Source organism: Blastomyces dermatitidis (assembly GCF_000003525.1).
Source record: "Blastomyces dermatitidis ER-3 genomic scaffold supercont1.1, whole genome shotgun sequence".
NCBI lineage: Eukaryota > Fungi > Ascomycota > Eurotiomycetes > Onygenales > Ajellomycetaceae > Blastomyces > Blastomyces dermatitidis.
Window position 1 is genome coordinate 10,189,826 of NW_025544774.1, and position 72,089 is coordinate 10,261,914.

The 72,089-nt window shown below is 31.8% G+C and overlaps 2 protein-coding genes and 1 pseudogene across 3 annotated transcripts; 1 reads left to right on the forward strand and 2 right to left on the reverse strand.

Annotated features, from left to right (window-relative positions):
- The first annotated feature begins 22,139 nt into the window (after positions 1 to 22,139).
- BDCG_16347 lies at positions 22,140 to 22,220 on the forward strand (annotated as a pseudogene). Its single transcript has one exon. The product of its transcript is annotated as a tRNA-OTHER (tRNA).
- Positions 22,221 to 42,089: 19,869 nt separating this feature from the next.
- BDCG_01371 (uncharacterized protein) lies at positions 42,090 to 42,632 on the reverse strand (the record flags this gene model as incomplete). Its single annotated transcript, XM_045416870.1, has 1 exon — positions 42,090 to 42,632. One exon carries the CDS (start codon positions 42,630 to 42,632, stop codon positions 42,090 to 42,092), a length of 543 nt encoding a protein of 180 aa, XP_045272504.1.
- A 127-nt stretch (positions 42,633 to 42,759) lies between these two features.
- Positions 42,760 to 43,611, reverse strand: BDCG_01372 (uncharacterized protein; the record flags this gene model as incomplete). Its single annotated transcript, XM_045416871.1, has 1 exon — positions 42,760 to 43,611. The coding sequence occupies one exon, from the start codon at positions 43,609 to 43,611 to the stop codon at positions 42,760 to 42,762; it is 852 nt and encodes a 283-aa protein (XP_045272505.1).
- Positions 43,612 to 72,089: the final 28,478 nt, after the last annotated feature.

A 72,089-nucleotide genomic window follows, 5' to 3' on the forward strand; every position in this document is an offset into this window, starting at 1 on the left:
CTTATCTCTTATCAATGAAGCCTTAGCATGTATCAGACAAGCTCAATAATTTATAAAGCTAGATATCATCATCATGTTTCATAAGATTCATATTACTGAAGAATATGAATGACTTATCATATTTTGAATATGTTATAATCTCTTTGAATAAGTAGTCACACTCTTTAAACTAGTCAATGCTCTTAGTATATTTCAGAAGTATATCAACTGAACACTCTGAGACTTTCTTGATGAATTTGTATCTGCTTATCTAGATGACATTCTCATCTTCACTGATGAATTCAGAAAGGAGTATCAGAAGTATGTGTGAAAAGTATTATAATAACTACAAGAAGCAGAACTATCAATTGATATTGATAAGTGTGATTTCAAAGTTAAGAGTACTAAATACTTAGATTTCATTATAGAAGCTGACAAGAAAATTCAAATGAATTCTGAGAAGATCTCGGTCATTCTTGAATGAGAAGCTTCATACACTGTGAAAGATGTATGAAGCTTTATTGAATTTACTAACTTCTATCAGTGATTTATATGAAACTTCTCAGATATTGTGAGATCACTTATAAAGCTCACTAAAAAGAACTCAGCATTTCAATGATCAGTAGACACTGAAGCTGCATTTACACAGATAGAGAAGATATTCATTAACATCTTTCTACTGATAATATTCAATTCTGATCACAAGACAGTCATTAAAGCTGATTTCTCTGACTATAACACAGAAGAAGCTATATTAAAATATGATGATGAAGATGTTCTGTAATCATACATCTTCATGTCTAAGAAACTGAGTTCTGCTGAATGCAATTACAAGATCTATGACAAGAAACTTCTCATAATTATATACTGTCTAAAAGAATGAGACTCTGAACAATGAAGTGTCTCTGAATTTGAGATAATCATAGATTATAAGATTCTTAAATACTTTACAATACTTTAAAATAACTTATAAACTCACTAAGTAACAGATATAATCTGAGTTTTTAAGTTACTTTCATTTTATAGTACACTACAGCCTTAGCAGTCAGAACTCAATGACAGATGCTCTCTTGTAATGAGAACAAGATATGTTGTCTGATATGACAGATATGTGCTGAATGAATTGAGAACATCAACTCTTGAATCTGAAGATATTAGTTAATTACAATAAGATCACTCATGACACTATACACACTTCACTGATCAGAACATTCTTCAGATCTACACTGAATAAATTGTAATATATAACAGCTCAAACTGATGCACTTCTTCAAGCACTCACTGAAGCAGTATATCACGAAGCATTCTGATTTTTCTCAGAACTATGTATAAGAACTGATATCTCAGAATGTTCAATTCATGATAATAACACTCTATAATTTTGTGAATGATGCTGAGTCTCTCACTCTCAACTCTTACACATCTGGATAATGCAAGAGATGCATGATTCATATATAACTGATCATTCAGACTCTGAACAACTGTATAGAATAATCTCATGAGAGTTTTACTGATCTGAAATATCAAACCGCATCAGATGCTTCATCTGAAACTGTAATTACTGTTCTTTCATTATCTTATGAAAGAACTGTAGAAAAGATCTACTGAAATCACTCAATATCTCTGATAGAATCTGATAAGATGTAGTGATTACCTTTACTATTAATTTATCTGAGAGTAAGAATTGTAAGAATATTCTGATTATCATTGACTGACTAAGTAATGATATAATATTAAAATCTTGTAATAAGATGAATACTGAACAAGTTACTGAAGCCTTCTTACAGAGTTTATTCTATTAAATGCATGAGTTACTGAGATCTATTTTATCAGACTAAGACTGTCAATTCATAAGCATTCTCTGAACAAGAATCTGTCAAGTTCTCAAGATTATACACTGTCTGTCAACTGTCTATCATTTCAAGATCAATAATGTATCAGAATGAATAATTCAGACTGTGAAGAATTATCTTCATAAGTTCTGTAATTACTCATAAGATGATTGATATAATCTTCTTCTACACACAGAGATCACTATTAATAATTGAGATACTGTTTCAACAGATGTACATCTGTTCTGTCTTATACACAGTTATCACATGAAAATGTTAAATCTTCTAGAGATTACACAGTTCACACTGAATCCCTGCAGTTCAATTCAGATTACTGATAATATAGTAACAAAACTCTGAGATGTCTATGACTGAGCAGAAGCCTTCATGACAAGTACTAAACAAGATTAAAAAGATTAAGTCAATATCTGACAATATTCTGCAGAGCAGTATAAGATAGAAGATCTTGTATAATTAAATCTCAAGAAAATACAGACTATATATTCATTCTGTACATTGAACTATTATCATATGAAATACACAGTGACAGAGATTTTAGATAGTTACAACTACTGTCTTGATACTTCATGAGAAATTCATGATATATTTCATATGAGCTTGCTCTGTCACACTGTCACTGATCTATTCTCTTCTCAACTGACTTCTGACTAACAATTACCAGAGATCATTGAAGAAGATAACAAACTTAAATGAGAGATTGAGAATATTCTTGATGAGAGATTCTGCAGCTGCAGCTGACAATATCTTGTAAAATGAGTCAGATATGATCACCTGTCCTGAACTCTGAGTTTCACATTATTCAAAAGAGTGATCCTTGACTGATGAGAACTGCTTCTGAAAAGAAGAGACTAATGTAGCAGCCTGCAACTGATCAATTATATAGACTAGTTTGTTACACTTCACAGATTTCAATCACTTCATTCTTAAATACATATGCTCTGATTCTCAGCCATTCTTGATCACCGATTCTCAGCTGCTATAAATATGTATAGATTCTTCTGCTCTGAAGCTTCACTGCATACATCATCACATACACATATAAATATTCACTTCAATCACTGATTCTCACACTTTCTCTTTCTTTTCCTTCTCTAACATTTTTCTCTTTGTTATATAAGACCTATATATTATACTGATCTATTCGGCGTAGGCCTCTTACACTCAGAGTACTCAGTTAATATACTTCTGAAATATACTGAGAGCATTAGTCAGTTCAAAGAGTGTGACTACTCAATTAAAAAGACTATAATGTGTTTGAAATGCTGTAAGTCATTCATCTTCTTTAATAATATGAATCTTATGAAAGGTGATAATGATATCTAGATTTGTAAATAATTGAGCTTATCTGATATGAGCTAGAATTTTATTGATAAGAGATAAAGAATAGTACTTCTTCTTAGTTAATCTGTTCAATTCTCAATAGTTCACACAGAATTGAAGTTCTTTATCTGGTTTCTTTGCAAAGAGAATAGCAGCTGCAGTGGAAGAGTTACTAATATGTATGAATTTCTTATTTAATAGATTATTGAGTGTCTTCTGAAGAAGAAGAAGTTCATCTTAAGACATATTATAAAGAGAGTCTTATGATGACTCAGAATTCTTATCATTATTCTTTTCTAACTTGATACTGTGATCAACTGCTTCATCATGAATTCACTCTATTTTATGAATAAGACCCCATCAATGGATTCATTGAAAAGCTCTCAATCATATGAGCATCTTGACCTCATCGCCGACCGCATACCCCGTGTAGTGGTGGAGTTATCTAGCCAAATGTGAACCAGACATTGTTTGAAACTCCTGTGTGAGATTATCCCCTGTTCACCCCTATCACATCACAACCCTGAGCCAAATTGCCATTGAAATTGTAAGGTGAAGAGACCTAGTCATATACATCAATCTTCTTGATTTTGAAAGATCTCTAATCTGTAATTATAAAGATATCTGAGAAGCAATCTCTGTGAAAATCCTGTTCATCTTTAATATTTCAAAACATCAATGTCAAGTCTCATCCTTGTACTACTCTTTTCAATCTGACTCATTCTCAGTAGAAAAATACAAACAGATATCTCAATAATAATATCAAGTATATAATCAATGAACATATCTGAAGTGTAATCTCTGTGAAAACTTTATCTGTCTTCAGTGTATCAAGACATCAATATCAAGTCTCACTCTTGTATCATCTCTCTCAATCTGACTTCTCTTCAGCAGAAAAATACAAAAAGATACATTAGTAACAGTATTCAATATATAATCAGTGAATAACAAGTTAACAGTATATTAATAACTATAAAATCAGTATATTTCAAGATCTGACTGAGTCTTTAATCTCTGCACAGTGAGATATATTAAATCTAGTTTTAATATCTCAATATTCAATAGATTCTGCAAGGAATTGAGAACAGCAACACTAAATTTCTATTGAATTTGAGAATTAACTCTATATTAATATAATCATTGACAAAGTCTTCTATTTTAAGATATAAGTAATGAGTTTCTCTACATCTCACTGACAATATTTATATTATTATATAGAAACAGACTTATATTCTCTATAATATTAAGACTCTGAAGAGAGAAAGTCTTGATAGAGAGTATATTATAGTGTATATCTTAGCAGTTTCTCTCTCATTTTTCTACAGTAGTTAATGTCAAAAAAAAAGATCTTAGAAATAGTTTTTTACTTCTCTTAAAAAAGTAAGGTGTTTTTCTCTGAGTTTTACACAATATTCTTATAAAGAATTAAAAACAGTGTTATTTTCTGTTATAATGTCATATTCTTTTAAGTAAGAATTACTTTTTAAGTGACTGAAGAGCTTTTATTAATGCTTAATTTTTTTTTACACTCTTTATTAACTGATTTGAGTTGTATACTTGTTGTGTGAGAAGAATTGAATAATTTAGAATAAAATTAATTTATTTTTTATCAGTTTTTCTCTCAAAAACTGTCATATTATTGTGGTTCGGAAGAACGTACGACCGCCGGATAATAACGCGGCCGCTTCCAAACTTGCTTACGAATGTAAAGGGGCCATAGCGGCCATCAATTAATTTAGTGTACAGTATATAAGATGTCAGCATATATCTGTAATTATATGCTGACTTAAGCAATCTTTGAATCACATCTGATAGCATGTCTAAAAACTAGTGAGAAGTGCAGGCTTCTTCAGAGTGTGATAATTCTGTCTACAAAGTGATTCATAGTTATCATGTCAGTGTGGTTCTAAAATGTCTCAAAAGATATTGTATGAAGAATGATGAGTGAAAGAGTATTTAATTGATGCTGTTTTACTTGTTAAGGGAAATCTTCACACTCAGGTGAATGCCATGTATGCGAACAGATGAGATGTGAGAAAAGAAAGAGAAGTGATAAATCAGATTCAAAGAAGTCTGCTCTCTACTCAAAAGAAGAATAAAAAGAGAGAGGTGATTATCACTGAAGTTGTACAATGATAACAGAAATTATATAATGATATAATGATAGACATTGTATGATCAATGAGAAATCATCTAAATAGACATCTTCTTTAGTTAATATAAACACTCTTCTCTGCTATCTGAACTGAAAGATATGCAGAAGCTCTCAGAGAGTTTACTTAAAGTGATCAGAAAAGTGACTGAAACTGTCAAACTGAAATTAAAGTTCTGTATGTGTATGAGGATTCTAAATGAAATTGAGGGCTTGTATACACAGTGACAGGCTGAGACATAAGTCAAACAATAATTACCATTTGCTGCAGATCAAGTATTCACTATGAAGAGCTTCATCAATACAATTATCATTATCAATAACAATAGAGAAAACCAGGTCTTAGACCTGCAGTGAGATATCAAATGTTTACACAGATAGATAACTATACTGAATCTGAAGATCTTATCATAATCATTCATAATCTCTTCAGAAGTATATACATTATCTGACACTGCTGTGCAGAATGAGAATCTGAGCATGAAATATAGCAAGTCAGAAGATCTGTCAGAGATATTAAGCTTTAATAGTGACTGAAAAAATGATGCTGCAATCAGCTGACTAAGTCAGATGTGATTATATTATTGAATTGAATATAAACTTACAGACAGACAGTTAATAAAATTTCAACAAGTCTTAAGATCTGCTGTGTTTCTATATAAAAAAGTGAAGTCATTATAAATAACTGATAAAAAGATGAATCTCACAGACTCAGAATAATATTCATTCTTATAAATATGAAATAAGTTTTTCAAATAAATCTTGCACAACTTTAAGAAAGTGAATATATAAGATAAGTGTTATGAATACTTCACTAAGTGTAGATAAGTAAGTAATCTTATATTATACTTCACACACTTCAGTTTACACTATCTTACATTGAATGAAGAGCTTTTAATACCTTTCTGTTTATAGATCTTCATTCATAGTCTTATATCAGAGTTAAGAGTGAAATGAAAATACTTAATCTTACAATCAGACACAGTGAGAGAAGTATATAATATCCTCATTATATAGAAATAAGTGAGTCAATTATAACAGAAAATACTGCACTCAAGTATGTCTTAGTAAAGAAAAGATAATCAGACTTCTATAATACAAGTCACACATCTGAATGTAATAAATCTAGATTTGAATACTATCACTAAAAGCACTGAATTCTCTGAAAAAGAGATTCTCTGAGTGAAAATCTTGATATTATAAATATCAAGCTTGCTTCAACTACAGATGTTAAAATCATGATACAAAGAATTACACACAGTGTGCACAGTCAAGAGAAGCAAGAGAGTTAAAAAACTAGCAGAATCAGTGAGCTCAGAGACTCTCACTGATATTCTATGAAATGTCTTCAAAGTGAAAGAGATGTCTATGTTAGATGATTCTCTGAATTCTATAAATATCAAGAGAAAGCAGGCTTCTGAATAGAGTATAGATGAGAATGATGAAGCAGATACTCATCTCAACATCTTGAGATCTGAAATGTTAATGTATAAAGAGCACTTGAATAAGAATTAAGAGATGACTGTAACAGTGTTAGCAGATACAGAAGCTTTAATGAAATATATTAATAATTATATAATCTGAAGACTAAAAGAGATTCACTGAGTGAAGAATCTCTGATGTATAAGATTTTCTGATAACTAATATTTAGTATCATCTGTAAGAGTAAGAGTTCTCTTATACTTCAGAGAATGATCTTACTATATTTGAGTATAAGAGCTACAGAATATGAAATATGATCTTATTCTCTAACTTAATTGATTTTAAAGGTTCAATTCACAGATTCAATGATGTATGTGCTATATACAGTCAATCAATAACAAGAAAATAGTTCATACAATTCTATAAACTGATATGAGAAGGACATTTCATGTGTCTGATATAAAAGAGTTAAATCTGCTTATGTATTAATAAGCAAAGAAAATGATTTATAAGATCTTATCTGAAAGTATTCTGTATGTTATACAGAATCTGAAAGTGGAGAAAACTAAGATAAAGAATATACAGAAGAATAAGTGTATGAAGAAGCTTCTAAAGAAGTATTAAAAAATCTTCTGAATAGATCTTTCACTGAAATTGCTATCAGAATGAGGATTTCTACATGAGATTAACACAGAGAATATGAAACCAGTCAATCAGAATATGTACTCTCTGTCACAAATGTATCTTGAAGAACAGAAGTATCAGATCACAGACCTTCTAGAATATAATCTCATATAATTCTCATCAAGTATGTGAGGCTTTTCAGTTCTATTTGTGAGAAAGACAGGTGAAGAGTGATGAATGTGTATTCAATTATCAAACACTTAACAAGCTTATAATTAAGAAGGAATATTCACTATTATGAATTCAACAACAGTTGAATACAGTTGAAAATGTCTGATATCTATTGAACATTAATCTTCTCTCAGAATACTGACAGATCTGTGTAGATAAACTATCAGTACTATGAACTACATTTAATATATAATAAGAGAAGTTTGAATTTCTGATAATATTATTCAGTCTGATAAATGTACCTGCTATCTTACAAATAATGATGAATATAATTCTTTATAAACAGAATCAAATCTCATATCTTATATATCTGAATAACATTCTAGTCTTCTCAAACTCATATAATGAATATCTGAAGTATCTCAATGAAGTGCTTACAACTCTGACCGAGTTTGAGCTCTATATTAAATTAACAAAGTGTGTGTTTGAAAAAGAAGAGTTAAAGTTTATAGAATATATAGTAAGTGATGACTGTATACACTTCATTCTGAAGAAATTGAATGTTATAGTGAATTAACTGCAGCTGGGAAATATATATTATATATAACAGTTGCTTAAGTTAGTCTCATATTACTGCAGATTTATCAAGAATTTTGTATGAATATTTACATCACTCTCAGATCTCTTAAGAGAAATGAATACTAATCTGTGAAAGAAGAAGTTTCAGTCAATTATCTGAAATACTGTATATAAAGAGACTTTTGTCACACTGAGAAAATATATAATAATATTCTCAGTGCTTATTCAATCAGATTATGATAAATCTTTCTACATTGAAACAGATGTATCTGAATAAGTTATTGAAGATACTCTTCTACAGATGAGTAAGAATGACAAGCTGCACTCAGTGATATATAATCATAGAAAACTATGAGATACTGAGCTTAATTACTCAGTGTATAAAAAGAAATTGCTAGTGATTAAGTATATACTGATGTTATAAGATAGATATATTAATAATGAGTATATAATAACAGTGATCACAGATCATGAAAGTCTTATCTATCTATAATTAATAATAAAACCTTTCAAACACTTAGTATGTTGAATCTCAGAGTTCTAAGTATACAATCTTAATATTAAATACTAAAAGAGGTTAAATACTGTGATGTCTGATACAATCAGTCACAGACCTGATTTCATAAGTGAGAATTCTGTGAACTAGATATAGCCGCTTCATTCCTCCCAGGATGAAACTCTCTCGCGGAGTCTTCTACCCTACCCGAATGTCTCCTCCCGTCTATACTAGCCTATGCAATCTGTAAGCGGGCAAGGAGTGTGTGCGCTACTCCCCAAGCGCACACAGCATTCATCTTTTCTTTGATGAAAGTAGTGAACGTGATTCGAGTTAATGAATAGTTGAAGCTTCACTTCACACGCGATGTTCTCGATAAGCTGGCGCTTATGCATGGCGAGTACAGGGTATGCTTCATAGTCTCGGGCGATGAAGCAAAAGCAGCAAAGTGACGGGAGAAGAGGAAGAAAAAGCGCCGAATTTGAGGGGTCGATGAGTTCATTCGTTTTGGCCGGGCATTATCCTCTCTCCTTGAGAAAGCAACTTCTGGCGGCAGGAGGATAAGAATATACATCTCTCTATTTATTATAGAAAAACCAACTTTTCCGTGCAAAATGTGTTAGAGGATAACGTTGTCATCTATAATTTATCTAGGGTGAAACTATATATAACTAGATGTCATCACTGTGTTTTATAAAATTCATATCACTGAAGAAGATGAATAACTTACAGTATTCTGAACATGTTATAATCTCTTTGAATGAATAGTTACATTCTTTGAACTGATCAATGCTCTCAGTACATTTCAGAAGTATATCAACTGAGTACTTCAGGATTTTCTTGATGAATTTGTATCTGCATATCTTGATAACATTCTCATCTTCACTGATGAGTTTAGAAAAGAATATTAAGAACACATATGAAGAGTATTATAATAATTATAAGAAGCAGAACTATTAATAAATATTGATAAGTATAACTTTAAAGTCAAGAGTATCAAATATCTAGATTTTATCATAGAAGCTGATAAGAGAATTTGAATAAATTCTGAGAAAGTCTCTATTATTCTTGAATGAAAAGCTTTATATACTGTGAAAGATATATAAAGCTTCATCAGATTTGCTAACTTCTATTAATAATTTATATAAAACTTCTCAGATATTGTGAGACTACTTACAGAACTTATTAGAAAGAACTTAGTATTTCAGTGATCAGTGAATACTGAAGTTGTATTTATATAGATAAAAAAGATATTCATCAATATCTCTCTACTAATAATATTTAACTCTGATTATAAAACAGTTATTAAAGCTGACTTCTCTGACTATGTTACAGAGAGAACTATATTATAATATAATAATAAAGATATCTTATAATTATATATCTTCATATCTAAGAAACTGAGTTCTGCTGAATACAACTATGAGATCTATAATAAGAAACTTCTTATAATTATATACTGTCTAGAAGAATGAGACTCTGAACTCTGAAGTATCTCTGAATTTGAGATAATTACAGATTATAAGAATCTTAAGTACTTTACAACTATCTATAAACTCACTGAATAATAGATATAATAATCTGAGTTTTTAAGCTGCTTTTATTTTATAATACACTACTATCTCAGCAGTCAGAACTTAATGACAGATGTTCTCTAATAATAAGAGCAAGATATACATTCTGATGTAATAGACATCTGTTAAATGAACTGAGAACATCAGCTTCTAGATCTAAAGATATTAATTAACTAAGATAAAATACCTTATAACACTATACATACTTCTTCAATTAGAACATTCTCTCTTCAAACTGATACTGATATTAATATCTTCACTTTCTCTACACTGAATAAACTGTGATATACAGTAGTCTAAACTGATGAACTTCTTCAGATTCTTATTAAAGCAGTATATCAAGAAGCATCTCAATTTCTCTCAGAACTATATATAAGAATTAATATCTCAGAATATTCAATCAATGATAATAACACTTCATAATTTCATAAATTATGCTGAGTCTCTCACTTCAAACGCTTACACACTTAAATAATGTAAGAGATGTATAATTTGTGTATAACTGATTATTCAGACTGTGAATAACTGTATAAAATAATCTTCTGAGAGTTCTACTGACCTGAGATATTAAACAGTATCAGATACTTTGTCTGAAAATATAATCACTATTCTTTCATTATCTTATGGAAGAACTGTAGAAAAGATCTATTGAAATTACTTAATATCTCTAATAGAATCTGATAAGATGTAGTAATTGACTTTACTATTAATCTATCTAAGAGTAAGAATTATAGAAACATTCTGATCATCATGAATTAATTGAGCAAAGATATAATATTGAAATGTTATAATAAGATAGATACTGAATAAGTCACTGAAGCTTTTCTACAGAGTCTATTCTATTAAATATATGAATTACTGAGATCTATAGTATTGAATTAAGACTGTTAATTTGTAATTACTCTCTGAACAAGAATCTTTCAAGTTCTCAAGATTATACACTATCTATCAACTATTTATCACTCTGAGACTGATGTAATTTATATAATTTTAATTATGAAAAAAATATAAAATATAAAAAAAAACAAAAAACAAAAAAAAAATAAAAACAAGAAAAAATCAGAATGAATAAAAAAAAAAAAAAAGAGAAAGAAAAAAAAAAAGAAAAGAAAAAGAAAAAAATAAAAAATAAAAACAAAAAAAATCAAGATCACAGAGTCACAGCATTCTTAAAATACTCACTTCTCAGAGTCTTTACAATGTTTATCATCAATCATGTATCTCTTACAGTGAGAGTAACACAGCTGTAATAAGTTACTATCTTAATATCATCTAATAAATAATCAGTATATATCTGTATAAATGTGAATATTTAGAAAACATACACTTAAAAAGTGTGGTCAGAGTGAACTCTGCTGTCACTTGAATGACATTAAGAACAGAATGCTGAAATTGATGATTTCTCTCATTGATTTCACAGATAAGACAGGTGAAGATGATCTTGAGAAATATAAGATTCTCTGACTTCTGATAAAAATGAATCTCACAGAGAGACTCTATTTTCATGATATCAGAGACTGAGTGTTATCAAAAAGTGTTACTTTCATGCAATGCATATGCACTTACTGTGATGATTCACTCTCTATACATATGACTGAGAGTTACAGCTTTCTCATATCATATAGCTCTCTCTGAGATGCTGACACTGGTTTGCAACTCATGCAGTCTCTCAGTTCAGCATGCACTGCATGTATACAGCTCTGCATGCTGAGGCTGTGTTGATCATTATGATCTGACATGATACTCACTTTTCACAGGCCATGTTTTGTTTGAGAGAGGGGAAAGAGAAGACATGACTGTGGTTTTATTAAGAGAGAATGAATAATTAGTAATATTGAATATAATTTGATTCTTCTGTATTTAAAATTTGATTAGTCTATACTCTTCAATTTGAGAATTTCTAAGAGTGTTTTAATAGTTTTCATATCAGCTTAAACTTAGTGATGAGTTGAAGAAGAAGAGAAAAGAGAGAAGAAAGAAATGAGAATAACTTATCTTTATAATATGAAAACAGAGAATTGCTGCAATTATTCTTTCTAGTAACAAAGATCTGTTTTCTGCATATATCTCTGATATAGATTATATGATAACTGTATACAAAGAATATCAACACTGCATGTATTAAATGAAGATGATATTGTTATATAACACTGTAGCTGTTTCTGTATATCTCTGAAAGCTGTTAATATTTTCTTTGTCTCTTTATATTTGATAAGTCAGTAATATATTTCAATGCACTTTCTCTTTCATCATTATCATCATCATTATTATCATTATCATCATCATTATCAATATCATTACTATTATTATCACTATTATTATCATTATCATTGTCATTATTATCATTATTATTATATTCTTTCTGATTATCTCTTCTGTCTTCACCTCTCTTCAACACTCACTGAAATCAATTATATCATTCTTCTTTAAATATTCTGCAGTTGTGTGAATCACCAAGACACATGAGCACTGTCACAGATTGAAGAGAGAGAAGAAGAAGATGTTTAAGCAAGAGAAGACAGATTATAAGATATATTATAATGCCTTGAAGAGGCTCTGTAAGAGAGTAGAATGATAACAATTTTAAGTAACACTTCTGATAGATTTAGACTGAACTAAGTATAGAAATAATACAGATGACATCACTTATAAGAGATTAAAGAAGAAGATAGTGAAGAGTCTCATGCAGTAGTGATAAGATTAGAAGAAGTTCTGAGAATGATTTGAGTTCAAGATAAAGAGAGAAAGAGAGAAGAAGAGTATTACTATAAATAAGTAACAGCAGAAGAAGATTGAGAGAGTATTAAAGTGAGAAATAAAGAAGTTAAAACTGATAAGTTTTTTATTTATTGAGAGATAATGATTTTTAATAATACTTCTGTTCTCTAATTGATTAGCAGAAGCTGACAGAGAAGAAGAGAATTGAGGTCTTATTCAGATCTTGAATACACTTCATAATTCAGAATATTAAGAAGACAGCCCTGCTCTCTGAGCATGTCAATCTGCTTATCACTGAGATGAAACCTGAGACAGCAGTTCAGAAAATGCAGGATTTTGAGATACAGATTGACCTGGCTGAGAGAAAGCAGTGAGAACCCTTCTCTGAGAAGATAGTGAAGAGACATTTTAAGATGATTATCATCTCAGATGAGGAGAAGGAGAAGAAGAAGAAAAATAAGAAGTGAATTATAGAGAATGATAATACTAAGAAGAATGAGAAAGAGAAGAAGTAGATTTTTTTCTTTTTATATTAATTAGTTATAAGTTTAAGTTTTTAATTATTAATAATTAAAATTGATTTTAAGTTTTCAAAAATTATTGTACAAGTTGTAATCAAGTCAGGAATGATATATATATATATATATATTTAACTATCATGATTCACAAATCACTATAATATATAAGTATCAACATTTTTTCAATATTGATATTCATAATATTAATATATTTTTAATAATATCATCTGATAATATAATTTAATAACACTCTCTTTCACAATATTAATATATTTCAAGAAATATGATAGAGATTAATCAAGATTGTTTATTTACTTTTATACATTAATAATATTCAATCTGAGTTAGTACTAAAATTATAACTAAGCTAAGAAACAAGATTATTTTCTTTTATATTAATTCTTCTTACACATATCAGTGATCAGTTATTGAAAATAAATTATTATCTTTCTTAAATTATTATTATATCTTCTAAATTCACTTCTTTCACTTCTTTTACTTCTATTGAAGATTCACAAACTCTTCAAGAAATCACTGTGAATTACAAAGTCTATATTATTTACAATTCAACACAGAATGCTCTCTTTCAATTATAATGAATAATTACTTCATTCTTCATATCTGATTCCAGGTCATGAAATTTATAAAAAACTCAACACAAATACTGAGATAAACTATAAAATAATTATCAATAGATTGTATTGCAGATTACTGAAGAGCTATCTCTCTGCTACAATTACTGTAACTTCATTCAGAAACATTTATCATGAACTGATTATAACTCTGAAGAAATTTCTCAACATCTGAAGTCATCAGAATGCAGATAATAAAAGAAAAATAATCAGAAAATTACTACTGAGCTGATAAGTTACTCTATCAGATAATGATTTTTGATAATACTAACTTTCTAATTTGAAGAAAATCATGTGAAAATGACTATGTATCAGTACTCTGATTTCATAACTCTCATCTAATAACTTCTATGAATAATTACTTTATATATATATATCTCTGAATCTTTCTCTTCAATTAATTGAAAATCCTGAATTCTGAACACTTCTTTAAATACTTAATTCAAATCTTCATATTTCATATTGATTCTGTCTTCAGTTCAATGTTGAGATACACTACAAAGTTTATATACAATATCTAGAATCAGAGTTAAAGAATCATTGAAGAGTGTCTCTCACAGTGAATGCATGAACTAGTATAAACAATCTTACATTTATGAAAGTTACATGTTATTACATTGATGAGAACTGAACTTATTAAGAGACATTAATTGAATTTGAATCATTGATCAGTAGTCATACTGAGAATTATATGACAGAAATATTAATAACTGTGATTAAAAATGACTATTGAGATATTAGTCTCAGTCTTCTTACAATTACAACTGACAATACTGTGAATAACTATACTATAATGAAGAGCTTAAAGTAAAAATTGACTTTGCATTTCTAGAATAATAAATAAGGTCATATCTTCTGCATTGCTCATGTGATTTAACTTGTGATACAAACACTGAAAAAGAATCTTAATATCAAGATAAAGAATAATGAGATGACTGATTCTTGAGATGAGAATGAGATGAAAGTGATTACTCAAATAACTTTTATATTCACTTTGCAAAAGATAATGTTTTTTAATAACACTTTTTAATATTACTTTTTGATAATGCTTTTTGATAATACTACTATTAATTTTGAATAGATTGACTAATAATTTAAATATCATAGATTTAAAACATTGCTAATGTAATTTGTATCTTCTCTAAATAATAACAATGATTTTCTGATATTTAATAAATAAATAAATCAGTCACATCACTGAATATGATACAGAATGTTAGAATATAATAAAGTTCAACATATGAGATAACTATTCAGACTCTTCAATTGTATGAGACAATTGATCATTGAATGTAACACTTCAATTAAAAAAAGATTCAGATATTAAAACTTTCTAATATGAAGTGAACTCAGTTGAAATATGTGATTGATTTACTGTTTCAGTTTTATAAGATAATAAAGACAGTCTCAATCACTTATACATCAATGCTGCAGTCAGTCTGATAAGTGTATAACAGTTTACTTACTTATCTTAATATACAGTTAAATCACTTAAAAAGAAATTCAGTCTGAGATAATGCTATAGCACAGACTATTATTACTGTAAGAAATAAGCTGATATATTACTACAGCAAAACTGAACAATCTTTTACAGAGTACTATGCTATAGCAGCTCTACTAGATCTCTTTCATTGAGTTAATATCTACACTTCTCAAGATTGAACAGAGAAGAAATGAGACTTGTATATTAAATTAGTCTGAGACTACTATAATATCAACTATCAGAGATTTGAATGAGCAGAAGTTCAAGATATGAAGACAGTGAAATACAATTCTCTAGTAAGTAATAATCTTTGATAACACTTCATATTATATAGAACTATAATACTAACTTTAAAATAGAACTTATATACATTGATTACAACTGAAAATCAGGCAAAACTACATACTTATAAAACTGAATTTGATTACTATCTTCAAGATAATCTGATGAATTTACACACTAAATCAATTCTAGAGTTATGAAAAATTATTGAGAGTACATATTCAATTATTATACTGATGCTATATAATATTCTGACAATTTCATTGACAGAGATGAGAATGAAGTGAAAGTTCAACTCAAGTCAAGATATTTATTACTATCACTGAGAACAATTACAAGAAGAAATAATCAAGAAACTTATGATTATAAAACATGAAATTATCAGATAGCTTAATACCTCTGATCACAGTATATCAGATAAGTGTAGTTTTCATAAGAAAGTGAAGAATAAACTTGCACAAGAATGTATTTAGTTGTTTCATGAGTATTATTAATAATTATTATCAAATTCTGATTATATAAGTAATCACTGAATGAACTGAATGAGACTGATTTTAATCTTCAGTCTCAGTTTCATTCTGATTTTGAAAGAATGATCATCTTTCACAGTTTATTCTGAGAAATTACTCTCATTTCACTGTTCTTGAATTAAATCTGATCATTTTTCACATCATTTCTCTCAGAAATGATTCATTTTCAGATTTCTTTGAGGCTTGGTTCTGATGGGACTCACGCCAAGAAATGTATGAGATCAGATCAAATGAAACCAAATGTGAAATTCATGATCTCAGCGGCCAATCTACTCTTGACTGATATAAACTATACACAATCTCACTTCTGAAAAGAGAGGATTAATATGACAGGCTACATCTGATCAATTATATAGACTATTTTATTACATGGTATAGATTTCTGTTAAAAGCTCTGATTCTAAGTTGCTAATTCTTAGCTGAAAAACTCATGAAATTTCTATTCTTCTGCTCTGAAGCTTTATTATATATATGTATAAATATTCACTCTGATCACTGATTCTCACAATTTCTCTTTTTTTCTTCTCTAATGTTTTTCACTTTTATATTATAAGATCTATTTATATTATACTGATCTATTCAGTGTAGACCACTTACATCTGATTATAAATAATGTCTCTTTTCATCACTCTGAGTATATTGAGTAAATGTGTACCTTATTATTATTATTCTTCAATTATAGATGTATGCAGTCAGAGACTATGATATCTACCTGAGAACTTTTAGTTCTCAGGGTTTTTCCTATATCTATAAAGTTAACTATTATACATTCGCCAATTTCAGATATGCACAATCAGAAAATTTCAGCTCAGAATATAAAAGCTGTTTATAAATTGCAGTATTTTAACATCTTCTGATACTTTGAAATCATTTGACAATATCATGACAAAAGAAAAGAGAACACAGTCTTAAAGATAGACATATTAAATAGATAGATAGATGTAAGAGGCCTACACTGAATAGATTGGTATAATATTTATAGATCTTATATAACAAAGTGAAAAACATTACAGAAAAAAGAAAGAGAAAGTGTGAAAATCAGCAATCAGAGTGAATATTTATATGCATATACAGTTAGACTGACTGTGTGACTGTGTCTGAGACCAGGACCAGAGTTTTTGATAGTCTCATTACTAATGCAACCGATTCCATTACACAGTTTTAACATTAGATAGTAGTCTTATACTATCTCAGTGAGACTTACTGTCTACTCTTATTACATTTTTCAAATAAGATCATGATTTTCACTTCTTAATTTAAATTATTTTTATTGCTTTAAATGACTTTAAATCTTATTTAAGTGTTATCAAAAAGCATTTCTTTTTAAAAAATTAACAATAGTCTAAAAAAAACCTTAAAATGTCTAAAAATAGTAACTTTATGCCAAGAATGAGACTAAATGAGACTAAAGGAGACTACTTTCTCATTTTTTTCAAGTCATGATTTCATTTTAAGATCTCATATATAGTCACTTTGCATGTTTTTTTAATGACTAGTCTCAACGGGATTCATGCTAAGAAATGTATGAGACCAGATCAAATGAAATCAAATGTGAAATTCATGATCTCAGCGGTCAGTCTATACACAGTGATGTATGTGGTGAAACTTCAGAGCAGAAGAATAGAGGTTCTTATACACAGTGAAGCTTCAAGGTGGAAGAATAGAAATTCTGCAGGTTGTCAGCTGAGAATTGATGACTGAGAATTGAAGTGATAGAAATCTGTGAAGTATAATAGAATAGTCTATATAATTGATCAGGCGCAGCCGGCCACATTAGCTTCTCTCTCTTCGTTGATGATATGTAGCTCTCATCAGTCAAGAACTGTGATCTTGAATAATACAGAACTCAGAGTTCAGGTCAGATGATCATAGCTGACTCATTTTATAAGATATTATCAGCTACAGCTGTGAAATGTCTTATCAAGAATAACTTTAATCTTCTATTCAAGTTTGTTATCTTCTTCTATGATTTCTGACAGCTGTCAGTCAGAAGACAGTTGAGAAGAGAATGAATTGATAATAGTATAGTGAAGCAGGCTTGTATAAAAGATATTATAAATCTCTGATGATATATTAAGATAATAGTTATAGCTGTCTAGAACTTCTATCACTTTATACTTTATATAATGATAATTCAGTGTGTGACATGAGTATGTGATCTATATATTCTTAAGATTCAATCATATCAGATCTTTTATCTTATATTGCTTAGTAAGATCTTGATGAATATTGATGCAATTTTCTTGATTCTGTTTAAGGCTTATTATGAAGACTTCTACTTAATCACAGATATTTTGAAGTTTTATTACTATATTATCAGTGATCTGAATTGAACTGTGAGAGTTTAATGTGAAATGTGTGATCTCTAGAAGATTCAGTACTTTTATATAATATTCATATATAAGAAAGAACAGTGTAAGAGGCCTACGCCAATTAGATCAGTATAATATTGATAGGTCTTATATAACAAAGATAAAAACACTAGAGAAGGAAGAAAGAGAAAGTGCGAGAATCAGCAATTGAGATGAATATTTATACACATATGTGGTGGTGTACGCGGTGGAGCTTCGGGGCGGAAGAATATATGCGCGTTCATAGCAGCTGAGGATCAGTGATTGAGAATGGCTGAGAATCATAGTGGTGATTGAGAATGGCCGAGGATCAGAGCATACATAGAATCTGTGGAGTGTAATGGAATAGTCTATATGATTGATCAGGGTGGCGGCTGAGAATCGGCGATCAAGAATGGCCGAGGATCAGAGCATACGTGAAATCTGTGGAGTGTAACAGAATAGTCTATATGATTGATCGGGCGCAGCCCGCCACATTAGCCCCCCCTTTCCAGAAGCAGTTCCCATCGGTAAAGGGCCGCTGTTTCGGATAACACGGAACTCAGAGTCTAGGTCGGTTGAGAAGGGAACGGATCAGTGGCGGCGCGGTGGTAGTTGTGGCAGATCTCCTATCTTATATTGTTCAGCGGGGTCTCGGTGGGGAGTATTTGATAAGGAAATACACTGGAGGTTATGATGTCTTACAACTGGAGATTTTATCATTGCATAGTGACTTCTCTTCAAATTGTTGTCATTCAATCTCTTCAAGCTTCTGTTTGTGAATTTGAACAGAAGCTAATCTTTTCCCTGTTTCATCAGAGCATTCTCATAGTTATTTTCTGCATCTTTCTTCACTGCTATGTGATTGGCATAGACAGACACTGATTCATTCTTTAATCTTTCTCTCAAGTGTGGAGGCACATAGATTGATCAACAGTTGAAAGCAATGTGTCTCAATCAGTTACAATTAATGCATACTTCATATTGACATTGATCAGCAACTTCTTCAGAAGTGATCTCTGAGACTCAGAAGCCTGTTTGAATAGTGAAAACTCTTGCTTATATATAGATATTCAAATCTATTCAGTTCATAGCATCTGCATCATGATTGTTCTTCAGTGTAAGTGTATGAATAACTGAGTTATTTATCAGTACTGATGTATAAGTCACTGAAATGTAATGTCTTCTGCCACTGTTCTGCATATTCTTGAGCTTGATAAGACAGTTATTCATTGTTCAGAGCTGTGTGCAGAAGCCTTTATAAGTCTGGTCTTCATCTACACTTATAAGAGTCTGTAAGAGTTTAAAAGTTAATGTCTTCTTAAGCATGCTAATCTTCATTTAATTCTTCTAAGATTAATCACCTGCTTCTAGAATCTTAGTGTTGAAGTCAGAAATGAATGTTGTAAGAGAAGTATTTCTCTGTTAAGCACTCTGTAATCAATCTAATACTTTCTATTACATGGCAGTGTCTTAGAACAGAATATCAAGATATCTTATAATATTGTCAGATGTTCACAACACTGATTCATATGCTTTCATTTATGAATGAAACTTCTGTTTCACACAATTCTTCAATCTTCTATTGATATATTAACCTTGATTAGTTAATGAACTGATGAAATCTTCATCTATACTCAGTTTTGTAAGCATTTTCATTCTTCATGATGAGTAGAGAGTGAGATCAGAAGCATTAAAATATGTGAGAGTATCTAAGCATTCTTTCAGCACTTTTGTATTTGATTCTGTAGATGTTGAAATTGCATGAGTTCCTTGTAATAATTGTTGAATCTCTTCATATTGGCATTGTTGAGTCGCGTGCATGTCTGCTATCTGTTGTTGTTGTAGTTTCAACATTGCTCGGAGCCACTGTGGCACTGCGTCTATGCTCATGTTCGGGGGTTCTCTCATATTGTCGTTAGACATGGTTATATCAATCGTCGGATGTATGATATATCTGAAGAAGTGTAATCATATTCTTATACATCTGAGTGTCAGAACTCTCGGGTCTTTCACTGACATTCTCTTTGTAAGATCTTACTCTCTTCATAAGATCTTGTTGCAGGGCCAGGGCGACTGACGAGCAAGCTTCTATCTGAGAACTCAGTGTCTGCTTAACTGTGTGTTCTCTTTCTTACGCGTCGTTACGCATTCAGATATCTCTCAATGAATAATTGTTTCCTAATGAGGAGACAATGTGTGGATAATTGTTTTCTAATAAGGAGACAATGAGCATTTTTATAGTGTAAGAGGCCTACACTGATTAGATCAGTATAATATTGATAGGTCTTATATAACAAAGATAAAAACACTAGAGAAGGAAGAAAGAGAAAGTGCAAGAATCAGTGATTGAGATGAATATTTATACACATATGTGGTGGTGTACGCGGTGGAGCTTTGGGGCGGAAGAATATATGCGCGTTCATAGCAGCCAAGGATTGATGATTGAGAATGGCCGAGAATTGTAGTGGTGATTGAGAATGGCTGAGGATCAGAGCATACATAGAATCTGTGAAGTGTAATGAAATAGTCTATATGATTGATCGGAGTGGCGGCTGAGAATCGGTGATCAAGAATGGCCGAGAATCAGAGCATACGTGGAATCTGTGAAGTGTAACGGAATAGTCTATATGATTGATCGGGCGCAGCCCGCCACAAACAGACTTATATCTGTTGAAACAGTATCTCAGTCATTGATAGTAACTTCAGTGTTTAAAAGAAGATTATATCAATCATCTTATAAGTAATTACAGAACTTATAAAGATAATTCTTTACAGTCTGAATTATCTATTCTGATATATTATTGATCTCAGAGTGATAGACAGTTAACAAATAGTATATAATCTTAAGAACTTAACAGATTCTTGTTTAAACAGTGCTCATGAATTGACAGCTCTGATCTGATACTATAGATCTTGATAATTTATATATCTGATAGAACAGACTTCTTAGAAAAGCTTCAGTAACTTATTCAGTATTCATCTTATTACAAGATTTTAATAATATATTCTTACTTAATTAATTCATGATAATCAGAATGTTTCTATAATTCTTACTCTTAGAGAGATTAATAATAAAGTTAATTATCACATCTCATCAGATGCTGTTAGAAATATTAAGTGATTTCAGCAGATCTTTTCTACAGTTCTTTTATAAGATGATAGAGAATTAATGATTACAGTTTTAAATGAGACATCTGATACTATTTAATATGTCAGATTAGTAGAACTCTTAAGAGACTATTTAATACAGTTATTCATAATCTGAATAATCAGTTATATGAGAGTCATGCATCTCTTATATTATTCAGATGTGTAAGAGTTCAGAGAGAGAGACTCAGTGTTATTTATAAAATTATAGAGTGTTATTATTATTGATTGAATATTCTGAGATATCAGTTCTTATATATAGTTCTGAGAGAAATCAGAGTGCTTCTTATTATACTGTTTTAATAAGTATTTAAAGAAGTTCATTAGCCAGCGTGGCTCAGTTGGTAAGACTGGTAACCAAGGCCGCACACATTAGAAGTGTGTGGGTTTGAATCCCACTGCTGGCATCTGCCACTTCTTACCCATGAAAGCCCTCATGTAATAGGGGCTGAGCCTAATTAGTAAGGCTTGGTGCAGGGTAGAACTCTCTACTGCAAGCCAAGCCACTAGTTAAGCAAGATCCTGCAAACACTCACCAGGGCTGGCATGAGATGTTAATATCTCACTATTCTACTGTACACCTGTCAAGGTTCTAACAATATAGAGCCAAGTCTAATGTAGTGATTATACACTACTTAAGCAAGTCTCTAACTAGAACTGTCATTGAAGCCTAGCTCTCTCTCAAATACAGAGAATGATTTTGAAAATCACTTAACTAGCAGATCTAGACATGTATCTAGACTCTAAACAGAGCACTCTGATAGACTCAAGTCTGCAAGCTCACTGTCAAGTCCTAATACTGACAGAGAGGACTGCAGTCATCAAGTCTATGATTAGTCTCTAACATGAGGTGAGGTCATGACAACTGATTGATAGGTCTATGAGCATCTAATGAGGCCGAGATCAGCAACTGAAAGCTTGATGTGTACATCATCAAGTGAGCAGTGGCAGCCACTAACTAACACCCCTGGAAATTAGTGGCTGGCCCGAGAGGACGGACGCGGTGGTCGGTTAATTATAGAGGGTTAAATGTAATTAGCTTAAGGTGCATCCTGCGGGTGACTAGTGCCCGTAGGCAGAGAGACTACTGAATAGTATAATCAGACTATCAAATACTGAGAGAGGTCTATTCTTTCAGACTATGAGACAGTTATACATAGCCTGTATTACCTCAGTAGCTGATTATGAAGTTCAAGTTTGATGAAATAATCAAGGAAACTTCACTGAACTCTTTCAAAGTCTATAAAACAGAGCTTTGAGAAGAATTCTGAGAGCATTCAAGTTATCTTCTATTAAAGCAATGAAAATTGAAGCTTCAATTTCATCTTCTACTATTCAATTTGAAAAGGCCTGTATAAACTATGCTCTGAGAGTCATAAAGATGAGCTTAAATCATATAATCAGAGAAAGAGTCTCTTCTTCATTTTCATCAGTTAACTCAGAAAATGAACTGAATTGAAATAGATTTCTTGATTGAAATGAGAATAGTACTTTAAAGAAAATACTCTCTCAACTGTATAGACTATGTTCACTTATTAAGAATTAATTTTCTTCATTAAATGTTAAGAAAATTGATTATGAGAAGATATCTCTCTGAAGAGAAAAGCTGAAATCTCTCATAGACTTACAAATAAGTGAACTATCTAAAGAGAGAGAATATGAACAGTATTTGAAGAAGATCTCTATAATTAATATAAAAGACTCTATTCTGATCTACTCAGATGACTTAAAAAATGAGAATTTGAATAGATTAGATGCAGGCATTGCTTATACTGAAGATAATATTAATTTTATCTCAGATTTCTGAAATTTAGACTGTGAATCTGAAGTCTTTGATGCTGAACTATTTGCAATAGTAAAAGCTTTCAAACTCATTGAAATAAAATCTCATAAAAGAGGAAATGATTTGCAAGAGATATGAATATTCTCTGATAGTCAAGCTACTTTAAAAAGACTTAGAAATAGTCAGATTTATAATAGTCAAATGAATCTTGAACTGATCTTAAACTCTGTTTTGAAAATTCAAAAGAGAAGAATATTAAAACTGATAATTCATCTGCATTGAGTTCCTGCTCATATGAATATTCATGATAATGAATTGACTGATTCAGCTGTAAAAAAGAGTTCAGAATTAAGCAGATCTATTCAAAAAACAGTGTTCTGATCTTTCATAAAGAGAAAGATAAAAGAATCTTGTTTAAACAAGTGAAATGAAAGCTGGCAGAAACAAAAGAAGAGTATACATTATTCAAGATTTGAGATAAAATCAAAGTGAAAATCTTGTTTAATTAAATGTAAAAAGAAAATATTCTCATCTATAATTCTGTGATTCAAAGATTGCTTAAGCCAGCGTACAATTACAGGCGTACGCCGGCTTCTTATATTGTAATCTTGTACACTAAATTAATTAGCGTACGCTATGGCCCCTTTGCACTCATACACATATGCTAGTAGTTTGGAAGTGGTCATGTTATTATCTGATGATTGTACATTCTTCTGAATCACATCCTTCCTTACCAGATTCAGTCACACTCATGTGACCATGTCATACACTCTAGCTTCATGCAGATTAGCTCATCACTAGTATCTCACAATTGTGTGACCTATCTCTAATTCAGCTAGCATTCTGCATACACTCTCACAAAGAAACTTTCACTATATTACATCACTTATTCACTAACTTTTCTCATTCTTCAATCATCTTCTTCATCATCATCATTATTGAACATCACTATCTCATTCAAGATTTCTACTTCTTCTTCTGTTCAACTCTTTTCATCTGTTTATCTATCACATTATATGCATTTCTGACAATGATCTCTCATTCTCACAACAAGTATCATCATAGTGCTCATACCAGGCAGTTTGTTAGCAGTAAGTATAATGTGTTGTGAAACATGATCAGGACTTGTTTATCTTCTAATGATCACCAGAATGATGTATTACTATGAATGATGACACATCTTCTCATATGTTCTTGACTGTTTCTCTTCTCAGCAGGTTTCTGATTGTGTTTTCTGACATGATTTTGCATGAATGCAGATGCTGATATGTTTGTTTTTATTCATGTAGAATTATCATGTGTTGACAGATCTGCATCTGCTGATGATAGTGAATTCAATGTTGAATCATTGATTGAGAACTTGAAGAATATGATAATGAAGAAATTGTCTGTGTTATATGTGACCGGGTCTCCTGCATTCTTCTCTCCTCTCTCTGTTTCTTCCTCTGCTGCTCCCCCTCAATCTTCTACATCTGCCCCTGTGTCTGGTTCTCCCGCTCCCGCTACCTCTGTTCCCATGACTCTCACTCCTGCCACTTCTGGTTTTACTGTCTCTGCTTTTGTTACCAGCTCTCTCTGATTTAAGAAGATATTGTGTAGACTTAATAAATCATGTCTCTCAGTGTGTACACTCTCACTCTTCTTATCAACTCTCAGAATGATTTATTATATGAAGACTGTGTACAACACAACTATCTGAAGCTCAGTCACAGATATCAATTATTATATTCATTTTAAATATTCATGATGAGATAATTATTTATTCATATCAGAGAATCACTCTTCTCTTTAACAGTGTTGAGATTGTAAGTCTTTTTCTTTTCATCTTTTCAATCTGACACTGATTTTTCTGTTCTTAGAGGAAATTGTTATGAGTTTTACTGTGCACAAAGTCATGATATTCACAGATATCAAGAAGCTTTTTATAACTGTAAAGTTCAACATTGCAGAGACATTCACTCTGATAAATTTCTTCAGAATGATAGATTCATATCAGTCTATTCTCTAACATCTGTCATCTGACTTCATGATGCAGACAAAAGATATCTGTGTTTTCAGAAACAGAAATGTGAATATTGTACTCTTTTATATTCACAGATATGAGGCTTGTACACCTTGTCTGAGATGTTGTCATGAGAATGAGCTGTTCACACACTGCATTCTGCATTCTGTATTTCTCTGTGTCTCTCTCTCTCTTTCTGAGAAGTCTTGTGTATGTTGTAATTGCATGTACAACTCTAAGATCAGTGAGTGTTCATTCAGTAACTATTCTCATCTCTGATTTTATAATTTTTATACATTAATAATGGTTCTTAGTTGCTTCAGTGTCAGAGATCATTCTCATTAAAGATGATAACATTACTGAGACTATCTTCTTTCACTCTTAAGCTTCTTCTATTGCTTTCTCTCCCTCCTCTGCAGAGAAGATTATGTGCACACTGAGTTATAAGCATTTGACTCTGAGTGACTTCTGCTGTTATTCATTCAGTTCTGCATCTTCTTCTTCTTCTGTTTCTTCTGTCTTCACTCTCTCTGTCTCAGCTTCTGATCCTGTGAGTCCTGCACTCTTCTTCAATTTCTCTATGCATACACATGTGCATTTCTATATTAGCATTTCAGTCAATATTGCAATAAATGATATTAATGTCATACACAGAGCAGTAGAGGAATCAGAGGCATGCACAGTGTTATTATAAGAGCAGCTTACAACTCTCAAATTCCTTGTAAACCTTGAGTTTTGAGATTTTCTTTATTTTTGATGTTTTTCAGGTGATGTGATGTTGAAAATAGATTAAATGTGTGATGTATGAAAATGAATGAGATGTGTATGATAACATTTGTCTTTTTGCAGTCAATTCTTACAGTTAGTGACTAATTCATTATCTCTTTTCTTTTTCTTACACTTTTTCTTTATCTGCTAGTCACTACTCTTACACAATCTCTATATGATACAGTGTTCAGTGACTAGGTTCAGTAGCTTTCATCTTTGTGATTCTGTCTCATGCATTATACTGTCTCTCTTCACTCACTCAGATCACTACAGTGAACAGCTCATTAAAACTAACCTCATCTGACCTCTGAGTATCTTCAGAGGTTGAGATGACTTGGTCTCATACATTCATGAATATTTCAGATAGTTTGTTCTCTGTAATCTTCATGATTAAACTGGTGTAAACAGTTAAATTCAACTCTGAATTTCTTTTTCTTCTGCAATCTGACTCATGTGCAAGTCTGCTGCTCTGAGATCACTCTTTATCATATTGTGCCCGCTGTCTGCAGTGTGTTATTATACAACTGACTACAGTCTCATCACTTATTGAAGTGTAGTGTTTATCTGATTTCTTCATTTCTTCCCATTCTTTTCTTATAATTGTGAAAAGATCAGAATAAGTGAGATCATCTGATTTATAAGTGTCTATGATTTCTCTTACTTTGCAAGGCTTTTTAATTATAAGTCTCTTCTTTTTCAACACTGATAATAGTACTGTAGATGATTATAATCTGCTGAGGTCTTGCATCTTTGCTTTCACAAGTCATGAATCATTGATTAAGTTGCATAAGACTCATCCCTCTGATTCTTTCAATGCATACATTTCCAGAGAATGTGATTTGAGTATTTTATATAGCTCAAACTATCTAGATTAAAACTTCTCAGAACTCTCATTACATATGAGAACTCATGTTCTCATCTTGAGACTCAATTTCTTAACAAGTGAGTCTCATATTCTTTTTGATTGAATTGCTCAGTTCAGGAGTAACTCATTAGCTTTCGTGTGTGTGTGGCTGATCTCTTTCAATCTTGGTTCTGCATCCGCGACTGTTGCGTCCGCAACTGTTTTCTCCCTCACCTTTTTCAAAGCATTCTCTGGGATGCGCGGATGCAATCCATACAACAGGTAGAATGGTGAACACTTGAAGACTGCATGCTGTTGAATCTGTGTGGCTAATAGTGTCTGTCCAAGATATTCATTTCATAGTCTTGTAGGCTTGCTCACTAGATATTTCATCAGCATGTTGCTCAAGATTCTATTCAAGCATTTCACCTTCTCATTCATTCACAGATGATATGACATTGTTCTACAATGTCTTGTCTGTAACTGGCTTATAAAATGCCTCACTACTTCTTCTATAAGGTTCACACTGTTATCAGTTAGAATCTCATGCAGCATTTCATAGTTGATATAGATCTTATTATATAGAAACTTCATCATCATCTTCTCTATCATCTCTGAAACTGCTTTCATGACTGGCCAGTCAGTAGTGTAATTAATAGCAGTGATTATTCATTGATTTTCATTTGACATTCACAGTAATATGTCTATGAGATTCATCTCTCATTATTTGAACAGTTGTATTGTATACTTCATCTGATATTATATCTTCTCACATTCTAACCCTTTCTTAGATTCTTTCACAACCTGACAATTCAGACACTTATGAGTATATGTCTGAATATTCTCAGTCATGCTTAGTCAGTATACTCTTGATTTGAGTATACTCATGAGTTCAGAGCTTTCTAAGTGACTGAATTCCTTGTGCATATGAGTCATTAAGTTACATCTAAATGAAGATTCTAGATAGAGAGCTTCTGTGTATTCTAGATCATGATAAAGCATAACATTGTTTTTCAATTTCTTCAGCTTGAAGCTCAGAAGCATCTCTTCTACTACTTTTATAAAACACTTATTATTTAACATCTTGTCATTCTTCAAGTGAGAGATCATAGTATTCACTCATTCTGATTCCTTGCATTCTCTCAGCATGTTTAATGTGAACATCTCTTGTACCTGGTTCACAGAATCCTCACTCATGAAATTGAGTCTGTAACTGATTGTGTCAGATATCACAGTGTCTGATCTCTTTTAATATTTAATATGAAGATTGTACACTTGGAACTTTGAGATTCAACATGCTAAGTGTTTGAAAGATTTTATCATTAATTGTAGATAGATAAGACTTTTATAATCTGTGATCACTGTTATTATATGTCTGTTGTCAATATATCTATCTCACAACATCAGCATGTGCTTGATTGCTAGCAATTCCTTTTCATACACTGAGTAATTGAGCTCAGCACCTGATAGTTTTCTATCATCATACATCATCAGATGCAGCTTGCTGTCCTTATTCATCTGTAGAAGAGTGTCTTCAATAGCTCATTCAAATGCATTCATCTCAATGTAGAAAGATTTATTACAATCTGATTAAATAAGCACTGAGAATGTTGTTATACATTCTCTCAGTGTGAGAAAAGCCTCTTCACACACAGCATTTCAGATAATTGAATGAAACTTCTTCTTTCACAGATTTGTATTAATTTCTCTTAAGAGATCTGAGAGTGATGCAGATATTCATGTGAAATTCTTGATAAATCTGCAGTAGTATGAGATCAATTCAAGAAACTGTTATATGTGATGTATGTTTCTCAGCTGTGATTAATTTACTATGATATTCAATTTCTTCAGAATGAGGCATATACAGCTATCACTCACTACATGTTCTATGAACTTCAACTCTTCTATTTCAAACACACACTTGATTGATTTAATATAGAGCTTATACTCTGTCAGAGTTGTAAGCACTTCATTGAGATGCTTCAGATATTTATTGTATGAGTTTGAAAAGACTAGAATGTTATCAAGATATATGAGGCATGAGGTTTCATTCTGTTTATGAAGAATCATATTCATCATTGTTTAAAAGATGACAGGTGCATTTGTCAGACTGAATGATATTATCAGGAATTTGAACTTTTCTCATTGTATATTAAATGTGGTTCACAGAACTGACAGTTCATCTACACAGATCTGTCAGTATTCTGAGAGAAGATTGATCTTTAATAGATATCAGGTGTTTCTGACTGTATTCAACTGTTATTGAATTCATGACAGTGAATATTCATTCTTGATTATAAGCTTATTGAGTACTTGATAATCAATACATATTCATCACTTCTCACCTGCCTTTTTCACAAATAGAACTGGAAAGCCCCACGCGCTTGATGAGAATTGTATGAGATCATGTTCTAGAAGATCTGTGATCTGACACTTCTGTTCTTCAAGATGTGTTTGTGACAGAGGGTACACATTCTGGTTGACTGGTTTTGCATCCTCTGTGTCAATCTCATGTATGAATCCTCATTTCAGCAGTAATTTCAGTGAAAGATCTGTTCAGAAGACCTTTCTATGCTTCTCTAGAAGCTTCTTCATACACTTGTTCTTCTGTATATTCTTTATCTTGATTTCCTCTGCTTCCGGGTTCTGTATGATATACAGAATGCTTTCAGATAAGATCTTACAAATCATTCTCTTTGCTTGTTAATGTGTAAGCAGATTTAACTCTTCTATATCAGAAGTGTGAAATGTTCTTCTCATATCAGTTGATAGAATCATATGAATCATTTTCTTCCTATCAGTCAACTGTATATGACATGTACATCATTGAATCTGCAGATTGAACCTTTGAAATCAATCAAGTCTGAGAATAAGGTCATATTTCACATTCTGCAGCTCTCACACTTAAATATAGCAAGATCATTCTCTGAAGTGCAAGAAAACTCTTACTCTTGCAGATGATATTAAATATCAGTTATCAGATAATCTTATGCATCAGGGATTCTTCACTCAGCAGATCTCTTTCAATCTTCAGATCATATGATTCTCAATATATTGTGTAGAAGCTTCTGTGTCTGCTAACACTTTTACAGTCATCTCTCAATTCTTACTCAAGTGCTCTCTATATATTAACATTTCAGGTCTCAAGGCATTGAGATGAGTATTCACTTCATCATTCTCACTCATATCTCATTCAGAAGCCTGCTTCTTCTTTGCATTCACAGAATTCAGAGAGTCATCTAACATGAGCATCTCTTTCACTTTGAAGACTTTTCATAGAATATCAGTGAGTGTCTCTGAGCTCACTGATTCAGCTAGTTTTTTGACTGTGTATACTGAGTGCAATCTTTTGCATCATGATTTTGATATCTGCAGTTGAAACAAGCTCAATGCTCATGATATCAAGGTTTTCACTCAGAGAATTCCTTTTTCAGAGAATTCAGTGCTTTAGTGATAGCATTCAGATCTAGATTCATCATGTTCAGATGTATAACTTGTGTTATAGAAGTCTGATTATCTGTTCTTCACTGAGATATACTTAATTGCAGTATTTTCTGTTGCAATTGACTCACTTGTTTCTGTATAATGAGAATATTGTATACTTTCTTCACTATATCTGACTGTGAGGTTAAGCATTTTCATTTCACTTTCAACTCAGGCATGAGATCATGAATGAAGATCTGTAAACAGAAAGATGTTAAAAGCTCTTCATTTAATACAAGATAGTATAAGCTGAAGTATGTGAAGTATAATATAAGATTACTCACTTATCTACACTCAGTGAAGTGTTCATAACACTTATCTCATATATTCACTTTCTCAAAGTTGTGCAAGATTTATTTGAAAAACTCATTTTATATTTATAAGAATGAATATCACTTCAGATCTGTGAGATTTATCTTTTCATCAGTTATTTATAATTACTTTGCTTTTCTGTGTAGAAATGCAGCAGATCTTAAGACTTGTTGAAATTTCATTAACTGTCTATCTGTGAGTTCATGTTTAATCTGATAATATAATCACATCTGACTTAGTCAGCTGATTGCAGCATCATTTTTTCAGTCATTATTAAAGCTTAATAGCTTCAGCAGATCTCTCAGCTTGATGTATCTCATACTCAGATTCTCATTCTGTACAGCAGTCTCTGATGATGTGTACACTTCTGAAGAGATTGTGAACAATCATGATGAGATCTTCAGATTCAGTATAGTCATCTGTCTGTGTAAACATTCAATCTTCTGCTACAGGTCTAAGATCTGATTTTCTCTATTCTTATTAATGATGATGATTGTGTCAGTGAAGCTCTTCATAGTGAATACTTGATTCATAGTGAATGTCAATTGTTGTTTGACTTTCATCTCAGTCTGTCACTGTGTATGCAAGATCTTGATCTCATTTAGAATTCTCATACATGTACAGAGCTTCAATTCCAGTTCAGTGATCTCAGCTGCTTTTCTTACTGTTTTGAGTAAACCCTCTGAGAGGTTCTGCATACCTTTCAGTTCAGATAGCAGAGAAGGGTGTTGTTTGTATCAGCTAGAGAAGATATTCATTTCAGTGATTTTCTTATTGATCATACAATGTCTATTGTTATATCGCTATATCACTATATCACTATATCATTATATGATTTCTGTTATCATTATATGACTCCGGTGGTGGTCACCCCTCCCTTTTATCCCTTTGAGTGGAGAGTGGTCTTCTTTGAATCTGATTCACTGCTTCCATCCCTTTTCTCACATCTCATCTGTTCGCGTCTCATACATGGCATGTGCCTGGGCATGAAGTTTTCCCTCAACAAGTGAAGCAGCATTAATCAGATGCTCTTCTGCTCATCACTCTTTATACACTATCTTTTAAGATGTTCTAGAACCACACTGGTATGATAACTATGAATCACTTCATAGATGGAATTATCATGCCCTGGAGGAGCCTGCACTTCTCACTGATTTTTAGACATGCTATCAGATGTGATTCAAAGATTGCTTAAGCCAGTGTATGATTACAGGTGTATGCCAGCTTCTTATATTGTAATCTTGTACACTAAATTAATTAGCGTACACTATGGCCCCTTTGCACTCGTACACATACGCTAGTAGTTCGGAAGCGGCCGCGTTATTATCCGACAGTCGTACGTTCTTCCGAACCACAATTCAGCTGAAACTAGGACATGGTTATTTCAAATCTTATATACAAAGATTTGATGATAGATTTGATTCAACAGAGTGCTTATTCTGCAATGTGAATGAAAATCCTGAGTATATTATAATGCATTGTGCATTATACAATAGTCTCAGAGTCAGATTAAAGAAGAAGTATGATTTAAATCAATTAAATATGAGGTTCTTATTCTCAACTGAGATAGAAACTAAATACTTAATAGACTTTCTATCAGAAACTAGAGCAGCTACAAGAAAATGATTGAATTCAGCAGTATCTGAATATGAAGAGGTGAAAATTGACTAGATATAGTCTGTTAAAACAGCTATACATCATCTTTTAATAATTTTATTTTATTATAGTCTCTCTTTACTGTACTTGTTTTCTTCTGTTCTTTTCTCTATCTATTTAATGTGTCTATCTTTAAGACTATGTTCTCTTTTCTTTTGTCATAATATTTTCAAATGATTTCAAACTATCAGAAGGTGTTGAAATACTGTAATTTGTAAACAGTTTTTGTATTCTGAGCTGGAATTTTCTGATTTTGCATATTTGAAATTGATAAATGTATAATAGTTGACTCTATAGATATAGGAAAAACCCTGAGAACTAAAGATTCTCAGGTAGATGTCATAGTCTCTGACTGTATACATCTATAATTGAAGAATAATAATAATAATAATAAGAAGTTCATTAGTTTGAGCTACTGTATGTCATAGTTCATCTACTATAGATTTAAGAGAAGTTGAGATATCAGTAGCAGTTGGAATTGAAGAATCATGTACAGTGTCATAAGCTGTTTCATCTTGATTAACTAGTATCTTCAGATTCAAGAGTCATTGCTCTTGATTCATTCAGCAAGTATCTGTTATATCAGATGATATATCTTACTCTCATTGTGAGAGAGCATCTATCATTGAGTTCTGTCTATCAGAATGATAGTGTATTGTAAAATGAAAGCAGCTTAAGAACTCAGATTATTACATCTATTATTCAGTGAGTTTATAAGTAGTTATGAAGTGCTTGAGATTCTTATAATCTGTGATTATCTCAAATTTGAAGATGCTTCAAAGTTTCGAGTCTCATTCTTTTAGACAGTATATAATTATAAGAAGTTTCTTATTATAGATCTCATAGTTGCATTTGATAAGACTGAGTTTCTTAGATATAAAGATGTCAGGTCACGTGATCTGACTTACTAATCCTTTCGTCATATCACTTTTCACAAGCTAGAAACCTTTCAATGACACAAGCTTTACACCTTTCACAGGTTATGAGACCTGTTTTGTACAAAATCACTGTCAATTCGGGATTTCTTGTCAATATAATCATTATTTAACTACTGCTTCATTTGATACACTCATTAGAAGTTAAAATCATCTTATTCTATCAGTATTAAGATCTTGTTGATCAATAATACTACTGCTCACTTAAAAAAGAGGCTTGCAGAAAATGCACCACATTGTAAAAAAGAAAGAAAAAGAGAATCATATTGACAAGAATTCAATAAATAAATATCAAGATGGCAGATTCATCACAATCTCACTCACATACACATTCACAATCTCATGTTCTTCTCACTGAATCAGTTGCAATTGATGATGATAATTCTTCACACTTATACTCTGTCAGTGAACATTCTTCTGAAGTCTTTGAAAGCTTTATTAATGAATGCTCTGAAACACTGTCTCAATTTGAAGCTGGTTTGAATACAGCTTCTGACACAGTCAGGCCGGCCCCCTGATCTACTCAACAGCTTGATGCTGGTTCTCATGAAGTTAACTGTTCAGACGAGGCAATATGAGACCAACAGATGAAACATCTCAAGATGACATTTAAGATGAAGAAGAAGAGATCTAGACTTTTAGAACTTGAACTATAACTGAAAAAACTCCATCAAAAGAGACTCTCAATCTTCACAGATTGATTACAGAATGTCAATAATTATTCTGTCATCATCTCAACAGTCTGTACAGTCACATGAAATTCTAATCTTGATAAAAGATTGAAATTCAACCTTTATAAATCAGATAGCTGTGTTGACAAGACAATCTCTCAATTCAAGAAAGATGTCAAGAATACTGTGAGATTAAACAGTCTAACTGATACATTTAATTACATCATATAAAGCATCTTTATGAAAGTGAAACTGGTTGATGCACAGTGTTGATATATGATAGAGAAATGACAGACTTGAAATCCTCTATAAAGAGATGAGAAATGAGCATCATTCTGAGACATCAGAAATCAGTGACTCTACACATTCATCTCAAACTTCTTAAGTGCAGGTGTCAGATCACATTTCTCTAAATATGATGAAAATCAGATCACTTATACTCTATGAAATACAATTGAACAGAAATACTCTGTCTTAAAAACACAGTTATACTATGAGACAGTTCTTAAATTTATATTACTTGATGACACACAGATCATTAATCTACACACATTCTTTGATAAGTTCTGATTTATTATTATAAAATTGAAGATGATGAATACTTCTCTCTCAGATGCATGAATATTTGATGTCTTCTACTCAGTTCTACTGAACAATTGAAGAAATTATGTTCAGAAGAAGATAGAGAAGATACAGGATTTCAAATCCACAGCTGTGATATTGAATGTTGATCTTCTCATGAAGAAAATTCACTCATAGCTTGATTCTTCAAAAGATAAAAAGAATCTGCAGAATACAGATTCTGCAGTCAACTCAGGTATAACAGCTACAACAGCTACAAGAGCTATAACAGTCACAATAACTATTAATAATAATACATTGAATTCAGCCTGTGAAGGCTGTAATGAACATGATTGTAATAGTTCACAAGAGAGCTTCTGAAATCATCAGAGATCAGGAAATTCATCTACATGTTCTGAATGTAAGAGATCTCACTTTGACATCTGTTGATTAATCAATTCAGACAGTACTTCAGATAATTGAAGAATCTACAACACTGTAAGAATAAAGAAATTCAAAGAAAAGAAGGAAAAGAATAGTGAGAATAGAACTCAACTATTTATTACAGATGAATCAGAGACCTATCAGATGACAAACCTTGCAGAGATTATCAATGTGCCAGCCTGTTTCATGGAATCTCACAAGGATCCCTTCAACGGGCGTTTATACATATCAAAGAATGTTATCTTCCAGGAGGACCTTCATCTTGCCAATTCATTAATACTGACAATGAACAACCTGAAGGTTCTACTCAATGCGGCCTGTAAAGCGGCTGCGGTGATTCCTTCGGCGCCACCAGGTCTACCCACTGCGGCCTGTCAAGAGACTGCAGTGATTTCTAATCCATCAATTGATAATCTGTTCATTGATGAGGAAATTCAACCTGAGTGTTCATTATTTCTTGTACTCACTAATAATTGGTGGATTGACTATGATATCTCCGCGAGAATATCTACTCTTTTAGTACAGAATACACTGAACTTTTCAGAATTCACAGTTGAATCTGATGACTCTTCAACATCTACAAGAAATATCACTACAGTGAGAGAAGCTTCAGTGAGAAACAGTCTTAAAGACCTACTCATTGATTCTGAGATCACTGCACTTCTGATTCTGAAAACCTCACACACGCCAAAGCTTTCATGGAATGGAAGTATTATTACAAGGCCTGTGTTAAAGAGGTCAATCATTTAAAATATACATGTTCAAAAGAGAATATAAAGAAGATAGGGAGATAGAGGAATAAAAAAATAATGTATATAATGACTGGTTTTTCATTACTATACATTGTCCAGTTATTTTTTATACCTGTACTTGATTTGAAGGTGAATTTTGTATATAGCATTATGTATAGTTATTTCAGTGAGTGAGAATGTTATGTCACATGATCTGGCTTACTAATCCTTTCATCATATAACTTTTCACAAGCTAGTAACCTTTCAATCACACAAGCTTTACACCTTTCACAAAAGATGCATAATTGTAAGATATCTTTATTATCATATTGTAATATAGCTTCTTCTATAATATAGTCAGAGAAATTAGCTTTAACAACTATTTTATAATCAGAATTGAATATTATCAGTAGAGAGATATTAATGAATATCTTCTTTATCTGTATCAATTCAGCTTCAGTGTTCACTGATCATTGAAATACTGAGTCTTTCTTAGTAAGTTCTGTAAGTGATCTCATAATATCTGAGAAGTTTTATATAAATTACTGATAGAAGTTTGTGAATTCAATGAAGCTTTATACATCTTTCACAGTATATAAAGTCTCTCACTTGAGAGTAGTAGAGACTTTCTCAGAATTCAATTGAATTCTCTTATCAGCTTCTATGATAAAGCCTAGATATTTTATACTCTTGACTTTGAAATCATACTTATTAATATCTATTGATAGTTCTGTCTCTTATAATCATTGTAATATCTTTCACATGTATTCTTGAGATTCTTTTCTGAATTTGTCAGTGAAGATGAGAATATTATCTAGATATATAGATATAAACTCATTAAGAAAATCTCAGAGTACTTAGTTAATATACTTCTGAAATGTACTGAGAGTATTAGTCAGTTTAAATAATGTGACTACTTATTCAAATAGATTATAATGTGTTCAGAATGCTATAAGTTCTTCATCTTCTTCAGTGATATAAATCTTATAAAATGCAGTGATAATATCTAGCTTTGTAAACTAATAAGCTTATCTTATATATGCTAGAGTTTTATTGATAAGAGATAAGAGATAATAATCTTTCTTTGTTAGTCTGTTCAGATCTCAATAGTTCACACAGAATCAGAGTTCTTCATCTGACTTCTTTATAAAGAGAATAGAAGCTGCAGTGAAAGAGTTACTAATATATATAAATCTCTTATTCAATAGATTATTGAGTGTCTTCTGAAGAAGAAGAAGTTCATCTTGAGATATATTATAAAGAGAGTCTCACAGTGACTCAGAGTTCTTCTTATTCTTCTTTTTTAACTTGATACTGTGATTCACTTCTGAGTCTTGTAAAGAAGATATATTTATAATATTATCTTATCAGAAGATATCTAGATATTTATGATATTATTAACAGAGTTTTGTGTGAGAATCTGTTATTATAGTATAAGATAACTTTTCTAGAGCTTTTTTAATATCAGTCAGACTGATGAAATAAATTGATATATAATTCTTCTATCAGTGATTTTATAAGTGACTCTGTCAGTGACTTTGATGATGACTTCTTTTTCAGAGTATTTTTTAAGTATTGATAGAGATCTGCGTAAAATTCATAGTCTTGTGAATATCATCTTTGTGAATTCTATCATTATTCAAGAATATTAAGCCTCTGTTTTGAGTATTCAAGAAGATATTTTATTCAGATAGTCAGACAAGTTCTAGTATAAGATTATAGTCAAAATTATTCACTTTGTATACATGAATATCTTCATATTAATGTTCTTTAACATCTATGTTTAGTTTCATCATGTAATGAGTATGAATATCTTTTAAATCATCAAATTCTGTGAGGAGTTGAGATCTTGATAAGAGAATATACTGAAGATTATAATATCTTATGATTGAAGATTTAATCATTGTATAATGACATAGACTGCTGTCTATCATGACTTTTATATTATACATATTATCTATCATAGTAGATACAAGAATTATGTTCATTGTTATTTTCTCTTTAAATTATTATCATTTAATCTCTTTAAGCTTTTGCTTATGAATTTGAACAGAAGTTAATCTTTTCTCTGTTTCATTGAGATATTCTTATAGTTATCTTATAAATCCTTCTCTAATATAATATGATTGATGTGAACAGATGCTGATTCATTCTTTAAGCAAGAAGATATATAGACTGATCAACAGTTGAAAGTAATATACTCTGATTAATTACAGTTGATGCACACTTCTTATTGATATTGATTAATGACTTCTTCAGAAGTGATCTCAGAGACTCAGAAGCCTGTTCAGATAATGAAGACTCTTGCTTATATATAGATATTCAAGTTTACTCAGTTCATAGCATCTGCATCATTGTTATTATTTCTCAGTGCAGATGTATGAGTAGCTGAGTTATTTCTTAACACAGATATGTGAGTGTAATATCTTCTATCACTGTTCTGTATTCTCTTGAGCTTGATAAGACAGTCATTCAGTATCTGAAGCTGTGTGCAGAAGTCTTCATAAGTCAGGTCTTTATTTATGCTTATAAGAGTCTGTAAGAGTTTGAAAGTTATTATCTTCTTGAGTATACTAATCTTCATTTAATTCTCTCAAGATTGATCACCTGCTTCTAAGATCTTGATATCAATGTTAGGAATAAATATTGTAAGAGAAGTGTTTCTCTGTCAGATAATCTATAATTAATCTAATACTTTCTGTTGCATGACAGTGTCTCAGAACAGAATATCAAGATATTTAATAATATTATCAGATATTTACAATACTGGTTCACATGCTTTCATTCATGAATGAAACTTTTATTTCATGTGATTCTTCCATTATTCATTGATATATCAATCTTGATTGATTAGTGAACTTATAATATCTTCATCTATACTAAGTTTCATGAGTATTTTCATTCTTCATGATGAGTAGAGAGTGAGATTGAAAGTATTGAAATGTGTGAAAGCATCTATGTATTCTTTCAGTGCTTTTATATTCAATTCTGTAAATATTGAAATTATATGAGTTTCTTATTAAATTAATTGTTGAATTTTCTCATATTGAAGTTGTTGAGTTGTATGTATATCAGCTATCTATTACTGTTGTAATTTCAATATTACTCAGAGTCACTGTGATATTATATCTATACTCACATTTGAGAGTTCTCTCATATTATTGTTAGACATGATTATATTGATTATTAAATATATGATATCTGTGAAATCAGAAGAAGTGTAATTATATGAATATCTTATATATCTGTGATGTTATAACTCTCAGATCTTTCACTGATATTCTCTTTATAAGATCTTACTCTCTTCATAAGATTTTGTTATAGAATCAGAGTGACTGATAAGTAAGCTTCTATCTGAGAATATAGTATCTATTTAACTGTTTAACTGTTTCTCTATTTCTTATATATTATTATGTATTCAGATATCTTGATAAGTAATTGTTTTTAATAAGAAGATAATGAATGTTTTTCAAGTGTAACAGATCTATACTGAATAGATCAGCATAATATTTATAGATCTTATATAACAAAGTGAAAAATATTAGAGAAGAAAAGAAAGAGAAAGTGTGAGAATCAGTGATTGAAATGAATATTTACACACATATGCAGTGACATACACAGAGGAACTTCAGAGTGAAAGAATAGAGGTTTTCATACATAGTGAAGCTTCAGAGCAGAAGAATAGAAATTTCATAGATTTTCAGCTGAGAATCAGCGACTGAGAATCAGAGCAGTAGAAATCTGTGAAGTGTAATGAAATAGTCTATATGATTGATCAGGCGCAGCCCGCCACAATAGAAAAGAATAGAAAGAAAAAAGTAAAGTAAAGAGAGACTATAATAAAACAAATTATTAAAAGATAGTATATAGCTGTTTTAACAGACTATATCTGATCAATTTCCTTCTCTTTATATTTAAATATTTCTGAATTTAGTCATTTTCTTGTCGCTGCTTGAGTTTCTGATAGAAAGTCTATTAAGTATTTAATTCCTGTCTCAGTTGAGAATAAGAATTGTATATTTAATTGATTTAAAATATACTTCTCTTTCAATCTGACTCTCAGATTATTGTATAATACACAGTGTATTATAATATACTCAAAATTCTTATTTACATTGCAGAATAAGCATTCTATTGAATCAAATCTATCATCAAATCTTTGTATATAAGATTTAAAATACCTATGTTCTAGTTTCAGCTGTATTATAGATGAGAATATTATCTTTTTATATTTAATTAAACAAGATTTTCACTTGAGTTTTATTTCAAATCTTTAATAATATATACTCTTCTTTTATTTCTGTTAACTTTCATTTCACTTATCTAAATAATATTCTTTTATCTTTCTCTTTATAAAAGACTAGAATATAATTTTTTGAAAAGATCTGCTTAATTCTGAATTCCTTTTTACAGCTGAATCAGTTAATTCATTATCATGAATATTCATATAAACAGAAACTTAGTGTAGATAAATTATCATCTTTGATATTCTTCTCTTTTGAATTTTCAAAACAGAGTTTAAAATAAGTTCAAGATTTATTTAATTATTATAAATCTAACTATTTCTAAGTCTTTTTAAAGCAGCTTGACTATCAGAGAATATTCATATCTCTTTTGAACTATTTTCTCTTTTATAAGATTTTATTTCAATAAGTTTGAAAGCTTTTACTATTATAAATAGTTCAGTATCAAAGACTTCAGATTCACAGTCTAAATTTCAGAAATCTGAGATAAAATTGATATTATCTTCAGTATAAGTAATATCTGTATCTAATCTATTCAAATTCTCATTTTTTAAATCATCTGAATAAATCAGAATAGAGTCTTCTATATTAATTGTAGAAATTCTCTTCAAATGCTGTTTATATTCTTTCTCTTTAAATAGTTCACTTATTTATAAGTCTATAAGAGATTCAAGCTTTTCTCTTCAGAGAGATATCTTCTCATGATTAACTTATTCAATATTGAAAGAAGATAATTGATTTTTAATCAGTAAGTATAGTCTGTTATAATTGAGAAGATATTTTCTTTGAAGAATTATTTTCATTTCAATTAAGAAATCTATTTCAATCTAGTTCATCTTCAGAGTTAATTAATGAAAATGAAGAAGAGACTCTTTCTCTGATTATATAATTTAAGCTCATCTTTATAACTCTCAGATCATACTTTATACAGATCTTTTCAAATCTAATAACAGAAGAAGAAATTGAAGCTTCAATTTTCATTACTTTAATAGAAGATGATTTGAATACTCTCAGAATTCTTCTCAAAGCTCTGTTTTACAGACTTTGAAAGAGTTCAGTGAAATTTCCTTGATTATTCCATCAAACTTGAACTTCATAATCAGCTACTGAGGTAATACAGGCTATATATAACTGTCTCATAGCCTGGAGTAAATGTGTACTGATGCAGAGATTGTCTTGATATACCTATCACTCTATTTATCAAACTTAAATTCAATTGAAGAGTTCTTTGCTAAGCTAAAAGCCTTTATTAAATGAAACATTTCTATAAGAATGACCGGGGTCAAGGCTCTGATGCATTTATTGAATAATGTCTTGATATAGTGAGCGCAAGAGAACGAAGTGAAAAAGGCCATTTCCAGCATGTAGATTTGAAGGTTGAAAAGATATAACTAGAGTTACTAAATTGTATCATGTTTATTACTATTACTATATTAATCTATGTAGATAATTAACTATTTCAAAATGAACTGAAGGTGTTAAAACATGAACTGATATAGTCATTTTACACTTGACCATGCTGCAAATTGACTGTGGTCATTATTTACCTATTTCAGGCCTTCAGATAAGAAACAGGGCTCTTGTAACAATCAGAGCAAGAAGCACAGCCAGCCTTTCATTTCAAGCTTTGAAGAGGTATAAGCCAAGCAGAAACAAACCAGATTTATTTAGCTAATCTCATGTAGATTTTGATATTTAATATCATATCTTTAGGAATATCCAGACTAAACGGCATCAAGACACCCTTATGTTCCTTCACCACCAAACCATAGTAAATCACTGCCGGGCTGCCATTCAAAGACGGTCGCGCATTCATTGACCGTTGACGGCGAAGTGTTGCCATTAATCAAGGGAAAATCGTGGCTCTGAAGACTCAGGTTGATGTCCTTCAGTGTTTTGTTGTTGTTTGTGTCGGTCGAGAAATTGCTGGATTTTAACTGGTGTTGTTCCGTATTGTTCCCGGATAAGATTGATCGAAGCTTGCTGGATCTGAGAGGGCAATCTTCGTCGCAATTCTGTCAAGACATCAATAGTGAAAGTCTGACAGTTGTCGAGAAGGATATTGTAATCGAAACTCTCAAAGCATGCTCTCGCCGCATCCTCAACTTCCCCGCGTGTTGCACGTGAGCCTACAAGAGGCACAACACTCTTTGCAGAGCTGCGCGAGAGTTGGAACTGGTTGATAAGTAGCTCAGCCTCACCTCCGCCAGACTTCGCGTCATTGCCTTCTATCCCGATGTGCACAAGGGTTCCGGTAGGGTCAGCCGTTCTGTTGGGAATAAATAGCGCCCAATGCGCTATATCTCCGATGCCGAATGCAACAAGATGAAGGGTTTGCGGAGCATATTCAAGGGTTTGAGATGATGCTGAAAGTATTGAGGACATACTGAAGTTTTTGCGGCATAATCACATTATCCTAGTTGGGAAGGCAGGGTTGAGAAGAGGGGTATTTAAGTATCCAGTCAGGCAATATTTCATTGCGGCCCGAAGTTTAGCATAATGCACATGAGTTTCAATATCCTCGCTTGTATATCACACTCTGAACTTCTAGTCGCTCTGGAATGCAAGGAGTCAAGGCTTCCATCAGTAAGGGTTTCCACCACTCTTCTCCTCCATAATCATACAAACATGCGGCAAGTGCGTACTCGACATACTCCGGATAAAATCCGCTACGCTCCCAGTCCACAATACCTGTTATCTTCCCTTCCTTAACAAGTATATTCCGTGGAAAGAGGTCTCCGTGTGTGAGCACAAACTTTGACTGACTATTCCTCCGTAATTCAGCGAGTTTCCTCCTCCACTTGCTTTTTTCAGACGGGTTCTTTATACGGGAAAGACACCATTGATCGAAATCGGCCTCTGAGTTGAATGGCCCCATGAGCTTTCTCTCGATGCCTTCGTATGGGTTGTAGGTGGGTTGGCGATTGACACGTCCAATATACGGCTGGGTGCATGACCTGAAAAGTTTTAAATGGTCTGCAAGCTGTTCTGTGATCGACATGCGTTGTTGTTCATCCAATGTCGGCCAGACCTCGTCAAGTGGATTGCCTGGCACAAAGTCGGCAATCATGGCGATCCGATGGCTGTCGAGTTGGCGGCATTCCCAGACGGCAGGAGCCAAGAGGTTCTGAGAGTGCGCGTAGGCCATCATGTCCGCCTCTGATTCCCAGAAAAAGCCCACGGTTTTGAATTTAATGGCGACAGGGTGTCCATCTCGGATGTTGTGGCTCTTGATAACGAGGTTGCCGAAATAGTCGTATATTGTTTCCCCGTCGAAGGAACCGTCATAGCGGCGTTCAGAATGGCCTGTTCTAGACTCGCTATTATTCTGCTGTCTAAACTTATTCACAAGAAAAGCGAGCATTGATGCAAGTAAGTGTCACTATTTGCTAGAACAGAAAAGAAGAATGAAAGCTGAGTGAACAGTTGGCTCTGCTGCTCTCCTGTTTTCTTCAGAGTGTATCTTTTTCTAATACAATTATATCATGTGACTAACCCGTGGAAACTGTAGCATCCGCCCTAGTGGCGTTGCCGTAACGACCGCTCCGCCTACACGTGATCTCATATGTAATATATATATAGCTAGCTCTTCCTACACGAATACAACAGATTAACCATCTCACAGGTTATAGCCTGGATAGCACATTTTTACAAAGAATTACATTTTTTTCTTACTTTTGTTTAAAAACACCTGCATAAGTATTGAATGTGTTCATCTCAGATAGAAGAATTCTTTTATCATGTTTATGTGAAAGGTGTAAAGCTTGTGTGATTGAAAGATTACTAGCTTGTGAAAAGTTATATAGTGAAAGGATTAGTAAGCCAGATCATGTGACCTGACACTCTCACTCACCAGAGTAACTATACACAATGCTATATATAAAATTCACCTTCAAATCAAGTACAGGTATAAAAAATGACTGGAAAATGTGAAGCAATGAAAAATCAGTTATAATATACATTATTTTTTTTTATCTCTCTATTTCTCTATCTTCTTTATATTCTCTTTTCAATGTATATATTTCAAACAGTTGACCTCTTTAACACAGGCCTTGTAATAATACTTTCATTTCATGGAAGCTTTGACACGTGTGAGGTTTTTCAGAATTGAAAGTACAGTGATCTCAGAATTAATGAGTAGGTCTTTAAAACTATCTCTTACTGAAAATTCTCTCACTGTTGATTTCTCTACTATAGTGATATCTCTTGTAGATATTGAAGAGTTATCAGATTCAACTGTGAGTTCTGAGAAGTTCAGTATATTCTGCACTAAAAGAGTAGATATTCTTACAGAGATATTATAGTCAATTCATCAATTATTATTAAGTATGAGAAATAAGAAACACTCAGATTGAATTTCCTCATCAATGAATAGATTATCAATTAATGAATCAGAAATCACTGCAGTCTCTTGACAGACTGCAGTGAGTAGATCTGCTGTCACTGAAGAAATTGCTGCAGCTGTCTTACAGACTGCATTGAGTAGAATCTTTGAGTTATGTGAAGTAGTCAGTATTGATGAATCAGTAAGATGAAGGTTCTTCTGAAAGATGATGTCTTTTAATATGTATAAATGCCTGTTGAAGAAATCCTTGTGAGGTTTCATAAAACAGGCTGACACATTGATAACCTCTGCAAGATTTGTCATCTGAAAGGTCTCTGAATCATCTGTAATGAATAGTTGAGTCTTATTCTCACTATTATTCTTTTCTTTCTTTTCTTTGAATTTCTTTATTCTTACAGTATTGTAGATTCTTCAATTATCTGAAGTACTGTCTGAATTGATCAATCAACAGTTGTCAAAGTAAGATCTCTTACATTCAGAACATGTAGATAGGTTTCTCAATCCCTGATAATTTTAAGAGCTCTCTTGTGTACTGTCATGACCATGTTCAGTACGGCCTCCACGGGCTGAATTTGATGTATTGTTACTGATAGTTGTTGTGGCTGTTATAGCTGTTGTAGCTGTTGTAGCTGTTATAGCTGAGTTAGCTGCAGAATCTATATTCTGCAGATTCTTTTTATCTTTTGAAGAATCAAGCTGTGAATGAATTTCCTTTATGAGAAGATCAACATTTAATACCACAGCTGTGAATTTGAAATTCTGTATCTTCTCTATCTTCTTCTGAATATAATTTCTTCAATTGTCGAGTAGAACTGAGTAGAAGATATCAAATATTCATGCATCTGAGAGAGAAGCATTCAACATCTTCAATTTCATGATGATGAACTGAAACTTATCAAAGAATGTGTGTAGATTGATGACCTGTATGTCATTAAGAGACATGAATTTCAGAACTGTCTCACAGTGTAACTGTGTTTTGAGAACAGAGTATTTCTGTTTGATCGCATTTCATAGAGTATAAGTAATCTGATTTTTATTATATTTGAAGAAATGTGATCTGACACCTGCACTCAAGAAGTTTGAGATGAATGTGTAGAGTCACTGATTTCTGACATCTCAGAATGATGCTCATTCATCATCTTTTTATAGAGAGTTCTGAGTCTGTTGTTTCTCTATCATATATCAGCACTGTGCATCAATCAGTTTTGATTTCATGAAGATGCTTCATGTGATGTAATTGAATGTGCCAGTCAGACTGTTTAATCTCACAGTATTCTTAACATCTTTCTTGAATTAAGAGATTGCCTTGTCAACACAGCTATTCAGTTCATAAAGATTGAATTTCAACCTTTCACTGAGATTAGAATTTCATGTGACTGTTGATGTGATGACAGAATAATTGTTGATATTCTGTGATCAATCTGTAGAGAATCTCTGTTAACAGAGTTTTTTCAGTTGTAGTTTGAGTTCTAAGACTCTTTGCTTCCTCTTGTTCATCTCAAGCATTATCTTGACATGCTTTATCTGTTAGTCTGATATTGTCTCATCTGAACAGTAGATATCTGAGTGTTCATTATTCTCATCAAGAGAATCAGCATTAAGCTGTTGAGTAGATCAGAAGGCCAGCATGACTGTGTCAGAAGCTGTATTCAAATCAGCTTCAAATCAAGAGAGTGTTTCAGAGCATTTATCAATGAAGCTTTCAAAGGCTTCAGAAGAATGTTCACTGACAGAGTATGAGTGTGAGAAATCATCATCATCATCAACTGCAACTGATTCAGTGAAAAGAATACAAGATCACGAATGTGTATGTGAGCGAGATTGTATTGAATCCATCATCTTGATATTCATTTATTGAATTCTTGTCAATATCATTCTCTTTTCTTGCTTTTTTTTTTTTTGTAAAGATGGTGCATTTTCTGCAAGCCTCTTTTTTAAGTGAGCAGTAGTATTATTGATCATCAAGATCTCAAACACATCAATACTGATAGAATAAGATGATTTTAACTCCTGATGAGCGTATCAAATGAAGCAGTAGTTAAATAATGATTATATCAATAAGGAATCCCGAATTGGCAGCGATTTTGCACAAAATGAGTCTCATAACCTGTGGAAGGTGTAACGCTTGTGTGATTGAAAGATTGCTAGCTTGTGAAAAGTTATATGATGGAAGGATTAGTAAGCCAGATCACGTGACCTGACAGTTTACATTGCATATTACAAGTGTATCTGCTTGACTGACAATTGAAATAGCAGAATTCTACAGTATAATATAATATGTTTTCTTTTTCAATTTCTTCATTCAATTCTTCTTTGACTGATGAGTGATATGCCTACATCACAAAGTGATAGAAGAAGAATTTTATATTTATATTCTCACACTCAGAGATCTATCAATGAAGAATCAGAGAAAATAGATACTATATAATATATAAAAGTCACAGAAGAGATCATGAAGTTATCTGTAAATAGTGAAGTGAATCATGAATTGAATAATGACACTTTAAGCTTATAAGTAATGTCTATAGAAGTGTAATACACAAGTATCATATCTAGAATAAGTTCAGATAATATAATATCAATGATATTCAATGATCTGATAATATTCTGCAACAGAATGAGTATATATTGAGTAGTCATCTCTGCAGCAGATGATTTCAAATCTGAGATCTGTGAATATCAAAAGAATGTTTAAAAAGCTATGAATATCAAAGCTGTAATTATATTTGATGATAATAACTATAAGATCTGATGTACAGAAATTCTTATGAATACTGAAGTTATCTGTAAATCTGATATTCTTACAAAGAATCAATATATCTGTTCAGAAGACATCAGTCAAGACATATTAAGTGCTAAAAAATGAAGTATTTATATTAAAGCACTGTATTAATGTATGTTCCAGTTCTTATTAGAATCTGTATATACAATTATTGAAACTCTTGAGCCAGATAATGCAGCTGTGCTATGAGAAAGAATTGAAGTTGAATATACTGTCTCACTTGCAGAGAAACATATAAATATTGTGAAAGAATTCATTATCTTATATATCAGAGATAATAATTATCTGATATTTCAGAGAAGATTCTGTTATCTAGTTATATATTATAAGAAATTGATAAATAACTCAGAAGACTTCTATCACAATCTCTTTCTTATTGATCTGAAGAAGCATCAAAAGTCTTTTATCAAGACACATTTAGATAATTTCTACATGTCTGATCAGAACTCTATATACAATATTAATATTAATAATCTCATGAAACAGTTAATAAACTGTACAAATAAGTTCAAGAATGAACATTCTAAGTCTCAGTAAGTCAATGCAACTATCACAACTCTCTCTACATTATTTATACACAGTTTCAAATGTGAGATATGCAGTTTAAGATGACACTGAAAAAACATCTGTTGATATCTATATTCAGAACTTGCTACTGAACAGTGATATGAGTTAAATAAGAAATATATCATTACATCTGAGAAGAATAATAGTAATAATATCAGTATCAGCAGATGCAGCAAGTGAAAGAGTAAAAAGAAGAATAAAGATGATAAGAAGAAGAAATTCTCTGATCTTATAATCTTACAATCTGCAGCTATCAATGCAGCAATTGCTTTTTCAGTAACTATTGATATAATAAGCAAATCTTGATTACTTGACACATGTGTGAGTTTTCACATGACAGATGAAAAGCAGTTTTTTATTCAGTGAAAGATATATGATGACAATATAAAGATTTATACAGCAGATAAAGATTACTGTCATATCAAAGAGATCAGTAATCTTCTTCTAGAATCTGAAGAAGAGAATATCACTGTCTGCAATGTTCATTATATTCTCAATCTCACAGTCAATCTATTGTTATTCATCAGATTGAAGAATCAGAGTTTTCAATATAAGCTTTCAAGCTCAAACACTTCATTCTATTTCATCATTAAAGTATCAAGTGAAGTGATTTTCACTGCAATTCATATATCTTAAAACTCAATTTATAAAATAGTTGAAAGAATGTCAGAAGTTGATGTATATCATAAGTTTAAAGCAGTCTACTTCACAGTGAAATTATATGTATATGATAATAACTATACTAAAGTCATGATCACTATTGATGATAATAATCTCACTGTTAATCAACCTCAATATCAAGAATCATTCACAACTGTGAAAACACTTGCAGAGTGATATATTGATCTGAGATATATACACACAGAAGCTATTAGAGCACTGATAAAGAATTCACTATCTAGCATCTGTATCAAAGATATTAAGATCAATTTCTTTTGCAACACCTGTATTAAAGTGAGTATAACATGTAAATACTCAATCACTCTCATGTCACAGATTGTATACTCAATGAAGCAGATTCATATCAATCTTACAGATGATAAATAAATATTAAATGAGTCTACAGATCACTCTGTTGAATTGCAGCAGAGTAATAAATATTATATATTAATTATGAATGACATGATCAGATATAGATCAATCTATTTCTTATATATCAAGAATCAAGCTTACAATTACTATGTGCACTGAGTTCAATTCATGAAGAATCTAGGTTTTACTGCATCAGTATATATCAGAATCAATATTGATGATATATTCAGATTTATGAAGATTACAGCATTGTTCATCAATCATGACACAGTATGAGAATCAACTACTTCTCAGTCATCACATCAAGTTGGCGTGTCTGAGCGTGGAATACATATGATTATGACCTGTGTCAGAGCAGTTATTATTAATAAGAAGATTCTGAAGAAATTCTGAACAGACATTCTGAAAACAGTTGTTTCAATTATAAATAATACACTCATGTCTATGATTCTATATAATGAAAAGTATTAGCCTGCAGTTGCAGATGATAATAGCAAAGAAGCTGTTCATAGCTCTTATATAATTTCTTTTTCAGCATTGATAAATTGTGGTTCGGAAGAACGTATGACCGTCGGATAATAACGCGGCCGCTTCCGAACTACTAGCTTATAAGTGTAAAGAGGCCATAGCGGCCGCTAATTAATTTAGCATATAATATTACAATATATAAGAAGTCAGCATACATCTGTAATCATACACTGACTTAAGCAATCTTTGAATCACATCTGATAGCATGTCTAAAAACTAGTGAGAAGTGCAGACTTCTTCAGAGTGTGATAATTCTGTCTACAAAGTGATTCATAGTTATCATGTCAGTGTGATTAGACTGGCCGCTAGGACCATGAATTTCACATTTGATTCCATTTGGTCTGGTCCCATACATTTCTTGGCGTGAATCCCGCTGGGACTGGCTATCAAAAAAACAGATAAAGTGACTATATATCAGATCTTAAAATAGAACCATGACTTGAAAAAAATGAGAAAGTGGTTCTATTTGGTCCCATTTAGTCTCATTCTTGGCATAAAGTTACTATTTTTAGACATTTTAAGGTTTTTTTTAGACTATTTTTAATTTTTTAAAAAGTAATGCTTTTTGGTAATGCTCAAATGAGATTTAAAGTCATTTAAAGCAATAAAAATAATTTAAATTGAGAAGTAGAAATCATGGTCTCATTTGGAAAATGTGACAAGAGTAGACAGTAAGTCTCACTGAGACAGTATGAGACTACTATCTAATGTTAAAACTGTGTAATGGGATCAGTCGAATTGGTAATGAGACTATCAAAAAATCTGGTCCTGGTCCCAGACACGGTCACACGGTCAGTCTAAGTGTGATTCTAGAACATCTTAAAAGATAGTGTACAAAGAGCAGTGAGTGAAAGAGTATTCAATTAATGCTGCTTCACTTGTTGAGGAAAAACTTCACACCTAGATAAATGCTATATATGTGAACAGATGAGATGTAAGAAAAGAGATAAGAGTGATGAATCAGATTCAAAGAAGACTACTCTTCACTCAAAGAGATGAAAGATAGAGTGACTATCATCAGAGTTGTATGATGATAATAAAAATCATATAATAATATAGTGATATAATAATATAGTGATATAATAATATAGTAATATAATAATATAGTGATATAATAATAGACATTATATAATTAATAAGAAATCACTGAAATGAATATCTTCTCTAGTCAATATAAATAACACTCTTCTCTTCTATCTGAACTGAAAGATATACAGAACCTCTCAGAGAGTTTACTGAAAACAGTAAGAAAAGCAGTCAAGACTGCTGAACTGAAATCAAAGCTCTGTACATGTACAAGAATTCTAAACAAGATTAAGACCTTGTATACACAGTGACAGGCTGAGACAGAAGTCAAACAATAATTAGTATTCACTGTGAATCAAGCATTCACTATGAAGAGCTTCACTGACATAATCATCATCATCAATAAGAATAGAGAAAACCAGATCTTAGATCTGCAGTGAGAGATTGAATATTTACACAGATAGATAACTACACTGAATCTGAAGATCTTATCACAATCATTCATAATCTCTTCAGAAGTATACACATTATCAGAGACTGCTGCACAGAATGAGAATCTGAGTATGAGATATATCAAGCTAAGAGATCTGTCAGAGTTATCAAGCTTCAATGATGACTGAAAAAATAATACTGTAATCAGCTGACTAAGTCAGATGTGATCATATTATCAGATTAAATATGAACTCACAGACAGACAGTCAATGAAGTTTCAACAAGTCTTAAGATCTACTGCATTTCTACATGAAAAAGTGAAGTTATTATAAATAACTGATAAAAAGATAAATCTCACAGATCTGAAGTGATATTCATTCTCATAAATATGAAATGAGTTTTTCAAATGAATCTTGTATAACTTTAAGAAAGTGAATATATGAGATAAGCATTATAAATACTTCACTGAGTGTAAATAAGTGAGTAATCTTACATTGTACTTTATACACTTCAGTTTACACTATCTCATATTGAATGAAGAGCTTTCAACATCTTTCTGTTTACAGATCTTCATTCATGATCTTACATCTGAGTTGAGAGTAGAATGAAAATGCTTAACCTCATAATCAGATATAGTGAAAGAAGTATACAACATTCTCATCATACAGAAACAAGTAAGTCAATTGTGACAGAAAATACTGTAATTAAGTATATCTCAGTGAAGAACAGATAATCAGACTTGTATAATATCAGTCATATATCTGAATGCGATGAATCTAGATCTGAATATTATTGCTAAAGCACTGAATCCCTCAAAAAAGAAATTCTCTGAGTGAAAATCTTGATATCATGAGCATTGAGCTTGTTTCAACTGTAGACATTAAAATCATGATACAAAAGATTGCATTCAGTATGCACAGTCAAGAGAAGCAAGAGAGTCAAAAAACTAGCAGAATCAGTGAGCTCAGAGACACTTGCTGATATTCTATGAAAAGTCTTTAAAGTGAAAGAGATATCTGTGTTAGATAACTCTCTGAATTCTGTGAATGTAAAGAAGAAGCAGACTCTTAAATGAGATGCAGATAAGAATGATAAAGTGAACACTTATCTCAATATCTTAAGATCTGAAATGTTAATATATAAGAGACACTTAAATAAGAATTGAGAGATGGCTGCAAAAGTGTTAGTAGATACAGAAGCTTCTACACAATATATTAATAATTATATAATCTGAAGATTGAAAGAGATCTGCTGAGTGAAGAATTCTCAACATATAAGATTATCTGATAACTGATATTTGATATCATCTGCAAGAGTAAGAGTTTCCTTGCACTTCAGAGAATGATCTTGCTATATTTGAGTGTGAGAGCTGCAGAACATGAAATATAATCTTATTCTCAGACTCAATTGATTTCAAAGATTCAATTCACAGATTTAATGACATACATGTCATATACAGTTGACTGATAGGAAGAAAATGATTCATACAATTCTACTAACTGATATGAGAAGGACATTTCATGTCTCTGATATAGAAGAGTTAAATCTGCTTACACATTAACAAGTAAAGAGAATGATTTGCAAGATCTCATCTGAAAGCATTCTGTATGTCATACAGGACCTGAAAGCAGAGAAAATCAAGATAAAAGATATGTAGAAGAACAAGTATATGAAGAAGCTTCTGAAGAAGCATGAGAAGGTCTTCTAAACAGATCTTTCATCAGAATTGCTGCCAGAACAAGGATTTGTACATGAGATTGACACAGAGAATGCAAAACCAGTCAATCAGAATGTGTACTCTCTGTCACAAACACATCTTGAAGAACAGAAGCATCAGATCACTGATCTTCTAGAACATGATCTTATATAACTCTCATCAAGTGTGTGAGACTTTCCAGTTCTATTCATAAAAAAGATGAGTGAGAAGTGACAGATATGTATCAATTATTAAGCACTCAATAAGCTTACAATCAAGAATGAATATTCACTATCATAGATTCAATAACAGTTGAATACAGTCAGAAATATCTGATATCTATCAAAGATCAATCTTCTCTCAGAATACTGACAGATCTGTGTAGATGAACTGTCAGTTCTGTGAACTGTGTTTAATATATAATGAGAGAAGTTTGAATTCCTGACAATGTCATTCAGTCTGATAAATGTATCTGTCATCTTTCAAACAATGATGAATATAATTCTTCATAAATAAAATGAAACCTCATATCTTGTAGAATCAGAAGAATGTACAACTGTCAGATAATAACACAGCCGCTTCTGAACTACTAGCTTACAAGTGTAAAGAGGTCATAGCAGCTGCTAATTAATTTAGCATACGATATTACAATATATAAGAAGCCGGCATACGCCTGTAATCATACACTGACTTAAGCAATCTTTGAATCACAAAATGTCTCATCACAGATCACACATTGCTTGAAACTGATATTTTTACTCATCTTCATGAATCACAGAAGTCATTGAATAAGTTGTCTGCACAGACTGATTCATATAAGCTTATTGAATTCTGCAGATATTCAATCTATCACTTGTGAAGTTCTATAACAGATAAAATTATTGATATAAGTGATGTGATTTTCTCTGCAAAAGTGTAAGAAATGCTGAAGATTACTACAACTACTACAACTGCAGCAACTGACACTGTTTCTATCATCTATTTAATAAAGAATTCTGACATTTCTGAATTGATAAATACAGATTGAATGCAGCTGATGAAGGCATTTGCAGTTTACACTCTCACTCTCATTACTGATTCTCTTCTGAAATCATACAAGAATGCTATGAGTAGATCAGAGAGTAATAGAAGATTATTGAAAGAAATCAATGCAATGTGAAATATCTGATCTTGAGAGATACAAGACCTGAACACTTATTCTATGTTCTGACATCTTATATAATGAATCAGTGGTAGACTGGCCGCCGGGACCATGAATTTCACGTTTGGTCCCATTTGGTCTGGTCCCATACATTTCTTGGCGTGAATCCCGCTGGGACTGGCTATCAAAAAAACATGCAAAGTGACTATATATCAGATTTTAAAATGGGACCATGACTTGAAAAAAATGAGAAAGTGGTCCCATTTGGTCCCATTTAGTCCCATTCTTGGCATAAAGTTACTATTTTTAGACATTTTAAGGTTTTTTTTAGACTATTTTTAATTTTTTAAAAAGTAACGCTTTTTGGTAATGCTCAAATGAGATTTAAAGTCATTTAAAGCAATAAAAATAATTTAAATTGAGAAGTGGAAATCATGGTCCCATTTGGAAAATGTGACAAGAGTAGACAGTAAGTCCCACTGGGACAGTATGGGACTACTATCTAATGTTAAAACCGTGTAATGGGATCAGTTGAATTGGTAATGAGACTATCAAAAAATCTGGTCCTGGTCCCAGACACGGTCACACGGTCAGTCTAATCAGTGGCACCTGATCACTGAGTATTTATTGAAAAGAATCACTCTGATGATCTCAATACTGATGAGAATAATATAGTGTGAAAATCTCAATAGTTTTATTTGCAATATACACTGCATATCTATTCAAAAATAGAAATATGAGAATAGTGCGATCTCCGAGTTATGTGGATGATATTGGTCTAGTCTACAGCTCAAAAACTATCAAAGAGAATTTGAAAGTAATTGAAGAAGCTGCAAAGGAAATCTTTGTTAGAGCAGATATCAATCAAATTCAATTTGATATGGATAAAACTGAGTTAATTCATTTCTTTCCTAGACTCAATGAGAAAGAACTATCTCTAACTCTTTTAAATAGAGAGATTAAACCCAGTGTAAATGTCAAATGGTTAGGAGTATGGTTAAACTCCAAGTTGAATTTTAAATATCACATTCAACAAAGAACTGTCAAGGCAGAAAGACTATTGAACAACATAATCAGACTATCAAATACAGAGAGAGGTCTATCCTTTCAGGCTATGAGACAGTTATATATAGCCTGTATCACATCAGTAGCTGATTATGGAGTTCAAGTTTGGTGGAATAATCAAGGGAATTACACTGAACTCTTTCAAAGTCTGCAAAACAGAGCCTTGAGAAGAATTCTGGGAGCATTCAAATCATCTCCTATTAAAGCAATGGAAATTGAAGCTTCAATTCCTCCTCCTGCTATTAGATTTGAAAAGGCCTGTATAAACTATGCTCTGAGAGTTGTAAAGATGAGCTCAAATCATATAATCAGAGAAAGAGTCTCTTCTTCATTTCCATCAATTAACTCTGGAAATGAACTGGATTGGAATAGATTTCTTGATTGGAATGAAAATAATTCTTCAAAGAAAATGCCTTCTCAACTGTACAGACTATGCTCTCTGATTAAAAATCAATTTTCTTCTTTAAATGTTGAAAAAGTTGATCATGAGAAGTTATCTCCCTGGAGAGAAAAGCTTGAATCTCTTATAGACTTACAAATAAGTGAACTATCAAAAGAGAAAGAATATGAACAGCATTTGAAGAGAATTTCTACAATCAATATAAAAGACTCTATTCTGGTTTATTCAGATGGCTCAAAAAATGAGAACTTGAATAGATTAGGCGCAGGCATTGCTTATACTGAAGATAATATTAATTTTATCTCAGATTTCTGGAATCTAGGCTCTGAATGTGAAGTCTTTGATGCTGAACTATTTGCAATAGTGAAAGCTTTCAAACTCATTGAAATAAAATCTCATAAAAGAGGAAATTGTTTGAAAGAGGCATGGATATTCTCTGATAGTCAAGCTGCTTTAAAAAGACTTAGAAATAGTCAGATTCATAATGATCAAATGAATCTTGAACTGATCTTAAACTCTGTTTTGAAAATTCAAAAGAGAAGAACATCAAAGCTGATAATTCATCTACACTGAGTTCCTGCTCACATGAATATTCATGGTAATGAATTGGCTGATTCAGCTGCAAAAAAGGGTGCAGAATTAAGCAGATCTATTCAAAAAATTGTGTCCTGGTCTTTTATAAAGAGAAAAATAAAAGAATCTTGTTTAGACAAGTGGAATGAAAGCTGGCAGAAACAAAAGAAGGGTATACATTATTCAAGATTTGAAACAAAACCCAAGTGGAAATCTTGTTCAATTAAATGTAAAAAGAAAATATTCTCATCTATAATACAGCTGAAACTAGGACATGGCTATTTCAAATCTTATATACAAAGATTTGATGATAGATTTGACTCAATAGAATGCTCATTCTGCAATACAAATGAGAATCCTGAGCATATTGTAATGCACTGTGCATTATACAATAGTCTCAGAGCCAGATTGAAAGAGAAGTATAATCTAAATCAATTAAATATGAGATTCTTATTCTCAACTGAGACAGGAATTAAATACTTAATAGACTTTCTATCAGAAACTCAAGCAGCTACAAGAAAATGGCTAAATTCAGAATTATCTGAGTATGAAGAGGAGGAAATAAATCAGATATAGTCTGTTAAAACAGCTATACACTCTCTTTTAATAATTTGTTTTGTTATAGTCTCTCTTTACTTTATCTTTTTCTTTATCTTTTTCTTTCAATTTCTTTCTATCTATTTATTTAATGTGTCTATCTTTGAGACTGTGTTCTTTTTCTCTTTTCTTTTGTCATGATATTGTCAAATGATTTCAAAGTATCAAAAGATGTTAAAACACTGCAATTTGTAAACAGTTTTTGTATTCTGGGCTGGAATTTTCTGATTTTGCATATCTGAAATTGATGAATGTATAATAGTTAACTTTACAGACATAGAAAAAACCCTGAGAACTAAAGTTCTCAGGTAGATGTCATAGTCTCTGACTGCATACATCTATAATTGAAGAATAATAATAATAATAATAATAATAATAAAATCTCAATAAGTTGTATGTGATAACTGATTAAAGAAAGACACTTGTCAGAAGACTTATATCTCTGTGATTACAGATATAATAAATTAAATAATGTTTGTGATTGCTGCAAAGTGTGATTGAACTCTATAATAAGTGAATATAGTAATAGCGTATCTGCATGATAGATTAGAGAAAACAGTCTATATAAGATAACTCACAGACTTTGAATAAGAAACTCAGTGTACACTCATCTGTGCAGTTGAAGAATCTCTATATAAATTGAATTCAGCTGCTAAAATATAATATAACTACTTAACAGCTATACTGCAAGAAAATGACTTCAGCTCAAGTTCTTATAACTCTGCTCTTTGAAAGCATTCAGCCTGAAAACACCTGTATATGATTATATATGTTGATGATCTTCATATCTTTGCAGATGCTCTGAAGAATGCTGATTAACTTATCAACATTTTGCAGCAAAAACTAGAGATCAAAGACTTAAAGAAACTCATAAAATATCTAGAAATGAAAGTGAAATATATGAAGAATGACAAGTAAGTCTGTCAACACAACCGCTCCACCACGAACTCGCTCGATTTTTCGAATAAGAACCCGCCGATAGATCCATCGAAAAGCCCTCGATCATACGAGCATTCTGACCCCATCGCCGACCGCATACCCTGTGTGGTGGTGGAGTTATCCAGCCAAACATGAACCGGATGTTGTTCGAAACTCCTGTGTGGGATTATCCCCTGTTCTCCCCTATCACACCACAACCCCGGGCCAAAGTGCCATACAAATTGTAAGGTGAAGAGACCTAGCCATATGCACCAATCTTCTCAATTTTGGAAGATCCCCGATCTGTAGTTGTGGAGATATCTGAGGAGTGACCTCCGCGAAAACCCTGTCCATCTTTGATGTTCCAAAACACCAACGCCAAGTCCCACCCTCGTACCGCCCTTCCCAATCTGGCCCATCCCCGGCAGAAAAATACAAAAAGATACCTCGGCGATAATATCAAGCACATAATCAACAGCCACTTCTGAAGTGCAACCTCTGTGGTCTGTCTTCAGCGTATCATATCTAGACATCAACACCAAGTCTCACCCTTGTACCACCTCTCTCAACCTGGCTCATCCCCGACAGAAAAGTACAAAAAGATACCTCAGCAACTGTACTCGATACATAATCAGCAGACATGATAACTATAAAATCAGTATATCTCAAGGTCTGACTGAGCCTTTGATCCCTGCACAGTGAGATATATTAAATCTAGTTTTAATATCTCAATATTCAATAGATTCTGCAAGGGATTGAGAACAGCAACACTAGGTTTCTATTGAATTTGAGAATTAACTCTATATTAATATAATCATTGACAAAGTCTTCTATTTTGAGATATAAATAATCAGTTTCTCTACATCCCGCTGGCAATATTTACATTATTATATAGAAACAGACTTATATTCTCTATAATATCAAGACTCTGAAGAGAGAAAGTCTTGATAGAGAGTATACAGTAGTGCATATCTTAGCAGTTTCTATCTCATTCTTCTGCAGCAGTTAATGTAAAAAAAAGATTTTAGAAATAGTTTTTTACTTCTCTTGAAAAAGTAAGATGTTTTTCTCTGGATTTTATACAATATTCTTACAAAGAATTAAAAACAGAGTTGTTTTCTGTTATAATTTCATATTCTTTTAAGTAAGAATTACTTTTTCAGTGACTGAAGAGCTTTCATTAATACTTAATTCTTTTTTACACTCTTTATTAACTGATTTGAGTTGCACACTTATTGTGTGAGAAGAATTGAATAATTTAGAATAAAATTGAATAGTTTTAATCAATTTCTCTGCAAAAAATTGATTTATTTTTTATCAGTTTTTCTCTCAAAAACTGTTATATTATCTAATTTACTATTAATTGATATCATACTTTTCCTCACTGTATCTCAAGAAAGAGATTGTAAAGAATTTATTGATTTATCTTAAAAATCAATTTTAGTTTATTAGATTCTCTTCAAAAATCTAATCTAGTTACTGAACTAGTGTGAAAAAAATCAGGTGTTTTATACATAAAAGTCTGTTATTCTTCTTTTGAAATAGTCTGACTAACTTTTCAATTGAAAACAGACTTAGAAACCTCTTAATTAAAACAGTCTGATCAACTTTTCAATTCAAAAGAGTTTAATAAATATCTCAATTGCATTAGTCTGATCAACTTTTTATTGAGTAAGAATAATGAGTTCAAAAGTACACTCAGTTGATGTGAAAAAAGATGCTTTCTCAAATACTATTCCTGAGATTGAAATTCTGAAGAGAAGAAAGAAAGAAGAAATAGAGAAATAACAAGTTCTTGAAATACAGAAACTTGAAAAAGTAAGTAAAATTCTTGAAAAGCAGTATCTGAGTGAGATGAATGAAGAAGTTCTGTTAATTCTTCATGCTCAGACTAGATAACTACAGAAAGTGATCAAGTTCAAACTTGAAATTTCAAACACAGTTTAAAAAACTTTGAAAATTTCTAATATAATCACTGACTCTTCAGTTTACTCTTCTTTCTTTTCTACTTCTTCTTCTTCTTCTTCTTTAAATCAGAAGAAAACATATACTCAAGCAGCTGAATCTGCTGCCTCTAAACCTGCTATCTCTAAATCTGCTATCTCAAAATCTGCTCAAAATTCTGAGAAAACTGAGAAGAATACTGCTCATACTTCTAGTGATAGAAGAGTGAAGAAAAAAATGTAAAAAGAGAAAAATCTTCAAATCTTCAGAAATAGAAGACTTATTCTCAAAGTCTCAAATCAGGATATATTGCAGAGAAATAAGCTAAACTCAAATCTTATTTTCAGAATTAGAAATGAAATCAATCAGCAGTTCTTTTCTCAGTTAATGACTGATATTGAAGTTCAAAAACCAGTTATAGCTTCAATTGAGTCATTCTTCTTTGAAAACTTCATCATTCTGAACACAATGTCTGAATTCAGTGCAGAATTTCTTATTCAGAATGAGAATCTCTGAAAATCAGCAGTACAATCTTTGTTAAACATAATAATTCTATCTGAGAGAGATGAAAAGTGAGACAAATTCATTCTTCATAATATTTCAGTTGAAATTTTTGACTGTGAAGAAGGAATGCTATTTCTCAAAAATGAATTAGAAGAATACAACTCTATTCAACTGAGAAAAGAGTCTGTATAATTAAATTCAATTGAGTTCAGACAAAGTAGAAGAAATGCCTCTTTTCTAGTATATACAAAGATAATTGAACAGTCAAAGATCTCTGAAGTAAGAGTAGCAGGTTTGAAAATGAGAGTTCATGAATACAAAGACTCAAGAATGAATCTCAAAGCTCAAACACAGTGTTCAAACTATCAAAGATATGAACACTTTGTAATCTTCTGTTTCAGAGACTCAAAATGTGCATTCTGTATCAGAGATTACAAAACTAGTGAGCATAAATGTGAAACATGCTTAAAAAGAGATGAAATATATCAACACACTCTGCTTAAATGCTCTAATTGCAAAGAAAAACATGCATCTAGCTCAAAAGAATGTATGTTTACTTCAAGAACTCAAAAGAACTGAAGAAAAGATGAAGCTCAGAGTAAATCTAGAACTGAAGAGAATAGTCAAGCCAGTAAACTCACAACTGCAAGCTTAAAAAGAAGAAACTCTCAACTATCTAAATCTTCAAACTTCAATTATTCAGCTAAATGTAAACAGAATTTGAATCCTCAAACTTCTGTTAAGATTAGAGAATTGAGAAATGACTCTGATGATAAACTAGATATAATGTAAGCAGTTAAGATTTCTACTTTTCAGAATAGTTATAATCTACTATCTGATGATAGTGATTAGATTCTACTCTACTCTCTTTTAGTATGAATATACAACAAAAACAACAAAAAAAGTTTAAAAACTCTTCAAAAATCACATTTATTCAAAATAATGTGAATAGAAACTTAAATTGCATTTATTTTTGTCTTCAAATTGTATTTGAATAAAAAGTTAATTTTATACTACTTCAGAAGCTGAATTTTGATGCTGAGCAAAAATATGTCATTTCTCATTCAAGCTACTACTGCTTTTTATCTCAAAAGTCTGAGATAAAGTCAAGAGTAGTGATCTATGAAAGAAAGAGATAAAGATATTAATTTAATCTAAGATTTGATATCATGTCTGACCCTGATATTCTGGTGGGTGATATTATAGATAAAGAGAATGAGTTTAATACTATACAGCTCATAAATATCTATAATGAAAAGTCATTGAAGAAAAATAATAACATCTGAATAATTGATAGAGAGCTTCTGAATATAACTTCATTAAGAAACTCTATAATTGCAGGAGATTTCAATACACATCATCTCTGATGAAATTCAGAATGCAAAAGAGCAGTAAGAGCTGATAACCTGATTAAATGAATCTTTAAGCATTCAATAGATTTAGTTAACAAGTCTGATCAACAAACATTCTTTAGAAAAGATATGAAATAGAAATCTATTATAGATCTAATCTTCATATCATAAAATCTAATAGAAAAAAGACTTATAAACTGGTTTATTGATTCAAATGAGACATCTAAATCAGATCATGAGATTATTCAATTTAATATTGAACTGAGTGAGAAATAAATAAGTGAAAATCCTCTTCTCTCTAATCAGTTTAACTTTCAAAAAGCTGACTGAAAGACAGTTAAAGAAACTATAAAACTGTTAAAATCTGAAAGACAGAGTGAGCTGTATTGAAACTCTGATCAAGATATCTCAAATGAAATACTTGAGAATAGAGTGAAGCTCATTACATCTATTATTCTAGCAAGTGTTAAAGATAATATTTCAAAGAGAAAGTCTTCTGAGTATTCAAAATCTTGATAAAATGAGAATATCACATCTAAAAGAAAACAATTGACTACTACTAGAAGAGATTGAAAGAATGATATAATTTCTGATAAGAAGTTTAAAGCTGTCAGAAATGAATATTTTTCAGATATTAAAAAAGCTAAAACAGACTACTGGAATAAATTTCTTGAAGAAGCACAAGAAAAAGAAGTTTTTAAAGCTTTTAACTATACTAAAACAAGAAGTGTAGTAAAACTTTCAATCTTAGAATATGAGTTTCAGAATGAATCATATACAGCAAACTCTTTTGAGAAAAAATGTCAAGCTTTTATAAGAACTCTCTTTCAAAACTCATCAGATTCAGATTCAGAGGAAGAGAATATGTCATATCTCAACTATATTGATAAAAATGAATGAGAATGACCTGATCTTACTCAAGATGAACTAGAGTCAGCTATCTTCTCAAGTTCAGTTAAGACTGCTGCAGGGCCTGATTCAATTAATCACTTGATTATTCAAAATACATACTTCTACTTAAAGAATGAATATTTTGAGCTCTTTTTCAATCTCTTGAAAAATGAATATCATTCTGAATGCTGGAGAGAAGTCACTGAAGTGATTCTTATAAAACCTAATAGAAAAACTTCAATTTCTAAGTCATATAGAGTAATATCTCTATTGAACTGTCTAGAAAAGGTTTTAGAAAAGATAATAGCTACTTGACTATCTTTTATAAGCTCTATAGATGATTCTCTTTTATTCAGTGAACAAATGAGAGATAGAAAACAGTGTTCTGCAATTGACACTGTTCTCTCAGTTGATCATAATATTCAAATAGCAAAGCATGAGAGTCTGGTCTCAACTGCAGTTTTTATTGATATAAAAGAAGCATTTAATCATGTTTCAAAGTCAAAGTTAATTCAGATATTGAAGATATTAAAACTGTCACTTTCTCTAATAAAATGAGTTAACTGTTTTATATTTAAAAGAATTATACAACTCTTCTTTGATGAAATGAAATAAGACAAGACTGAGATAAAAATAGAAGTATCATAAGAATCTTCAATCTCACTCATTTTATTTGCAATATACACTGCATATCTATTCAAAAATAGAAATATGAGAATAGTGCAATCTCTGAGTTATGTGAATGATATTGATCTAGTCTACAGCTCAAAAACTATCAAAGAGAATTTGAAAGTGATTGAAGAAGCTGCAAAGAAAATCTTTATTAAAGCAGATATCAATCAAATTCAATTTAATATGAATAAAACTGAGTTAATTCATTTCTTTTCTAGATTCAATGAGAAAGAATTATATCTAACTCTTTTAAATAGAGAGATTAAACCCAGTGTAAATGTCAAATAATTAGAAGTATGATTAAACTTCAAGTTGAATTTTAAATATCACATTCAACAAAGAACTGTCAAGGCAGAAAGACTATTAAACAACATAATCAGACTATCAAATACAGAGAGAGGTTTATCCTTTCAGGCTATGAGACAGTTATATATAGCCTGTATTACATCAGTAGCTGATTATGAAGTTCAAGTTTAATGAAATAATGAAGAGAATTTCACTGAACTCTTTCAAAGTCTGTAAAACAGAGTCTTGAGAAGAATTCTGAGAGCATTCAAATCATCTTCTATTAAAGCAATGAAAATTGAAGCTTCAATTTCTCCTTCTACTATTAGATTTGAAAAGATCTGTATGAACTATGCTCTGAGAGTTATAAAGATGAGCTCAAATCATATAATCAGAGAAAGAGTCTCATCTTCATTTCCATCAATTAACTCTGAAAATGAACTGAATTGGAATAGATTTCTTGATTGAAATGAAAATAATTCTTCAAAGAAAATGCCTTCTCAACTGTACAGACTATGCTCTCTGATTAAAAATCAATTCTCTTCTTTAAATGTTGAAAAAGTTGATCATGAGAAGTTATCTCTCTGGAGAGAAAAGCTTGAATCTCTTATAGACTTATAAATAAGTGAACTATTAAAAGAGAAAGAATATGAACAGCATTTGAAGAGAATCTCTACAATCAATATAAAAAACTCTATTCTGATTTATTCAGATGACTCAAAAAATGAGAATTTGAATAGATTAGATGCAGGCATTGCTTATACTGAAGATAATATCAATTTTATCTCAGATTTCTGAAATCTAGGCTGTGAATCTGAAGTCTTTGATGCTGAACTATTTGCAATAGTGAAAGCTTTCAAACTCATTGAAATAAAATCTCATAAAAGAGAAAATTATTTGAAAGAGACATGAATATTCTCTGATAGTCAAGCTGCTTTAAAAAGACTTAGAAATAGTCAGATTCATAATGATCAAATGAATCTTGAACTGATCTTAAACTCTGTTTTGAAAATTTAAAAGTGAAGAATATCAAAGCTGATAATTCATCTACACTAAGTTCCTGCTTATATGAATATTCATGACAATGAATTGACTGATTCAGATGTAAAAAAGAGTGCAGAATTAAGCAGATCTATTCAAAAAATTATATTCTGATCTTTTATAAAGAGAAAAATAAAAGAATCTTGTTTAGACAAGTGAAATGAAAGCTGTCAGAAACAAAGAAAGAGTATACATTATTCAAGATTTGAAACAAAATCTGAGTGAAAATCTTGTTCAATTAAATGTAAAAAGAAAATATTCTCATCTATAATACAGCTGAAACTAGGACATGACTATTTCAAATCTTATATACAAAGATTTGATGATAGATTTGACTCAATATAATACTCATTCTGCAATACAAATGAGAATTCTGAGTATATTATAATGCACTGTGCATTATACAATAGTCTCAGAGTCAGATTGAAAGAGAAGTATGATTTAAATCAATTAAATATGAGATTCTTATTCTCAACTGAGACAGGAATTAAATACTTAATAGACTTTCTATCAGAAACTCAAGCAGCTACAAGAAAATGGCTAAATTCAGAACTATCTAAATATGAAGAGGAGAAAATCAACCAGATATAGTCTGTTAAAACAGCTATATACTATCTTTTAATAATTTGTTTTGTTACAGTCTTTCTTTACTTTATCTTTTCCTTTCAACAAGCCTCAATCGCTCGCTTGCGCTCGCTTATTCAGCTTGAAAAACGTGCTGTTTAATCCCTCAGATTGAACATAATGAGATATCCATGAATATGAACAACTGCATGTGACTTATATAGGTGAATTCCATATAATTCACAACTGTTAATAGAGAACAACTATATAGAAAAAAGATGAATAACACTGTAGCAGTGTTGTAGAGTTAATGTAGAAGCTTCAAGTGAGATGTAATTAAATATCAGACAGCTCATGTAAAGATCTTAGAACTATAATACACATAGCCAGTAATTGAAATATGTCACAATTTACTTCAATTAATCATCAAATCATCTGGAATACAATTGAAGCAGTCAAAATGGCTGAATGTAAGTAGAGAACTGAAAGAGAAACAGCTCAGAAATTATGAAATTACAGCTAATGATAGTGCAGAGTAAGCCCAGCAAGCTCAGAGAGCTCTGAAGACTCAGCAGCTCATCAATCTGCCTGCACCTGCCTCTCAGCAGCCACATCAGCAGCCTGCCAACATGTGAACACCTGAACATAGGCTACAGCTGCTGGTAGAACAAATAGTCAAGAAAGACAGTGAGATTGTTGCACAGCTGTATGAGATGAAGTCTAAGAGAGATATAGTGCTGTATGAGAAGAAATTCAAGCCTCAGCTAAAAAGAATAACAAATGTAGAATCAGTACTTACTCACAGCTGTGATATCAAAGTCACTTCATCATGCAGCTTGTGTGAGAAGAATCATGATTCATTTATTGAGTATGTTATGATCTCTGATATATTGAAGAGAACCTGTGTAAATTATCACTATAATTCACTGAGTAAACACTGCAGCTTGCAGTCTGATAAGTAATGAATTATCTCTATAGCATGTAAATCCATTAGCAAAATGTATATGTAAAATGTATATACTGACATGAAAATAACAGAGAATCAGCAGTCCTCTGTCCTCATCAATACAGGGGAGAATGAGAAGAAGAAGAGGAAGAGAAAGAAGTGAGCTGTCAGTATGAAGCCAGGCCAGGTGGCTTGACTGTCTGATCTGGTCAAAAAGAAACAGATGACATTTGTAACTCTGAAGAATGAAGAGAAGAATAATGAAGTGAGTGATAGTGAAATCATGAAGTTGAAGTTATTACAGCTGCAGGTGGAGATGCACTGGCTCTGTAAGATGAAGAAAGAGATGAAATATTTGTGTAGAGAGCAGGATGAGGCTATGAGCCTGTTGCAGATGACTCAGCTCAGTCAACAGAGTGTCTCCGCGGGCATTACAGCTCTGATTAAAAAATTCGAAAAATAGAGAATGATGTGAGCAGGCTGTATAGACTGTGTAAGATATGAGAATGAGCCTGGTGAGACATTATTGCTTTTTTCTTTTCTTTAATAGTTAGTGTTAAATTGAAATGACAGTTTTTTACATGTTCAAAGATCTCTATTTTAACATCTGATAATAACATTGTGTAGACAATGAAGAAAAAACAGCAGTAGTAGAAGAATTAGTTAAGAAACTGTAGAATCTCTGAATATATCTCATTTAATGTATATCTCTCATCATTCTCATCTAGCAAGACAGTCAACTGGTTGATATCTGTAGTTTGAGAGAGTGCAATATATAGCTGATCATATGAGAATACAGGGTTTCTGAGATTAACATCAACTGTAGAAAGAGACTGTCTCTGAAACTTGTTAATTGTCATTGTAAAGCATGAACAGACTGAAAACTAACAGTGAGTCATGTCAAATGAAATCTCAACAGGTTGAGCTTATAGATTGATTCATGACAGTAAATAAACTGAACTCTTATACATGCTGAATATGATCTTCATCTCAAGTAAATAAGTTATTATTCACTAAATAATCATTCTTGTGTCATTGCAGAGCCCTTCAGACAGTCAGAGATTACACAGAAGTATAACAGAAGTGTTCACTTTCAACCTCAATACAGATGATGATAGGGCTGAACAGTTAATAACAGCCAGATATTCACAGAAGAACTTCTCACAGCCCAGGACCAGATCATTCATATAAGCCATGTCTGCAGCATAAAATGTATGAATATCATCTAACATGACTGTCATAACTCATTCATTAATGTGAAATGCATTCTGATTTAATACAGTGAGAATGACATAGCTTTCAAAGTAATCAGAGCAGACTGCTGCAGTTCTAAGTTCAGCTGTAGAAAACACTCTCTCACACAGCACACTGATGTCAGCAGTCTGATAAATATAGAATGAAAGATTAACACAGTCAATACAGTTCAGATTATATGATATTTAATCAAGCTAATTTACAAACATTATATTGTCATCATCTGCAGTCAGTCTCATATTCCTTCTTAAGTGCAGTACAGTTAATCACTGCTATATATATGAACACTGCAGATAAGCTGCAACAACTGCAGCACAGCTATCACACAGTACAATAGACAGAGTCTGTATAAAATCATCATCAAATATAACAGACACATTATCAAAAAGCTCATTCAATGAATGTAAATCTTGAAGAAGATAGTCAACAATCTTCATATAATAGCAGTACTGTATGAGAGCCTCATTTCAAATAATCAAGTCTACAGCCTGCAGCAGATGACTCAGTTCACTGCAAATGATCATCTTTGACACAGAATCTGCATTCAATTCAATTGAGATGATAAAACATGAGTGAGCAGTTCTGCCACATAGTAAAAGAACAGCTGCAATGTCAGAGAAAGTTATACAAAGAACTGTTTTTTCACCTGTATGTAGACAGCTATAGAGAGCTCTGTAAAGAAATGTTTTATCAGTGTCATCAGAACCTTGTAGAAAATAGTGAGATGGCTGTAATTCTATTACAGCCAGAATTAAATCATATGCATAGTGTTAATCATCATTCAACTGCATCTGCAGAGCATTCACAGTGATGATTTCCTCTATAAGATTGTAGTTCTGCTTCTCAAAAAGTAGCTGATTTTCAATAAGATTATTTCATACAGGGCTGCATGCAGATAGATCAAAGTCTGTAAGAATCTTGTCAAACTCATGCAGGAGCTGCTGAATAAGAAACAGATTATAGTCATAATATGAATCTTCTGCAGAAGTATTGATAATACAGTTCAGATTTATCTGACACAGTTGATATGAAAGATCATCACAGAGAGCATGATAGAAACATGCTCAAAGAGCAGGTGAATCTGCAACATTTTCATGAATTAATGCAGTGATGAATACTGACTGCATGCAGTGAGCAGTTGTAAATACAACAGCAGATTCAAATGTAATGATTCACTCATTATCATTATACAGAAGATAAAGTGTCTGACATACTGCACAGAATGTAGAATAACAAACATTATTCACTATTCACAGAGTCTCAAAGCTCAGTGAATCATGTATGTTAATAAGAAGCAGCTGTAAAAAGAACATCTCATCATTATATGAACTGAGATGAGACAGATGACCAACTGATCTTCTCTTCACACAGCTCTTTCACCTCTGGTTATGTTTGTTTCAAATAAAATGATGAAGAAATTCTTGATAGAGATACTGAATATCTGAATGTGAATTGTTATAGATAAAGAATATCATGAACTTAGATATGTTATTTATTAAATGTTCAGTAATACATTTATAATCTTCATATTTAGATTCAGGAAAGTAAATCATCTAGTGATTCAGTAGATGAATAGATAACATCTTAACAGATGGAAACTTCTGATGCATATAAAATGTGAATATACACTATACAGTCTCAGTTGGGCTGATATAACACTCATGCAGTTGAATATCAATCTCATCATTGAAGTCAATGATATGAAGGACAGTGTGGTCTGAGTTCTTGTAGATGTATTTGTTAATGTATTTAATAGCTTCAACAGAGATGCAGACCTCTACATTTATATGTGCTTTATATGTGTGAATGAGATAGAGGTTGTATGAAATAACTCATTGATTGTCAATTACAATCTCACTGTTATTGACAGTATATTTAAAGAAGATAGATAAATCATGCTTCTGTCTATACAGAGAATAGTCATTCTCTTCAACAGCTGTAGCACTCTGAAAAGCTTTGAAAAAATGTTTTGTATATCTGTCATTCTCATGACAGAGGCTCACTCTGCCAGCATTACATGAATCATGAATCATGAATTTATAAACTAATTCACTCAATCTGTCTATATTCTCAGCAGGGCTTGACAGCTCTGCAGATATAATATTATCAATTGTATCAGACTGCAAAAATCACTCAGAGTTCTTTAGTCAGATTAACAGGTGCATATGAGGCAGTTCATATTTTTAATATTCAATTATTCATACTCTGATCAACATCAGCCTGAACAGCTGTCTGAATTTAAGAATATCAAGAAAATGAAAAATCTTCATTGTAAAAACATGTACAATCAAATCTGAGTAATCTGCTGCAGTCTGATCAGAGAGCAACTCACAGATAATCTCCTCTCATTCAGAGTTGACTGTGAATGTAATGAAAAGAGTTGAATGTCTGTAGTTAAAGACAATTGTCATAGAATTCTGAAACAGTTTATGCATAAAACATTCACTGTCTATATAAGAAGCAGATAATATTACATAATGATCAAGCTGCTCATGATTTATATCACCTGTCTGTATGACATTATATAGACCACTATATTGATCTGCATGAATTTTCAGTTGATGAGCACAGACTCAGTTCAGCTGGTGTTTATTAACATTTGTATAGACATCAATTAAATATTGTTGAAATAGATGTTCAGCCTGAAAAAGAGAAGTATCAACATCATCTTGTTAAAAAAGATTATATGCATGTCACATATACAGAGTCAGGCTATGATCATCACACTCATCTTCATTCTTAACAGCATTATCAACATCATCATCAGAGCTGTTGCAGATGAGTGAGAGATCTATAAGTACATTCATATCAATATATCAGCTGTGATCTTCAGAAGGAAAAAGTAGAACATAATGCAGTGAAAGATATAATGAACTGTGAGAATTAATATATGTGAGACTCAAGCCAGCACTGAGCTGTTGTAGTGTCAGAAGAATGACATGAGAATGATAGATGCTGTCAGAAGTGTTCTGTATAATAACTGCAATCTCAGAGACAGTAGACAGATTCTCACAGCAGCAGTCATTGCCTGTCTTCAGCTGTAGAACAGGGTTCAAACTGATACATGCAGCAGAGCTGTTCTGTAGTATCTCTCATACAGACTGATAAAACTGAATAAAAGAATTAATCTTGAGAATATTAGCAGTTATAACAACATAATAGAAGAATGTAGAAAAGTAAATGAATGAACAGCAAGCAATGTAATATGAATATGATTAAATACACTAGAATGTATGACAGAGTCTGCACTGTTTAAAATATTCATATCAAATCATGAGTTGTGAATTCATATTTATACAAAACAGACATTCTCACCTGACTCAGACTCTAATAGTTCTTGCAGATGATAGAGTTCTCTCTGTATTTAAAACAACACTGGGCCACTAGTAGTCAGATAACCCAGGTGTGGATCCTGCTTGCACTTAATAGATGTAAATGTCAGAGCAGAGTTGTAGTTCTGAATATGCTTATGAAAATGCTTTGTGTCAGCTGTATTATCATTAAACAGCTCATATAGCTCTTGTGAGAGTTCTTTGACAGATGACAGTCTTACAGCATCTCTTGCACAGCATGTGGAAAACACTGATAAGATCTTTGATAACTTATATATATGTTTGTTAATTCAATGCTTAGCTCTGCAGACAGAGCAGCAGACATTCATTCAGTCAAAATCAAGTAATTGACAGTGATAAGTGTAGAACTGAAAGTCACAGAGAATAGATCAGCAGCTGTAAGTGATTGAAGAATTAACAGCTGATTCAGAGGTAGTTGGGCCAGTTTAATTGTTAAGAATATCAAGGAACTGCTGCAGCAGCTGTCAGACAACAGTGTTTGACATCATGAATATATTCACAATTGAGAGCCTGGCAGTTGTTGCAGTTTTTGAACATGTGATTGACAATGTAGAACAGGTGAGATGAACAGTCTTCATAATACATATCACAGTGTGACAGCTCAACTCACTGTGAGTTAAGCACAGAAGCAGCTACATCTCTCAATAGCAGACAGAAGGTTTGAACTGAATATGTCTGATGTGCATGACACTGGGCTTGACAGCATGTAGAGCATGTATGAAATAATGCATTGAATTGAGAATGTTTAAACATGCTGAGAGAATGAGAATTCTCACATGTCAAACAGCAGTGCATGAAAGAGTATATTAATGAATACACAGGTTGTAATGAATGTAGTACACAGATTGTAATGAATGTAGATAAGAGTATAAAGAATGTAAATACAGTAGAGAACACCTGTAAAGAAAAGAATGAAGATTATCTATCAGAGTTGTACAGGCTGCAGAGCTGGCTGTTAATCTCAATCATAAATTTGATAAGGTGCATGTGATATCATGTGAGGTCACATTACAGCATTTTTTGCACGGAAAAGTTGGTTTTTCTTTAATATATAGAGAGATTCCTTTCTATCTATCTATTTAATGTGTCTATCTATAAGACTGTGTTCTCTTTTCCTTTGTCATGATATTGTCAAATGGTTTCAAAGTATCAGAAGATGTTAAAACACTGTAATTTGTAAATGATTTTTGTATTCTGAGCTGGAATTTTCTGATTTTGCATATCTGAAATTGATGAATGTATAATAGTTAACTTTACAGATATAGGAAAAACTCTGAGAACTAAAAGTTCTCAGGTAGATGTCATAGTCTCTGACTGCATACATCTATAATTGAAGAATAATAATAATAATATGAAGAATGAAGTTAAATTGACACTCTGATGTTATATCAATGAATTGATAGAAGATTTTCATCTAGATGACACAACTGCTGTCTGTACACTCATGAATGAGAATCTACATCTAGATGACTTCTCTGTCTCCAGACATCAGAGAAATACTCAACCGCTCCACCACGAACTCGCTCGATTTTTCGAATAAGAACCCGCCGATAGATCCATCAAAAAGCCCTCGATCATACAAGCATTTTGACCCCATCGCCGACCGCATACCCCGTGTGGTGGTGGAGTTATCCAGCCAAACATGAACCAGACGTCGTTCGGAACTGCTGCGTGGGATTATCCCCCATTCCCCCCTACCACACCACAACCCCGGGCCAAATTGCCATACAAACTGTAAGGTGAAGAGACCTAGTCATATGCACCAATCTTCTTGATTTTGGAAGATCCCTGATCTGTAGTTGCAGAGATATCTGAGAAGCAACCTCCGCGAAAACCCTGTCCATCTTTGATGTTTCAAAACACCAACACCAAGTCTCACCCTCGTACCGCCCTTCCTAATCTGGCCCATCCTCAGCAGAAAAATACAAAAAGAT